The sequence below is a fragment of the Ovis canadensis genome, chromosome 2 (assembly GCF_042477335.2).
Source record: "Ovis canadensis isolate MfBH-ARS-UI-01 breed Bighorn chromosome 2, ARS-UI_OviCan_v2, whole genome shotgun sequence".
Taxonomy (NCBI): domain Eukaryota; kingdom Metazoa; phylum Chordata; class Mammalia; order Artiodactyla; family Bovidae; genus Ovis; species Ovis canadensis.
In genome coordinates this window covers 247,992,885-248,063,996 of record NC_091246.1, presented here as the reverse complement: position 1 = coordinate 248,063,996, position 71,112 = coordinate 247,992,885, and the positions used below count along the sequence as shown (strand labels likewise).

General features: G+C 46.7%; 2 protein-coding genes across 3 annotated transcripts in view; both read right to left on the bottom strand.

Annotated features, from left to right (window-relative positions):
* IL22RA1 (interleukin 22 receptor subunit alpha 1) overlaps window positions 1-24,560 on the bottom strand; it is a 30,016-nt gene extending 5,456 nt beyond the window's left edge. The window contains exons 1-5 of the mRNA XM_069579500.1: window positions 24,331-24,560; window positions 19,885-20,017; window positions 18,565-18,743; window positions 13,134-13,309; window positions 1,540-1,678 (exon numbers count right to left, since the gene is read on the bottom strand). Coding sequence (XP_069435601.1) covers window positions 1,540-1,678; window positions 13,134-13,309; window positions 18,565-18,743; window positions 19,885-20,017; window positions 24,331-24,373 — 670 coding nt within the window. The 5' untranslated portion in view covers window positions 24,374-24,560. The remainder of the gene's footprint in view (window positions 1-1,539; window positions 1,679-13,133; window positions 13,310-18,564; window positions 18,744-19,884; window positions 20,018-24,330) is intronic.
* Window positions 24,561-38,312: 13,752 nt separating this feature from the next.
* IFNLR1 (interferon lambda receptor 1) lies at window positions 38,313-62,102 on the bottom strand. 2 transcript variants are annotated; one of them, XM_069575027.1, is made up of 7 exons: window positions 61,781-62,102; window positions 56,858-56,981; window positions 50,860-51,044; window positions 45,528-45,670; window positions 43,577-43,736; window positions 42,860-42,993; window positions 38,313-41,671 (listed from the first exon to the last, which is right to left on the bottom strand). In XM_069575027.1, the coding sequence occupies exons 1-7, from the start codon at window positions 61,836-61,838 to the stop codon at window positions 40,907-40,909; spliced, it is 1,569 nt and encodes a 522-aa protein (XP_069431128.1). In that variant the 5' UTR covers window positions 61,839-62,102; the 3' UTR covers window positions 38,313-40,906. The 2 variants fall into 2 exon arrangements, with proteins under 2 accessions (XP_069431128.1, XP_070148336.1); XM_070292235.1 differs by lacking the exon at window positions 61,781-62,102 and adding an exon at window positions 57,696-60,062 and having other exon boundaries at window positions 50,860-56,443.
* Between the last annotated feature and the right edge of the window lie 9,010 nt (window positions 62,103-71,112).

Sequence of the window (71,112 nt, the reverse complement as noted above, 5' to 3'; positions counted from 1 at the left end):
ATTACCCTGGGTTGGGAAGATCCCCTGGAGAAGGAAATGGCAACCCACTCCAGTATCCTTGCCTGGAAAATCTCATGGACAGTGGAGCCTGGTGGGCTGCAGTCCACGGGGTCGCAAAGAGTTGGGGATGACTGAGCGACGAATATTATAAAGGATAAGGCACCTTCTATATGTCACCAAGAACCAGTCACCAAAAAGTATGACTCATATAAAAGCAGCTACAGTCTTAGAAGAAAACGATATCATGAGTTAGATCATGTAGGATATGGGCCGATCAGAAGGATATGGTGGAGTGGTCTGCAAGCTGTCAGTAAGCAAGGGGACAGGGGCGAGCCAGGAATGGAGGAGACTGATCCAGTAGGGTCCGAGGAGAGGGTCACAAATCATATATACACTCCTAGCTCAGTGCCTGTGACATGGGTTTCCTTTATCTAGTTCTTCCGTTGCCAAGTTCTACTCTGGTCTTCGTCTGGCCCTGTCCCCAGGAAGGGCACGCCCCCTGCAAGTGGCCAGTGCTGGCTGGCCCACCACGCATATCTTCCCATGAAAACTAAAGCACTGGGACTCGGGTAAAGAAGTCAGTCTCTTACAGACTCTTGGAGAAACCGTTGAGTTGATTTTCTGAACAAAGCTGAGGACCAGAACCTAACCGATGATGATTCTACCAAGCTGCAGTTATACCTTTGGGGCCAGCCTCTAAGCTGCCTGGCCTCTATCCCTCAGAACAGAAATCACCTACTGACATCATTAACCTAAAGATGATGACTAGGGTGGAAACTGTTTTCCAAATCCATCCAACCCAGGGGTATCGCTTTCATCCTCTAAACTTACAGCATTACATTTCTATCTCTATGAAAATAAACACAAATAAAAATATCACGATGCTCACAATGAGAGTCGAGTTTCAATGTGCTGGAGGAAAGGAACACGGGACGCCACCTCCTTGAGCCAGTGACTCAAAACTATCTCTATAGAAGCGTAGTAATGAGAGTGTCTTCCCTGGTATTAGGCCTCGTTCTGTCTGTCACCACCTGTGCAATTTGGGGCAAGTTACTTAACCACCCTGTGCCTCAGCTTTCTCAGTGGAACCAAGATGCTTCATAGATAGCTCATGAGAACTGTGTTTGGTGGTGTCTGGTCCCTGGCTGGTACTGCAGAAATGCTATTATAATCACTGCTATTTTCATTTGACCTGGGAAGGTAATGAGGGATCTTTTAATCTTTTCTTCTCTCCCATCAGCAGATTATTTCCCAGGATGTCTCACTTGAGTTAATATAAAATTGAATTTGGTTTGCCAGGATACGCATGCAGTTTGCCAGAGAGAGGAAATTCAGATGTAGGCTGGAGGGTGGAGAGTAAACATTTGCTATGATAACCCACCAGCTAACTCATTTATGGATAAACAAAGATTGACTTTAATAATACACTGATCATCCTTCTGTGTGTGTGTTTTTAAAGAGCATGTTCAAGCCTCACCCGGGTTATCGGGAGGAAGGAATTCAGCAGTCCCACCTCCCTCTGGCTTCAGCGGAACTTACCTGGCAGCGTCTTCACTTGGCACTTGTAGGGAGCGCTCTCCTTGAACAAGTTTGGAATACAAATCATGACGGACCCATGGAACTCCGTGTCAGGGGTCAGGCCGAAAAACTCAAATTTTCTCTCCTTCTCTTCAACGTGCTGAATTTGACAGAGAACGCAGAGCAACATCTGTTATACACCAACCTCCATAAGGAGCCTGCTTACAGCTCCGCCAGGATCATTGACTTAGTAAAATGGCACGACCAGCTGCCCAAACCACACACTGGTAGGTCAGTCTGCGGCCCTCCATTCCCAGTCCCCTAACTTCTGGTTTCTCCCTAAAGCCAGTGAGTTGCAAGCTCAGTGTACTTTCACTTGGAACAGTGTCTGGCATTTAGTATGCACTCTATAAATACTAGGTGCTGTTATGTTACCACCGTCAGGGTGGCACCAGCACCACCACCACCACTGGCACCAACACCACCACCATCAGTGTCACCAACACCATCACCATCGTGACCACCAGGACCACCACCACCACGACCACCACCATCACCACCACCACCATCACTATAAAGGACAGAAATGGCACGGACCTAACAGAAGCAGAAGATATTAAGAAGAGGTGGCAAGAATACACAGAAGAACTGTACAAAAAAAGATCTTCACGACCTGGATAATCACGATGGTGTGATCACTCACCTAGAGCCAGACATCCTGGAATGTGAAGTCAAGTGGGCCTTAGAAAGCATCACTACGAACAAAGCTAGTGGAGGTGATGGCATTCCAGTTGAGCTGTTTCAAATCCTGAAAGATGATGCTGTGAAAGTGCTGCACTCAATATGCCAGCAAATTTGGAAAACTCAGCAGTGGTCACAGGACTGGAAAAGGTCAGTTTTCATGCCAATCCCAAAGACAGGCAATGCCAAATAATGCTCAAACTATCGCACAATTGCACTCATCTCACATGCTAGTAAAGTAATGCTCAAAATTCTCCAAGCCAGGCTTCAGCAATACGTGATCCATGAACTTCCAGATGTTCAAGCTGGTTTTAGAAAAGGCAGAGGAACAGAGATCAAATTGCCAACATCCGCTGGATCATGGAAAAAGCAAGAGAGTTCCAGAAAAACGTCCATTTCTGCTTTATTGACTATGCCAAAGCCTTTGACTGTGTGGATCACAATAAACTGGAAAATTCTGAAAGAGATGGGAATACCAGACTACCTCACCTGCCTCTTGAGAAACCTATATGCAGGTCACGAAGCAACAGTTCAAACTGGACATGGAACAACAGACTGGTTCCAAATAGGAAAAGGAGTCCGTCAAGGCTGTATATTGTCACTCTGCTTATTTTACTTCTATGCAGAGTACATCATGAGAAACGCTGGGCTGGAAGAAGCACAAGCTGGAATCAAGATTGCCAGGAGAAATATCAATAACCTCAGATATGCAGATGACACCACCCTTATGGCAGAAAGTGAAGAGGAACTAAAAAGCCTCTTGATGAAAGTTAAAGAGGAGAGTGAAAACGTTGGCTTAAAGCTCAACATTCAGAAAATGAAGATCATGGCATCTGGTCCCATCACTTCATGGGAAATAGATGGGGAAACAATGGAAACAGTGTCAGACTTTATTTTGGGGGGCTCCAAAATCACTGCAGATGGTTATTGCAGCCATAAAAATTTAAAGACGCTTACTCCTTGGAAGGAAAGTTATGACCAACCTAGGCAGCATATTCAAAAGCAGAGACATTACTTTGTCAACAAAGGTCTGTCTAGTCAAGGCTATGGTTTTTCCTGTGGTCATGTGTGGATATGAGAGTTGGGCTGTGAATAAAGCTGAGCACCAAAGAATTGATACTTTTGAACTGTGGTGTTAGAGAAGACTCTTGAGAGTCCCTTGGACTGCAAGGAGATCCAACCAGTTCATCCTAAAGGAGACCAGTCCTGGGTGTTCTTTGGAAGGACTGATGCTGCGGCTGAAACTTCAATACTTTGGCCCCCTCATGGGAAGAGTTGACTCACTGGAAAAGACCCTGATGCTGGGAGGGATTGAGGGCAGGAGGAGAAGGGGACGACAGAGGATGAGATGGCTGGATGGCATCACCGACTCGATGGACACGAGTCTGAGTGAACTCCGGGAGTTGGTGATGGACAGGGAGGCCTGGCGTGCTGCGATTCATGGGGTTGCAAAGAGTCGGACACGACTGAGCGACTGAACTGAACTGAACTGAGCCACCACCACCATCACCACCATCATCACCATCATCACCCTCACCTCTCCATTCTTCCTTCTTCTAGTTCTCCTTTTCCTCCTTTTTTTTTTTTTTAAAATAAATTAACAAAACCCTTTGACTGTCCATCAGTCCCTTACCTCCTCATTGCTTCTGTCTTGCCTGGACCTCAGTATGATTGCCCTGGACTCTTGCAGCGGCCTCCTTACTGGTCTCCAGTCTCTGGTCTCGGCCCTTCCACTTTCAAATTTAACCTGTGTCACAGTGATCTCTCTAAACAATCAATATAATTGCAAAGCTCCTCTATTCAAAATCCTTGATGGTCTAGGTCATATTACAGAGTGAAAAACCCTGGTTCCTGCCCACCTTGTTCATTCATCTCTCCTTACAGCTCACCTAAGTGTTGTTTTTCTGAAAGTTTCACTCTTCATCTATTTTTTTTCTTCTTCTTCCATGTATTTTTTGTGGATTTTTTCTTGCTCTGTGGCTCCTGTGATCACCAATGTGTGGATAACCCCCAAACTGATCTCAGTGAGATCTATGGAATTCCTGGGGCACACTGCCAGCTCTCTCCTTAACATCTGTGGCCTTCTCTAACTTCACATGTCTAAACATCCTGATCTCTCTCTGGGGTCTGTCCCATCCCCAACCCCAAACTGGCAACTGTATTTGATTCCCTAGTTCAGTTCAGTTCAGTCACTCAGTGATGTCTGACTCTTTGAGACTCCATGGACTGCAGCACACCAGGCTTCCCTGTCCATCACCAAGTCCCGGAGCTTACTTAAACTCATTTCCATCGAGTTGGTGATGCCATCCAACCATCTCATCCTCTGTAGTCCCCTTCTCCTGTCTTCAATTTGTTAATAATGTCTTTCTTGTTCTAATGTCCAAAGCATAAAACTTAAAGCCATTTTTCAACAAATGCTCTCTCATATCCTTTGTGTATAATTGCCCTGAAACAATCCATGAACTTTTCTTTAAAGGTCTAGGACCTATGTTCTTGGGAGTTTAAAGGCTAATACATTTCTTCTTTGGTTCTTTGCCTTTCAGCTATGCCTTCCCTTTTCCAGGCACGTGGAGGCCAAGGGTTAGGGTATTTATGGTTTTTCTTTTGAAGGGGGTGAAGAAGTGCATATATGGATTTAACAACTTATTATTTTATGGAACTCATATGGTTGACATGATCATGTGATACAATTCCAGTAGAGTTTTCAAGGTCCAAAGAGTCCTTCCTTCCCCCGTTTTTTACTGCTTCCATCCTGGCTCAGGCCCTCAACATATCCAGCATGTACCATTGCAGTTAGCCTTCTGATTTCCCACCCTGATCACTCTTTCATTTCTATGTTTGATCTCTCTTCTTTCTCAGTAATTTACAGCTTCTATTGGACCAGTCTTCCCTAAAATAACAACTATAGATTCTGGTCAAAATGAAAATTACTTTTAGGTATTGGAAAGTACGTAAAGCAGGCAGATACTGGAGAAAGGCAGAAGGGGTAGCACTGAATGAATTTCTCTCTCTCTTTAGTATCTTTGGGCCTGAGGACAGGACCCCATTTATACCCTCTGGGATGGGTAACAGCTAGACAAAACCTTGTGATCGTACCGGTTTCAATAACCAGAAGACAGAGTTTAGGGCAATCATGAACGTTAGAAAATGTGGGGAGAAACCACAGATAGGACAAGTTCGTAGAGAGGGAGGCCTGAATTCTGTGTATAAACTTTGTCCAAATTCTTGGCTGATACCTAAAGTATGCACTAATGGAGTAGACTCCAAGCAGTCCAGGTAAGGTTTAAACTGAACATTACACAGCTGAGATTTTGGAGCTTGAAGTTCAGCCAAATTAAGCGCCTAGTAAGGGACGGAAGAGCCTCGTAGGCTGCGGTCCATGGGGTCGTGAAGAGTCGGACACGACTGAGCGACTTCACTTTGACTTTTCACTTTCATGCATTGGAGAAGGAAATGGCAACCCACTCCAGTATTCTTGCCTGGAGAATCCCAGGGATGGCGGAGACTGGTGGGCTGCTGTCTATGGGGTTGCACAGAGTCGGACACGACTGAAGCGACTTAGCAGCAGCAGTAGCAAGACAAATAAAAATCAGTATTCTTTGTAGGAACATAAGAGAACCCAGTCCTTTCAACATATCATTCACAATTTCTGGGATGCTTTCCAAAATTTTTAGGCATATAAAAAGGAGAAAATGTAATCCATACTCAAGAGAAAAGACAGTTAATTATGACTTACCCCCAAGATAACCAAAATGTTTGAATTAGCAGACAATGATTTTAAAGTCAGTTCAGACACTCAGCTGTGTCCGTTCTTTGTGACCCCATGGACTGCAACACACCAGGCTTCCCTGTCCATCACCAACTCCAGGAGCTGGCTCAAACTCATGTCCATCAAGTCGGTGATGCCATCCAACCATCTCATACCCTGTTGTCCCCTTGTCTTCCCGCCTTCAATCTTTCCCAGCATCAGGGTCTTTTCCAATGAGTCAGTTCTTCACATTAGGTGGCCAAAGTATTGGAGCTTCAGTTTCAGCATCAGTCTTGCCAATGAATATTCAGGATTGGTTTCCTTTAGGATGGACCGGTTGGATCTCCTTGCAGTCCAAGGGATTCTCAAGAGTCTTCTCCAACACCACAGTTCTAAAGCACAGTTCTTCAGCACTTAGCTTTCTTTATGGTCCAACTCTCACATCCATACACAACTACTGGAAAAACCACAGCTTTGACTAGATGAACCTTTGTTGGCAAAGTAATATCTTTGGTGTTAATATGCTGTCTAGGTTGGTCATAGCTTTTCTTCCAAGGAGCAAGGGTCTTTTAATTTCATGGCTGCAGTCACCATCTGCAGTGATTTTGGAGCCCAAGAAAATAAAGTCTGTCACCATTTCCATTGTTTCCCCATCTATTTGCCATGAAGTGATGGGACTGGATGCCATGATCTTATTTTTCTGAATGTTGAGTTTTAAGCCAGATGTTTAACTCTCCTCTTTCACTTTCATCAAGAGGCTCTTTAGTTCTTCTCTGCTTTCTGCCATAAGGGTGGTGTCATTTGCATATCTGAGGTTATTGATATTTCTCCTGGCAATCTTGATTCCAGCTTGTGTTTCATCCAGCCCAGCATTTCTCATGATGTACTCTGCATAATCAGTTAAATAAGCAGGGTGACAATACACAGCCTTGATGTACTCCTTTCCCTATTTGGAACCAGTCTGTTTTTCCATGTCTGGTTCTAACTGTTGCTCTTTGAACTGCACACAGATTTCTCAGGAGGCAGGTAAGGTGGTCTGGTATTCCCATCTTTAAAAATTTTTCACAGTTTGATCCACGCCATCAAAGGCTTTGGTGTAGTCAATAAAAGAGAAGTAGAATGTTTTTCTGGAATTCTTTTGCTTTTTCTATGATCCAAAAGATATTGGCAATTTGATTGCTGGTGCCTCTGTTTTTTGTAAATCCAGTCTGAACATCCGGAAGTTCTTGGTTCATGTACTATTCAAGCCTAGCTTAGAGAATTTTGAGCATTATTTTGCTAGCATGTGAAATGAGTGCAATTGTGTGGTAGTTTGAGCATTCTTTGGCATTGCTTTTCTTTGTGATTGGAATGAAAACTGACCTTTCCTGTCTTGTGGCCACTGCTGAGTTTTCCAAATTTGCTGGCACCTTGAGTGCAGCACATTAATAGCATCCTCTTTCAGGATTTGAAATAGTTCAGCTGGAATTCCATCACCTCCACTAGCTTTGTTCATAGAGATGCTTCCTAAATCCCGCTTCCTGTTCCAGGATGTCTGGCTCAAGGTGAGTGATCACACCATTGTGGTTATCTGGGTCATTAAGGTCTTTTTTGTACAATTCTTCTGTGTATTCTTGCCGCCTCTTATTAATATCTTCTGCTTCTGCTTAGGTCCATACGTTTTCTGTCCTTTGTTGTGCCCATCTTTGGATGAAACGTTCCCTTGGTCTCTGTATTTTTTTGGAAGAGATCTCTCGTTTTTCCCATTCTATTGTTTTCCTCTATTTCTTTGCACTGATTACTTAGGAAGGCTTTCTTATCTCTCTTTGATATTCTTTGGAACTCTGCATTTAGATAGATTTATCTTTCCTTTTCTCCTTTGCCTTTCACTTCTCTTCTTTTGTCACCTATTTATAAGGCCTTGTCAGACAACCAGCTAATATAAGTATGTTAATTAAGTATGCTAATATAAGGAAGTTAAGGAAAATGTGCTCATAATGAATGAATGATTTTTCAGTAACATATAGAAACTATAAAAATTAGAGACTTCAGAACTGAAAAAAAAATCTAAAATAAAAATGCCCACCGAATAGTCTTAACAACAGATCGGAGATGACAGAAGAATCAACGAACTTGAAAACAGATCAATAGAACAGACAAAATTAGATAGTGGTGACGGTTGGAAAATTTCTTGAATATATGAAAAACCACTGATTCCTGCCCTTTAAAGTGGGTGAATTTTACGGTAGCTGATTATATCTCAATTCTTAAAAAGGGAAGGACTATCAGAATGCTGCCTAAAGACATATATTTTAAACATAAAGGCACCAGCCGGAAGGTTCAAGAGGGAGGGGACACATGTACACCTGTGGCTGATTCATGTTGATGAATGGCAGAAACCAGCACAGTATGGTAAAGCAATTATCCTCCAGTTAAAAATAAAATGTAAAAAATAAATATAAAGGCACTGATAGATTGAAAATATATAGATATAAAAAATATACCACGCAAATTATAGATATAAGGCTTTGTTGTTGTTAAGCTGCTAAATTGTTTCTGACTCTGCCCATGGGATTTCCCAGGCAAGAATACTGGAATGGATTGCCATTTCCTTCTCCAGGGGATCTTCCTGACCCAGGGATCAAACCCACATCTTCTGCATTAGCAAGAGGATTCTTTACCGCTGAGCCAGCAGCGAAGACCCAAATACAAGGTGAGAGTCCCTATATTAATAGTAGATAAGGTACAGGTCAATAAAAAGAGTATTACTAGAGATAAAAGGGGACAATTCATAATGATGAAAGGGTCAATTCACCAGGAGGCTATAACAACCATGTTTGTAACTGTCTGATAATAAAGTTTCCAATATGCACAGAATTAAAGGGGAAAAGAGACAAATCCATAATCAAAGCTGGAGATTGTAATACTCTCAGCAATTAAGAGAACAATAGAGCTCCCCCAAATCAGGAAAGACATAGAAGATTTGATTAACACTCTTGGCCACCTTTATCTAATTGATATTTGTAGAGCACTCCACAAAACACCCGCAAAACACCTATTCTTTTTGAGGGCACGTGAAACATTCACCAAGAGAGCCCACATGCTGGGCCATAAAACAAGTCTCCATAAAGGAGTGAACTCATACAGAGTATGTTCTCTGGTCACAAACTGGATTAAACTGTAAATCAGTAACAGTAAAATATTCATTCAAACCCCAAATATTTGCCAAAAATGAATTGTGATAAAGCCTCTTCCTGCTCAGTAATCGCTACTCACTCCCCTTGGTGACTGAAGCAAATAAAGACTCTTGATTCCTCCATTTGCCCTCCAGACATCTATAGCATGGCCCCAGCCTGTCTTTTTAGGGTTAGCATTGTTCCTCTCCATCAGTGGTTCTTAAACTTTAGGGTGATCACTGGGTTCATACTAAAATTCAGATCCCAGAGGTGAAACTCTAGAATTTGATGAAAAGAGGGCCCAAGAACATGCATTTTAAACCAAGGCAGTAGGAGACTGTGATGCCATTGGTTTGGGGCCAGGTTCATGTATTGAGAAACTGTTCTACATGTCCCTAAGATTCAGCTCAAATGGGTAGTTTTGTTCTTTCCAACACTATCCTAAGTTTCCCTGCTTTTCTCTCTGATCGTAGTGGGACCAGGTAAACTGGTGAAAGGGGGAGGGAGGGGAGGAATGTGGGCTTGGAACAGAGCTGGCTTGGAGTCTTGACTGTGCTATTATTTGCTGACCAGTCTTGAGCAAGTGACTTAACCTCTCTGAACCTCCGTTTTCTCAGTCAGAAAATGGAGATAGAATCACCTACTTCACAGTGTTGCGATGAGGGATAAATGGCACAGTCAGCATCTATTACCTGGTACACCTCAGAAACTGGTCTCGGCACAAGAAAGTCCCCTGTTCTAGAGGTTCTTTCCGGTCTCTCTGCGCTGACACCTCCTCTCTCATTCCAGCTGCCCTGTTTCTCACACACTCTTGTTTCCCTCTACCTCTGGCTATATAAATTCTTGCTTTCATTCTTGCCACACACATTGGATTATAAACTCCTTGAGTGCAGGAATAGCCATTCAGTGGAATTATGGATTAGTGGCTCACACTGCAGGGGGTGGGGGGGAGCATACTTCATATTTTATTTTCTGAATACAAAAAGAAATGTGTAACATTTGACAATCTATGCCCCTACCTTCCGCCTTTCATTATTACTGACCTTAAGACACTGCTTGTATGCAGTTCCCTCAAAACGTGGAGAGTCAGCAAAAAGAATTGCAGCAGTAGAAACTGATCCCTTGAGTACAAAATGAAGCAGGCAGGGCAAAGAATAACAGAGTTTTACCAAGAGAATGCACTGGTCATAACAAACACCCTCTTCTAATAACACAAGAGACAACTCTACATATGGATACACCAGATGGTCAATACCGAAATCAGATTGATTTTTTTTTTTTTGCAGCCAAAGATAGAGAAGCTCTCTACAGTCAGCAAAAACAAGACTGGGAGCTGACAGTGGCTCAGATCATGAACTCCTTATTGCAAAATTCAGACTTAAATTGAAGAAAGTAGGGAAAACCACTAGGCCATTCAGGTATGATCTAAATCAAATCCCTTATGATTATACAGTGAAAGTGACAAATAGGTTCAAGGGATTAAATCTGATAGACAGAGTGCCTGAAGAACTATGGATGAAGGTTTGTAACATTGTGCAGGAGGGGGTGACCAAAACCATCCTCAAGAAAAACAAATGTAAGAAGGCAAAAAGTTTCTCTGAGGAGGACTTACAAACAGCTGAGAAAAGAAGAGTAGTGAAAGGCAAAGGAGAAAGGGAAAAATTTGCTCAACAGAAGGCAGAGTTCCAAAGAATAGCAAGGAGAGATTAGAAAGCCTTCTTCAGTGAACAATGCAAAGAAACAGAGGAAGACAACAGAATGGGAAAGACTAGAGATATCTTCAAGGAGTTTGAATAAGCTCAGGGAGTTGGTAATGGACAGGGAAACCTGGTATGTTGCAGACCGTGGGGATGTAAAGAGTCGGACACTACTGAGTGCCTGGACTGAACTGAACTTCAAGAAAACTAGAGATACCAAGGGAACATTTCATGCAAAGATGGGCACAATAAAGGACAGAAACAGCAAGGCCCTAACAGAAGCAAAAGATATTAAGATGAGGCGGCAAGAATACACAAAAGAACTGTACAAAAAATGTATTAATGACCTGGATAACTATGATAGTGTGGTCATTCACCTATCACTTAGAGCCAGAAATCCTGGAATGCGAAGTCAAGTGGGCCTTAGGAAGCATCACTACAAATAAAGCTAGTAGAGGTGATTGAATTCCAGCTGAACTATTTCAAATCCTGAAAGAGGATACTATTAATGTGCTGCACTCAGTATGCCAGCAAATTTGGAAAACTCAGCAGTGGCCACAAGACAGGAAAAGGACAGTTTTCATTCCAATCACAAAGAAAGGCAATGCCAAAGAATGCTCAGACTACCACACAATTGCACTCATTTCACACACTAGCAAAATAATGCTCAAAATTCTCCAAGCTAGGCTTGAACAGTACATGAACCAAGAATTTCCAGATGTTCAGACTGGATTTACAAAAGGCAGAGGCACCAGCAATCAAACTGCCAATATCTTTTGGATCATAGAAAAAGCAAGAGAATTCCAGAAAAGCATTCTACTTCTGTTTTATTGACTACACCAAAGCCTTTGACTCTGTGGATTGCAACAAACTGTGGAAAATTTTTAAAGAGATGGGAATATCTTACCTGCCTCCTGAGAAATCTGTATGCAGGTCAAAGAGCAATAGTTAGAACCAGACATGGAACAACAGACTGGTTCCAAATTGGAAAAGGAGTACATCAAGGCTATATATTGTTATCCTGCTTATTTAACTTATACGCAGAGTACATCATGAGAAATATTGGGCTGGATGAAACACAAGATGGAATCAAGACTGCCGGGAGAAATATCAACAATCTCAGATATGCAGATGATACCACCCTAATGGCAAAAAGCAAAGAGGAACTAAAGAGCCTTTTGATGAAAGTGAAAGGGGAGAGTGAAAAAGCTGGCTTAAAATTCAACATTGAAAAACAAAGATCATGGCATCTGGTCCCATCACTTCATGGCAAATAGATGGGGAAAAAGTGAAAACAGTGGCAGATTTTATTTTCTTGGACTCCAAAACCACTGTGGATGGTGACTGCAGTCAAGAAATTAAAAGATGCTTGCTCCTTGGAAGAAAAGCTATGACAAACCTAGACAGTGTATTAAAAAACAGAGACATTGCTGACAAAAGTTCATATAGTCAAAACTATGGTTTTTCCAGTAGTCGTGTATGGATATGAGAACTGACCCATAAAGAAGGCTGAGTGCCAAAGAATTGATGATTTCGAACTGTGGTGCTGGAGCAGACCCTTGCAAGTTCCTTGGATAGCAAGAAGATAGAGATCAAGCCAGTCAAGCCTAAAGGAAATCAACTCTAAATTTTTGTAGAAAGGACTGATGCTGAAGCTGAAGCTCCAACACTTTGGCCACCTGATGCCAAGAGTGGACTCATTGGAAAAGATGCTGATGCTGGGAAAGATTGAAGGCAGGGGGAGAAGGGGAGGACAGAGGGTGAGATGGTTGGATGGCATCACCGACTCAGTGGACATGAGTTTGAGCAAACTGCAGGAAATTGTGAAGGACAGGGAATCCTGTGGGGCTGTCCATGGGGTTGCAAAGAGTTGGACATGACTTAGGGGCTGAACAACAAAAGAAATTGATTCCAGTATTTTCCAAAGTGGACATGTGAGAATATTAATAGAAGATGTTTTTCAGAATGTTAGAAGGCTTTAGGCAAAACAAATCAAAATATGTAATGAAAATAAGGGGACTTTCTCTGATCAAATACATGTGAGAACAGTTGTATTAAACAAACTGAAACTGGAGTCTTGAGTTTGCAGGACTTGTCAGAGACTTTAGCACACTATTGTGTGTGTGAATCTATAAAAGGTAGGCTGTAGATGTATTCTGGGAAATGCTGATTTATATAACACATCTCATTTCTATTTAAAGCAATGCAGAGAGGAAAATAGGTTTTGGAGGCAGGGAAGGGCCATGGTGGTATGTATATTTACCCTTCATTTACCATTTGGTAGGTATGGTTGATGTGCAGGTTGAAATGGTAGCGTAGGTCCTGGAAGATGTTCTCCAAGGTCAGCTGGTGGCCATTCCGTGCACGGATCACTGTGTAGGGGGGATGGACAGTCATCTGGATAGATCTCACCTTGGGGATGCAGGTCACATCAGGTGGTTTGATGTTAGCTAGAAAAGGGAGAGAGAAAAAAGAAATGAAACAGTTGGAATCAGCCAGAAGTGTCTGAGAGGCTGCCATGGACCTTGGGAAATGATTGCTTCCCACCCCTTCCCACCCCAACCCCAGCCATGCTTCTGAAAGCATCATCTAAATTAACAGGTGAGAAGAGAAGCGATTGGTGCTTGGGTGTAAGGCTGGCAAAGGGGTAACCAAGGGTGGTAGGAAGAGCCCAGGGAGAGGGTCCCGGCCCCCTTAGGCTGATCATACCCCCCTCCACACACTCCCAGTCTACTTGCAATGAGAGTTTTGGGGAGTGATATTTCAACTATGCATCCTGAATTTCCAGTATCATTGATGTAGCCTCAAAGGCAAGGCCTAAGACTTCAATTTCTCTCAAGATGAATTTCCCAAATAACCAAATGACCTTTCCTGGTTTATAGAACCTTTTGTAAATTTGATGAATGCGTGGGCGGCTGCGACGGGTGCACTAAGCGCGGCTGAAAGGAGTTACCCCACGTCCGAGGTCCGGGCAGAAGCCTGGAGGACCCCATGCCTGAAGGGTGGCGGCCAAGAGGAGTTACCCCATGTCCGAGGTCAGGGGCAGTGGCCGACAGTGCCAGGCTGCGACAGTGCAGGAACGCCGAGAGGAGCTACCCTGCATCTGAGGTCAGGAGCCATGGCCGGGAGGAGCTACCCTGCGTCCAAGGCCAAGGGCGGAGCCGGGAGCAGCCAGCCCACGTCCAAGGAGTCCCATGTTGAAGGTCAGGAAGGGTGGCGGTGAGGAGATACCCCTCGTCCAAGGTAAGGAGCAGCCGTGAAGAGATACCCCATGCCCAAGGTAAGAGAAACCCAAGTAAGATGGTAGGTGTTGCAAGAGGGCATCAGAGGGCAGACACTTTGAAACCATACTCACAGAAAACTAGTCAATCTAATCACACTAGGACCACAGCCTTGTCTAACTCAATGAAACCAAGCCATGCCTGTGGGGCAACCCAAGACCAGCGGGTCATGGTGGAGAGGTCTGACAGAATGTGGTCCACTGGAGAAGGGAATGGCAAACCACTTCAGCATTCTTGCCTTGAGAACCCCATGAACAGTAGGAAAAGGCAAAATAATAGGATATCAAAAGAGGAACTCCCCAGGTCAGTAGGTGGCCAACACGCTACTGGAGATCAGTGGAGAAATAACTCCAGAAAGAATGTAGGGATGGAGCCAAAGCAAAAACAATACCCAGCTGTGGATGTGACTGGTGATGGAAGCAAGATCCGATGCTGTAAAGAGCAATATTGCATAGGAACCTGGAATGTCAGGTCCATGAATCAAGGCAAATTGGAAGTGGTCAAACAAGAGATGGCAAGAGTGAACATCGACATTCTAGGAATCAGTGAACTGAAATGGACTGGAATGGGTGAATTTAACTCAGATGACAATTATATCTACTACTGCAGGCAGGAATCCCTCAGAAGAAATGGAGTAGCCATCATGGTCAACAAAAGAGTTCAAAATGCAGTACTTGGATGCAATCTCAAAAATGACAGAATGATCTCTGTTCATTTCCAAGGCAAACCATTCAATATCACAGTTATCCAAGTCTATGCCCCAACCAGTAACGCTGAAGCAGCTGAAGTTGAACGGTTCTATGAAGACCTACAAGACCTTTTAGAACTAACACCCAAAAAACATGTCCTTTTCATTATAGGGGACTGGAATGCAAAAGTAGGAAGTCAAGAAACACCTGGAGTAACAGGCAAATTTGGCCTTGGAATGCGGAATGAAGCAGGGCAAAGACTAATAGAGTTTTGCCAAGAAAATGCACTGGTCATAGCAAACACCCTCTTCCAACAACACAAGAGAAGACTCTACACATGGACATCACCAGATGGTCAACACAGAAATCAGATTTATTATATTCTTTGCAGCCAAAGATGGAGAAGCTCTATACAGTCAGCAAAAACAGGACCAGGAGCTGACTGTGGCTCAGATCATGAACTCCTTATGGCCAAATTCAGACTTAAATTGAAGAAAGTAGGGAAACCGCTAGACCATTCAAGTATAATCTAAATCAAATCCCTTATGATTATACAGTGGAAGTGAGAAATAGATTTAAGGGTCTAGATCTGATAGATAGAGTGCCTGATAAACTATGGAATGAGGTTCATGGCATTGTACAGGAGACAGGGATCAAGACCATCCCCATGGAAAAGAAATGCAAAAAAGCGAAACGGCTGTCTGGGGAGGCCTTACAAATAGCTGTGAAAAGAAGAGAGGTGAAAAGCAAAGGAGAAAAGGGAAGATATAAGCATCTGAATGCAGAGTTCCAAAGAATAGCAAGAAGAGATAAGAAAGCCTTCCTCAGCGATCAATGCAAAGAAATAGAGGAAAACAACAGAATGGGAAAGACCAGAGATCTCTTCAAGAAAATTAGAGATACCAAGGGAATATTTCATGCAAAGATGGGCTCGATAAAGGACAGAAATGGTATGGACCTAACAGAAACAGAAGATATTAAGAAGAGGTGGCAAGAATACACAGAAGAACTGTACAAAAAAGATCTTTACAAGCCAGATAATCATGATGGTGTGATCACTCATCTAGAGCCCAACATCCTGGAATGTGAAGTCAAGTGGGCCTTAGAATGATGCTAAAGCTAGTGGAGGTGATGGAATCCCAGTTGAGCTATTTCAAATCCTGAAAGATGATGCTGTGAAAGTGCTGCACTCAATATGCCAGCAAATTTGGAAAACTCAGCAGTGGCCGCAGACTGGAAAAGGTCAGTTTTCATTCCAATCCCAAAGAAAGGCAATGCCAAAGAATGCTCAAACTACTGCACAATTGCACTCATCTCACATGCTAGTAAAGTAATGCTCAAAATTCTCCAAGCCAGGCTTTAGCAATATGTGAACCGTGAACTTCCTGATGTTCAAGCTGGTTTTAGAAAAGGCAGAGGAACCAGAGATCAAATGGCCAACATCTGCTGGATCATGGAAAAAGCAGGAGAGTTCCAGAAAAATATCTATTTCTGCTTTATTGACTATGCCAAAGCCTTTGACTGTGTGGATCACAATAAACTGTGGAAAATTCTTCAAGAGATGGGAATACCAGACCACCTGACCTGCCTCTTGAGAAATCTGTATGCAGGCCAGGAAGCAACAGTTAGAACTGGACATGGAACAACAGACTGGTTTCAAACAGGAAAAGGAGTCTGTCAAGGCTGTAATATTGTCACCCTGCTTATTTAACTTCTATGCAGAGTACATCATGAGAAATGCTGGACTGGAAGAAGCACAAGTTGGAATCAAGATTGCCATGAGAAATATCAATAACCTCAGATATGCAGATGACACCACCCTTATGGCAGAAAGTGAAGAGAAGCTAAAAAGCCTGTTGATGAAAGTGAAAGTGGAGAGTGAAAAAGTTGGCTTAAAGCTCAACATTCAGAAAATGAAGATCATGGCATCTGTTCTCATCACTTCATGGGAAATAGATGGGGAAACAGTGGAAACAATGTCAGACTTTAATTTTTTGGGCTCCAAAATCACTGCAGATGGTGACTGCAGCCGTAAAATTAAAATACGCTTACTCCTTGGAAGAAAAGTTATGAGCAACCTAGATAGCATCTTGAAAAGCAGAGACATTACTTTGCCGACTAAGGTCTGTCTAGTCAAGGTTATGGTTTTTCCTGTGGTCATGTATGGATGTGAGAGTTGGACTGTGAAGAAGGCAGAGCGCCAAAGAATTGATGCTTTTGAACTGTGGTGATGGAGAAGACTCTTGAGAGTCCCTTGGACTGCAAGGAGATCCAACCAGTCCATCCTGAAGGAGATCAACCCTGGGATTTCTTTGGAAGGAATGATGCTAAAGCTGAAACTCCAGTACTTTGGCCACCTCATGCGAAGAGTTGACTCATTGGAAAAGACTGATGCTGGGAGGGACTGGGGGCAGGGGGAGAAGGGGACGACAGAGGATGAGATGGCTGGATGGCATCACTAACTCGATGGACGTGAGTCTGAGTGAACTCTGGGAGTTGGTGATGGACAGGGAGGCCTGGCATGCTGCGGTTCATGGGGTCGTGAAGAGTCAGACAACGACTGAGCGACTAAACTGAACTGATAGTTCTTTGCTCCTCTGAAATGTACATATACAAAAATCTTGCAAACAGTTTCAGGGATTCATGTCTCCCCCTGATGCTAACTTATAAAAAGTCCTCAAGGGTCCATTGACCTTTGAGATTAAAATGATCTGCACTAAAAGAATGTTTGCTTCAGTTATTTATTAAAAAACAACAAAATCCTGATTCCTTCCAAAAGGGAAGTCAAGTAAAGTACCTCCGTAGAATGGATCATTTTTGTAGTTGTGAGATATCATGATGCGGAAAAGTATTTCATGACATGGGTAAATGTTCATGATACCATGACATGAAAAACAAACCACCAGAACAGAAAAGCGTAGACACAGCTGCTAGTAACTTCGGTTATGTTTAAGTGTTCAGATTATTTGGGCTTAGTTTTATTTTTCTTTGCATATTTCTATATTTTCCAAATTTCCTACAGTAACTATGCATTAATTGAATAAGCTGAGAGACAATATAAAATAACTTGCTGACTTTTATTTTTTATTTTCTTAAAACACCATATGACTTTTAAGTCAGTTAGTGAACATCACCCGTTTAACTTGTGTGAGGAGTTTGGCCACTCATCCATTTATCCACCCATCCATCTAATCCTTCATCAGTTACGTATGGAGCATCTCCTGGAATACAATGGGTCCCACACCCAGGCACGCCTTTATGAAGCTCACATTTCAATTCAGATGATATCCGTGCAAGCAAACGATAAAGACAGATTATGATCTGAGCTCTGAAGTCGGTGAACAGTTTATGGTGATGGAAAATAGCAGGTGATGGCCTGTATAGTACAAGGGAGTTGTTGGGGCTGTGGGGTGGGGATGTTCACTTAGGAGGTGATGTTGAAACTGAAACCATGACTGGGGATTGAAAAAGAGTCAAAGAAGGAGTAGGGGGATGGAGTTAGGAAGCCTTGGTTGCGCTCAAGTGGCAAGGTGAAGGTCCGCATACAAGAGGTCTAGAGATGAAGAAAGATGGAGAGCCACACAGGCGATGCTGTCCAGTCTGGAGTGTCTTCCCTAAAAGCCACATCCTTAACTGGCCCTGAGAGGCAGAGCCCTTCTGGACACTCCACCCCCTTCAGAGGGGAAAAGGCCATCCTCCCACCTGCATCCCGTGCAACGAGGGGCCCCCACTCACTGTCCTGCAGTGGGCTGAAGCGGTTGGTCATCTTGGTGGCAGACCGGCCTGCCCCGTCAATGGCGGTGACCCGGGCGTAGTAGAGCTCAGTGAGGTTGCTTGTCTCCACGGTAAGGTTGCAGGATTTCCAGGTGATCCGCTGGCAGCCCTCCTTTTCCAACCACTCTCCGTCTCCATACCTGTGGGCAAGGGAAGGGCTGGAGCACACCTTTCATGAACAGGCTTGGCAGCCAGCCTGTGGTTTATTAATATTGATAATGATATCAAATATTTACTTAGCACGTGTGTCCTAGGCTTTTTATGCAGATAATCTGTTAGTCTTCAGACCAACCTCACAACAGCGTTGTGAGGTTCACACATTATTAATATCTTCCTTCCTTTTCAAGTCAGGAAGCTGGGGCTTAAGGAAGTAAAATTTGCCCAGGTGTTTTCATCATGCATGCAGGGAGACAGGATGTGAACTCAGACGGTTTGAGTTCATGTTCTGGGCACCACTAGGCCCATTTACAGGCCAGGGACCTGGGCCTCAGAGAGGGCAAGTGACTTGCCACGGGATGAAGTGGCAGGATCAGGAATGGAACCCAGGTTTGCCGATTCCTGAGCCCATGCTACCCCACCTCTCCTGCCTGGGAAGGGAGATGAGCGGGAATGGGGCTGAGTGGGGGCTGGAGGGGTGAACATGACTTTTTGTTGACTTGCGTGCATGCGTGCTAAGTCGCTTCAGTTGTGTCTGACTCTGTGCAGCTCTATAGACTGCAGCCTACCAGGCTTCCCTGTCCATGGGATTCTCCAGGCAAGAGTACTGGAGTGGGTTGCCACACCCTCCTCCAGGGGATCTTCCTGATTCAGGGATTGAACCCACGTCTCTTATGTCTCCTGCACTGGCAGGCGGGTTCTTTACCACTAGCGCCACCTGGCTGTTGACCTAGTCTTCCCCAAACAATAAAGCAATGATTGGGCGTTGGCTCTTTGCCAGGCACACATGCTAATGACTCATTTAACCCATCCAACAACCCTAGGAGGAAAGTATTATTGCTATCTTTACTTCATGGATGGGAAATGGAGGCTTGGTGCATTTATCTACCTGCCCAGGGTTATAGGACGAGGGGCTGGTGTTTGCCTCCAGAGCCCATACTTGTAACCATCATTTAAACCTCTCCCTGCAGAAGAAACATCAAGGAGCAAAGCCATGTCTTGGGGGAGAGTTGCTGACTGACACCAGTCTGGGTGCGAGGGAGGATGTGGGGACATATGGAAGAGGGGAGGGTTTTCTTTGGTTTCAGAGCAGAGTCAAAGGGGTAATGTTGCTGGGGAGCCTACGTCTTATACTGGACGCTGTAGACGGTGTCGGGGGCACTCTCCAGCTTGCCGTCCCACGTCAGGATGTTTTCGAAGTTGCTGGACTGGAACTTCACGTGCTGAAGGAGATCTGAGGTGTCCTCAGTGATGTGAGCTGCCAGAAGTGGGAGCAGGGTGAGCAGATGGGTGCATAGACCCTGCGCTAGCCCCCTTTCGAGCTGCCCACCGAGGGAGTGAGCCAGCAACCACTTAGCAGGAGACTGTGCTAACCGACCCTCCTGCTCCCCTTCACTTCTTTTTTTTTCCCCTTTTTATTGAGCTATGATTCACATTCCATACAATTCACCACTTACGATCACACAGTTCTGTGGTCTTCTAAATATATTCACAAGGTAGTGTAGACCACTGCCTCAGGTCTAGTTCTAGGACGTGTTCATTGCCCCCAAACAAATCCTGTATCCGTGAGCTGTCATTCCCAACCCTCCCCTCCTCCCAGCCCCAGGCAACCAATAAATCATCTACTTCCTGTCCCACTGACTTTGCCTATTTGGACATTTTCTATAAATGAAGTCATCCAGTTGGCCTTTTGTGTCTGGCTTCTTTCACTTGGCATCATGTTTTCAAGGCTCATCCATATTACATAGATTAGCACTTATTTCCTTCTTACTGCTGAATCGCATTCCATCGTGTGGACAGGTCACATTCTGTTTATCCTCCATCAGCTGCTGGGCATTGGGGTCGCGTCCACTTTTTGTCTATTTTGAGTAATGCTGCTGATAGTGGTAGTGTGCAAGTGTTTTAAGTGGACACAAGTTTTTGGTTTTCTTGGGTAGGAGTGGGATTTCTGGGTCATACGGTGATTCTACGTTGAACTTTTGGAGAGCAGCCAAACTGTTTTCCAGAGAAGTGACTGCACCATCTCACATTCCCATCAGCGATGTTTGACTGGGTGCGGTTATTTCACATCCTTGTCGACACTTGCTGTTGTGTTCACTCATTTCTCAGCACCATCTAAAATCAGTGTTCTCACCAAGGGAATATTTTAGAGGTACTCAACTAATGTCTAAGAAGCAACTTTCCTAGAACCAGTAATTTCAAGCAAGGGCGGAGAAGATGTTTGTGAATCCCTGCCTCTCTGTCTGTGGGTCCAGTCCCTGCCCACCCACCACAGACCTGCTGAAGAGGGCAAAGGCGCCTTCCCCAGCTCCATGGGTTTCACGGGGGCAGGATACTGACTGAGGCCACGCACAGGTTCATGGGGTCGCAAAGAGCCAGACACGACTGAGCAACTGAACTGAACAGGCAGTGTGTCCTTGGGGAAGCTGTTTAAGCCATTAGGACTTCAATTTCTTCAGCTCTAAAATGGAAATAATTGGACCACAGCAGCAGCTGCCATGTCTGAAATGCACGTCAAGTGCCAGGCACTGGGCTAAGTCTCCTCATCAAGTCCTCCTGACCACCTGATGAGGCAGGTTTCGCCCATTTTATGGATGAGGAAAACTGAGGCTCAGAGAGGCAGGGTGCAATACTCGTCACAGTAGTTAGCCTGCTTTTGGGGGCAGATACAATGGGCCGAGGAAGGCGGAGCAAAGGCCAGAGCCCCAAGAAGAGGACCCAGGAGGAGGCATTGACCCTGAAGCAAATCTTCACTGTAAATGAGAGCCCTTGACTTATAGATCTCCTCTCAGCCCTCCCAACTTGGTCTGAGGGAAGGAGGAACGCACAGGAAAATGGTAACCAGAGCGGCAGCTGGCTCTGCGCATGCTCAGAGGGCCTGGTTGGCTGGGGTGGGAAATAGACAGGTGTAGACCCAGCTGAGTCAAGGCCTTGAGGCCTGTGTGCACGTGTCTTTGATGTGATGTGTGCCTTTTCCCCACCCCCAACCCAGTCAGTGACGATGACTGCCAGAAGGTCCAGAGAGTGAGGGAGTGGAGAGTTATTTACTCCATACAGGATTTCTGCAAGAGGGGTCCATGGGCTTGGGAGGCATTTGTGGGGAAAGGAAAGTATCTCAGGATAGCCCGACTCTGCTGTGTATCTGTCTGCTAAATCTAAGGCCATATCCCTCTTGGAATCTGGGTGGATCAGGCAGTCCCAGCAACTGCAGAATTCTTTGTGTTCTCAGAACCCCTAGACTGGGGTCTTAGGGGCCGGGGGTTTCTTCCTGCCTCTAGCCAACGTGATGGATATGGTGCTGAGTCCCACAGTGTGGCTGGGATCTTGTTTGGATCTGAGTCTTGGCAGAACTGGAGTCTGTTCTGGAGCAAGGGACTTCCAGATGGTGCTAATGGTAAAGAAGCCGCCTGTCAGTTCTGGAGACAGAAGAGCTGCAAATTTGGTCTCTGGGTCAGGAAAACCCCTTGGAGGAGGGTGTGGCAACCCCCTCCTCTAATTCTTGCCTGGAGAATCCCATGGACAGAGGAGCCTGGAAGGCTACGGTCCATAGGGTCACACAGAGTTGGACATGACTTAGTGACTGAGCATGCACTCACTGAACGGAGTGAGTGAGAGAAGTCTCTCAGTCGTGTTCAACTCTTTGCGACCTCATGGACTGTAGCCTACCAGGCTCCTCTGTCCATGGGATTTTCCAGGCAATAGTACTGGAGTGGATTGCTATTTCCTTCTCCAGAGGATCTTCCCGACCCAGGGATCGAACCCGGGTCTCCTGCATTGTAGACAGACGCTTTACCATCTGAGCCACCAAGGGAGGGGTCCTGGATTCAGAACTGGGTCTTAAGTTGAGGCAGGGAGCCCACTTGAGGTCAGAACTCAAGGGTGACTTCAGGCAAGGTGGTGAGGTCAAGAGCAGGCAAGAGAGAGGGATTTGAGAGAAGGCCAGGGTGTGCCCGGGGATGGGCTCAGCTATGGTCTGCTGGGGGAGGGTCTGATTGGAGTCGGTATCTTGGGTGGGCCATGTGGGTTTGGAGGAGGCAGGTGGCTGAGGCTGGGACATGCTAGGGAGGTGAAGGGCCCAGGTTGGATGGAGACGGGGACCCCTTTCCAAGAGGGAAGTGAAGTTGGCTTCCTGAAGTCAGGTGGGTGGACCTTGGCAGACCCCGCTCTGTTAGGGGCTGTTGAGGGCTAACAAGATCTCCCACTTTTCTCCTGCCTACTCATTCCTTTTCCCTCTCGAATTCATTATCGGCTCCTCAGCCCACGACGTCTCTGTGCCTCCTGGGTAAAAGTCTACATTGTGAAATCGTGGGGAGACGTGTATTGTCTAGAGATTGACAGCCTGGGAGATCTGATCAAAGGAAGTTTTTGCATTTGCTAGGAAAAACAACTCTACGTCAATCAGTTGGGAAGTTAAGGACGAACAAGCAAAAGCCATTCAACTCGCTCTGAAATCAGCCAAAGAATTCCAAAGAAGGCGTGTGGGTCTCCAGAGTGAACTTACAGACTCCTAACAACTTCCTAAAGGCTGGTACCCCCGGGTCCCACATCGTGAAGGGCCGATGGCCCCCAGCCAGGATGGGCGGGGGTCTGGAGGGACAGATCTGGGGTCTCTTGGGGGGGAAGCATCAAGTCTCCTGAACTTATCATGAATTCAGTATGCTGGGAATGCCCGGCTTGATGCCCAGGGGAGGGTGAACTGGAGGGCTGGGACAGCAGCTGGAAGCCCCGTGGATCCACGCAGCACACAGCAGGCACAGTATTGGAGGGGCTGGCAGTTCCAGCCCTTTATGGCCTTCACCCTGCACTTGAGCTTGAAGGGACCTTGCAGCGGCCACCCCTCCCCCTTCTTCAGCTGGGACTATGCTTTCACTTTCTCAGAAAGTTCCCTGAATTTTATTAAACATCTCAGGGAACAGAGAGACAATCTAGGATCTCAAGCATTGGTCCTGAAGTTCTCCATAACCATACATCAAAGACTCTACTTTATTGGCTGTGAAGATTATGCCCTTGAGTCCCGTTTTCTTAAGAGCGCTGGTGTTTGAAGACCTATTAGTGCAACAGACCTGAGCACTCTGTGAGAAAGGGCTCTTTCAGGTCTGGCACAAGGGGCTGGAAGAGGCTCCCTTGGGGAGCATGGAAGGAGGTGATGGCCGGACTCAAGCTTTGTCCATCCTGAGGCTTCCTCACCTCCCCATGTCAGGCCAGCGGCAGCCAGAAGCAGAGGAACAGAAGCACAGCTTCTACCAGAAAGATGTGAGCTGTCCAAGGATGTCCGTCTCCCCCAAGCTAGTTCTCCATCCGCTCGGGTGGGAGCATCCACAGATTCAGACGGGTGAGAGTCTTGAGGGTCAGTTTAGTCTCTGGAAGAACCCAAGATCTGAGAGACCCTCTCCACCCCTCTCAGCAACCTGAGCTGGTATCTACTTCTCCTCGGAAACTCCCAGTGCAGCCCAGCAGAGAAGAAACTGAGACTGGTTATGCTGGGGCTGGATGGGGGTCCGGGGGGGGGACAGCCCTGATCATCGAGTCCTGGGTAGGGGCACGTCTGAGCGCAGGGTGATGGGCACTCACCGAGCAGGGAGCCCGCCGCCAGGATGGTCAGGAGTGTCCTCATCGGGGCCAGGCACAGGGCCCTCTTCCGGTCTCTACCCCAGACTGAGCCCAGAGGGAGGGCTGAGAAGCTTTGGCGCCTTGGCAGCTGGCTCCACCCAGGCACGAGGGCGGGGAAAGGAGGAAAGGTGGGACCTGGGCAGTGGGGAGCTGGGTACAAAGGTGCCTGGTCCGTGTGCTTCGGAATTCCAGGTCCTGGGCGGGACCCAAGGGAGTTCCCTTCCTAATTGCAGAAAACAGCAACAGTGACGGACTGGCTTGTTTATCTGGTCCAGTGGCTGATTCATCCTAATACTCTTCAGTGCTTTATTAGGGAACTGATAGGCAGAAAAGACAAAAATAATCCATGATGTACAGCCTTATCTGGGAGCAAGTTGGCACTGGGTATCAAAAGCTTGTAACTTACAAACCACCTTTTGCCCCAGTGATTCCATCCACAGGGATTCACCCTGACGAAAGCAACTAGAGCAGAGGCAGGAGCAGAAGATATGTTCTGGAATGTTCCTTGAAGCAGAGGAAAAGCTAGACTCCTTGGTTTTGTTCTGGCAAGAAGAGATAAATGTATTTGCTTGTGTCTTGTGCTATGTATTGACGTTGGTCCGCCATGATGTATGCTGGGCTTGGGAACAGCTTTCCACCCAGAGAGGCTGCTGGGGGTGAGAAGCCCAGGCCCTCCTACCTTGAGCCTTTGGACTTTGGAACCTGCAAAACATTGGGGAAAAAAAAAGGATCTGAGATTTCAGTGACTCTTTCTACTGTGCTAGAGATGGGGGCACAATTCAGGAATGGGCTTTTGGTTGGGGACCATGAAGATTCAAACTGCTCACCCAAGCTGTCTCACCATGTGCAGCTGGATCTATAGGGATTACATGATATCCACTGGGACTGGTGTTTAGGCAATGATTTTCCCCTTCTCACTGGGCCTCAAGAGAAGGTTGAAGGGGCCTGGACTCTGATGAGGGTGGACACTGTCAGAGATCTCTGCCTCTGTGGAGAGTTTGGCCTGCCCCCGTCACACAACAGCTGGCTGAGTCCTGTAGCAGGACAGCTGGGTCCTCAGGGAGGGTATAGGGGTCTTGGTTTTAGGATGTAGGAGGCTGCGATGGCCAGGAATCTGTATTTAAGTTTTTCTTTTCTGTGTTGTACTTGTTTTCTGTCAGCTCTGAGTCCTTGGTAAAATTTGTTTGACTAAACAGCCACAGTTAAGGTGTGTTTTGGGGGAATTAAGGCATGGCTTGGGACTTTATTTATTTATTTATTTTTGGCTCCAGAATCACTGCAGATGGTGACTGCGGCCATGAAATTAAAAGACGCTTGCTCCTTGGAAGGAAAGTTATGACCAACCTAGACAGCGTATTAAAAAGCAGAGACATTACTTTGTCAACAAACGTCCATCTGGTCAAGGCTATGGTTTTTCCAGTGGTCATGTATGGATGTGAAAGTTGGACTATAAAGAAAGCTGAGGGCAGAAGAATTAATGCTTTTGAACTGTGATTTTGGAGAAGACTCTTGAGAGTCCCTTGGACTGTGAGGAGATCCAACCAGTCCATCCTAAAGGAGACCAGTCCTGGGTGTTCATGGAAGGACTGATATTGAAGCTGAAACTCCAACACTTTGGCCACCTGATGTGAAGAGCTGACTCATTTGAAAAGACCATGATGCTGGGAAGATTGAAGGCGGGAGTAGAAGGGGACGACAGAGGATAAGATGGTTGCATGGCATCACAGACTCAATGGACATGAGTTTGGGTAAACTCTGGTAGTTGGTGATGGACAGGGAGGCCTGGCGTGCTGTGGTTCATGGGGTCGCAAAGAGTCAGACACGACTGAGCAACTGAACTGAACTGAACTGAACTGTGCCAGCCCTGTCCTGTTAATTGCAGGAAACTGCATTTCTCAGACTCCTTTGCCAACGGCTTCCTGCTAGGTTCAGTGCCTTGGGAGGCACTGGAGGGAGACAGGTGAGCTGGAGGAGAGGAGTCAGGGGATTTCTCCCCCTGTTCCTCCACTTTGAGTGGCCTCCCCCAAAGGCAGTGTCTCCTCTGGGGCTCCCGCTGCCTCCAACCAGGCAGCCGCCACCATCTTTCTGTCAGGTGGCCTGGGCTCTGATAACATCTCCTTCCATTTTCGCCTTTTGTTCAAAGGATGCAGCAACTTCCTGCTGTGGTGACTCTCTGGGCTGCTTCTCAGTTCCTGAGTGAATTCTCAGCTCTTTCATCACCTGGGCAACCAACTCCCTTATGTGAAAGTCTCTTGGTTTGAAAGACTCAAGAGGTTTCTGTGCTCCTGCCTGGACTATGATGGCTATAGGGCCTTTGGTGACTTTAGGGACAAGGGGTTGTGGGGAGATCACGGTCAGAGAAACAAGTTACAAAAATGCCAAGAAGGGCTCGTCAGGAAAGGAGCAGTCGCTGGAATAATCTGGGCTGGTTGGATGAGAGGACCGGCTGCAAGCCTGTAGGTCTGTGGAAAGTGAAGTCTTCCTTGGGGACTCTCAGAAACACCTGGTAGAAGGAATCTGTGAGAGAACTAGGCCCCCCCATACTTAGGCTGGACTATGATTACGGGACTATTAATGACAAGGAAGACACCTGGATTGTTAAAGAACTTGGGAGCATCCAGACATCATTTCTAATAGTAAAAAATAAAAGAGAACAGCATTCACATCTGACTCTAGGGGTTTGGTTAAACACATAACTGTTAAGTCCATCCAATGCAGGATGAACGCGGCCTTCAAAACAACGCTGGAGAAAACTGTTTTGTGACCCAGGTAAAGGGTCACCACATTTTGCTAAATGAAAAGAAGCCTGGGGAATTCCTTGGTGTACAGTGGTTAGGACTCTGCGCTTTCACTGCTAACGGTGCTGGTTCAGTTCCTGGTTGGGGAACTAACATCCCGTGAACCGGCCACAAAGAAGCATGGCATGACCTATGCACCATGTAAGGCTTGTTAAAACACATACACATGCAGAGAAAAAGTCTGAGAGATATAGATGAAAACAATCATGGAATTATCTCTGGGTGGTAGTAGAATTAAATGTATTTTATTTTCCTTCCTTTGCTCATTTGCATTTTCTAAAGTTCTTATAGGAAATATATTATTTTATGACCGCAGCCACGAAATTAAAAGACACTTTCTCCTTGGGAGAAAAGCTATGACCAACCTAGATGCATATTAAAAAGCAGAGACATCACTTTGCAGACAAAGGTCCATCTAGTCAAAGCTAAGGTTTTCCAGTGGTCATGTATGGATGTGAGAGTTGAACCATAAAGAAGGCTGAGGGCTGAAGAATTGATGCTTTTGAACTGTGGTGTTGGAGAAGACTCTTGAGAGTCCCTTGGACTGCAGGAAGATCCAACCAGTCAATCCTAAAGGAAATCAGCCCTGAGTACTCATTGGAAGGACTGATCTGAAGCTGAAGCTCCAATATTTTGGCCACCTGATGCTGATTTGTTGGACAAGACCCTGATGCTGGGAAAGATTGAGGGCAGTTGGAGAAGGGGACGACGGAGGATGAGATGGTTGGATGGTATCACCGACTCAATGGACATGGGTTTAAACAAACTCCGGGAGGTAGTGAAGGACAGGGAGGCCTGGCATGCTGCAGTTCATGGGGTCACAGAGAGTTGGACACGACTTAATGGCTGAACAACAAAACATTAAGGAAAAGTACGGTGGCAGCGCATCGCAAGTGGCCGCTGAAGTGCCTCTGTCTGGGCTGACCCGTCTCTGGGGATTTCTTTTCCCTCAACCAGAGACCCCTTTCTTCACAGCCAGCTGGGATGGTTTCTTCTCTGCTCACAACAGCTCCAGACCATCACAGATTCACTCTAAAAAAATCCTTCTAGAAGATGTGATATAAATATGAATATATATAATGGAATATTACTCAGCCTTAAAGAAGAATGAAATAACTCATGGATGGACCCAGAGATTACATACCTAGTGAAGAAACACAAATATCATATGCTACCACTTACACCTGGAATCTAAAAAAATGATACAAATAAAGTTGTTTTTTTTTTTACAAAACAGAAACAGACTCACAGATTTAGAAAACAAACTTATGGTTACCAAAGGGGAAAAGGGGAGAGGGACAAATTAGGAGGCTGGGCTTGGCATCTATGCACTATTAAATAGAAAATAGATGATCAACAGGCAGATACTGTATAGCACCAGGAACTCTGCAGTGTGGCTCTTCGATACTCTTGTGGTGACTTACACGAGAGGGGGATCTGGAAAAGAATAGATTTCTGTATATGTATAGCTATAGTGCTTTACTGTACACCTGAAATGAAAGCAACACTATATATTAAAAAAAGCAACATTATAAATCAATTCTACTCCAATACAAAATTAAAAATTTAAAAATTCCTTCTTGAACTCTGGTCTGCTGGGCACTTGGCCTTGTCCAATATTATTCTTGAGTTGTGCTCATGTTTATGGCTGGAAAAAAGAGGCTCTGGCAGGGGCAAAGTGGGGTGCCAGCGTCATCTTCAAATATCAGACAGGCTGCTGCAGGGAGAAGGGTTTAGCCCCTTTTCAGTAACTGCCTCCAAACAGGAAAACCAGAGTACAGAGTAAGGGGACGTATTAAAGAGGCAAGTTCCTTTCGGTTTAAGGAAGCAGCTCTCCCCATGAAGGTGTGGCCGACTTTGTGATGGGCTGCACTTGGTTGCTGCGGGTATTCAGTGAGAAGGTAGGACCACTGGGAGATGGCCCCTAGATGACCTCCTTCTCTGGCCTCTCAGGTTTAAGGTGTTTGTCTCCCCAGTGAGGAAGAAAATGTTCTGAGCGCACAGAGCACTGCCTGTATTTCTCGGTACCCTCCTCTGTACTCTCTCTGTATCCTTTACAGAGCAGCTATCTAGCACCAACTTACAGAACTGACCTTTATCTCAGCAGATTGCCCTTGCTAGCTCTTTGACTCAGACAGCCAGAAAAATGCACGTGTTTTCCCTCTGATAAAATTTTCCAATTACACCTTGCATTGACCTGCCTCTGAGTCTTTGCACAAGCTGTACCCACTGCTCAGAACACCATGTCCATCCCACTTTAATTCCTCTTCATTCTTGACTGCTTCTCAAGCTCACTTCCTCCAGGAAGGCTTCCCCTTGTGATCAGCTCACCTGGGTAGATTAGGAGGCGCAGCTCCCACGGCCCCGTCTCTCCTCCAACCTGGTACGTATCTCACCACATTATTTGTTTCCCCATTTGGGGAACAGAGCATGTAACTTGTATCCTGCACGAGCTGATACCAAGCGGGTACCCAGGAATATTTGCCGGATGAATGAATGTGCTGAGGGAGCTGGCCAGGGCTTCAATACTGGCTGCGGAATACCCCTAAGCTGTGGAAAAAGCATTTCCTAAAATGACAAATACTCAGGGATGTGACCTGCTTCTGTCCCTTCTCTGAACACCCAGGGATGCCAGAACCTGTTCTGTAGAAGCAAGAACATTAGCAGGAAGTGGGGTGTGCTTTGGGGGAGGGGAGTGTTGTTTCCATGGTGATTCAGCAGTGAGATGCTTGAAAGGGGTCTCTGACCATTCGTGGATGGGAGGAGCAAGGGATGAATCTGTGACAGTTCACCCCAGAGCCTTTTATTTCAGAAAAGAAGCATCATATTCACTTTGGAGTCATCTGCCTCCAGGTCTGGCTGTGTTAATCAGGGACATTGACTTAGATGTTCCAAGTTGGGAGCCTGGGTCTGCTCCCAACCTTGCACCTGACTCCAGGTAACCTTGAGTAGACTTTGGTCCCTCACTGGGCCTCTGTCTATGAAGGAGGCTGGGGTCTAGGAGTCCTTGAAGGGCCCCTGGGGCTCAAATGGCCTCTGCTTCTATGTCACTTTGAGGTTGGAATCCTCTCCTGACATCCTGGAATTCCCTACCCGGTTGTTGCCAGTGACACAAACACAAATTCAGCTCAGCAGTCACTGACTCTGCTTAGAATTTTAGCTGTCTCTCTCAGGGTAAGGAGTTCCAGCAGCTTATTACATGCTAGCAAGGTCATGCTTGCTCATAAAACATTAAGAATACCCTGCATCTCATGCCAGGATTGGGGAAATAGGTTTGTATGTACCCTGGGAGGCAGGAAGTGAAAAGATTATGGGCCTTGGGCAGACAAACCTAGGTTCAAATCCTAGCTCTGCCAGTTGCTTGCAGTGTGCAGGTGGCTTAAGCTCTCACCCTGAGCTTTCTCATTTACAAACGAGAAAAAGAGCCTCTACTCTCAGTGATGCTGGGAGGGTTAAACAAGCTGATGTCTCTGGGCAGTTTCAGAGGACACTTCCTGCAGTGAGTCTTCTCTGTTACAAAATGAGGAACCAAGGATCAAGAGAGGACCCTTAGAAACCTTGATAAAACACCAGCCTCCTGGGTATGCAGGCATGGAGATGGCAGGAGGTGGCAATCAGGACAGTCATAAATAACCACTTGGAAGTTTGAGTTGGCAGGAGTTTTTGAGGCCAAATTCCAGAGACGGGAGAAGTAAGGGCCTGCATCCTGCAGTTCAGGCGTTGAGGCTGGATTAGAGCTAGAGCCGGCTCACTAAGCGCAGGCGGCTGCGGGCCGCCTCACTAAGCGTGGCCCAGAGGAGCTACTCTGCATCCGAGGTCAGGGGCGGGGCCGGGAGGAGACACCCCACGTCCGAGATCAGGGGCGGCCAGGAGAAGCCACCTCATGCCCGAGGCCAGGGGCGGTGACCTTGAGGAGCCAGCCCGAGCCCGAGGCCAGGGCCGGCGGCCGGGAGGAGCAACCCAAGGAGCGGTGGCTGTGCAGGGAGGGCCTAGAGGAGCTATCCCATGTTGAAGTTCAGGAACGGTGGCGGTAAGGAGATACCCCTCATCCAAGGTAAGGAGCAGCGGCTGTGCTTTGCTGGAGCAGCTGTGAAGAGATACCCCACGCCAAGGTAAGAGAAACCCAAGTAAGATGGTAAGTGTTGCAAGAGGGCATCAGAGGGCAGACACACTGAAACCATAGTCACAGAAAACTAGTCAATCTAATCACACTAGGACCACAGCCTTGTCTAAATCAATGAAACCAAGCCATGCCTACGGGGCAACACAAGACAGGTGGGTCACGGTTGAGAGGTCTGACAGAGGTTCACTGGAGAAGGGAATGGCAAACCGCTTCAGTATTCTTGCCTTGAGAACCCCATGAACAGTAGGAAAAGGCAAAATGATAGGATATCAAAAGAGGAACTCCCCAGGTCATTAGGTGCCCAATATGCTACTGGAGATCAGTGGAGAAATAACTCCAGAAAGAATGAAGGGATGGAGCCAAAGCAAAAACAATACCCAGTTGTGGATGTGACTGGTGATAGAAGCAAGATCTGATGCTGTAAAGAGCAATATTGCATAGGAACCTGGAATGTCAGGTCCATGAATCAAGGCAAATTGGAAGTGGTCAAACAAGAGATGGCAAGAGTGAACGTCGACATTTTAGGAATCAGTGAACTGAAATGGACTGGAATGGGTGAATTTTACTCAGATGACCATTATATCTACTACTGCAGGCAGGAATCCCTCAGAAGAAATGGAGTAGCCATCATGGTCAACAAAAGAGTTCAAAATGCAGTACTTGGATGCAATCTCAAAAACGACAGAATGATCTCTGTTCATTTCCAAGGCAAACCATTCAATATCACAGTTATCCAAGTCTATGCCCCAACCAGTAGTGCTAAAGAAACTGAAGTTGAATGGTTTTATGAAGACCTACAAGACCTTTTAGAACGAACACCCAAAAAAGATGTCCTTTTCATTATAGGGGACTGGAATGCAAAAGTAGGAAGTCAAGAAACACCTGGAGTAACAGGGAAATTTGGCCTTGGAATGCAGAATGAAGCAGGGCGAAGACTAATAGAGTTTTGCCAAGAAAATGCACTGGTCATAGCAAACACCCTCTTCCAAGAACACAAGAGAAGACTCTACACATGGACATCACCAGATGGTCAACACTGAGATCAGATTGATTCTATTCTTTGCAGCCAAAGATGGAGAAGCTCTATACAGTCAGCAAAAACAAGACTGGGAGCTGACTGTGGCTCAGATCATGAACTCCTTATTGCCAAATTCAGACTTAAAATGAAGAAAGTAGGGAAAACCGCTAGACCATTCAGGTATGACCTAAATCAAATCCCTTATGATTATACAGTGGAAGTGAGAAATAGATTTAAGGGTCTAGATCTGATAGAGTGCCTGATAAACTATGGAATGAGGTTTGTAGCATTGTATAGGAGACAGGGATCAAGACCATCCCCATGGAAATGAAATGCAAAAAAGCGAAATGGCTCTCTGGGGAGGCCTTACAAATAGCTTTGAAAGAAAGAGAGGCAAAAAGCAAAGGAGAAAAGGAAAGATATAAGCATCTAAATGCAGAGTTCCAAAGAATAGCAAGAAGAGATAGGAAAGCCTTCCTTAGCGATCAATGCAAAGAAATAGAGGAAAACAACAGAATGGGAAAGACTAGAGGTCTCTTCAAGAAAATTAGAGATACCAAGGGAACATTTCATGCAAAGATGGGCTCAATAAAGGACAGAAATGGTATGGACCTAACAGAAACAGAAGATATTAAGAAGAGGCGGCAAGAATACACGGAAGAACTGTACAAAAAAGATCTTCACGAACCAGATAATCATGATGATGTGATCACCAATCTAGAGCCAGACATCTTGGAATATGAAGTCAAGTGGGCCTTAGAAAGCATCACTACGAACAAAGCTAGTGGAGGTGATGGAATCCCAGCTGAGCTGTTTCAAATCCTGAAAGATGATGCTGTGAAAGTGCTGCACTCAATATGCCAGCATATTTGGAAAACTCAGCAGTGGCCACAGGACTGGAAAAGGTCAGTTTTCATTCCAATCCCAAAGAAAGGCAATGCCAAAGAATGCTCAAACTACTGCACAATTGCACTCATCTCACACGCTAGTAAAGTAATGCTCCAAATTCTCCAAGCCAGACTTCAGCAATACGTGAACCGTGAAATGCCTGATGTTCAAGCTGGTTTTAGAAAAAGCAGAGGAACCAGAGATCAAATGGCCAACATCTGCTGGATCATGGAAAAAGCAAAAGAGTTCCAGAAAAACATCTATCTCTGCTTTATTGACTATGCCACAGCCTTTGACTGTGTGGATCACGATAAACTGTGGAAAATTCTTCAAGAGATGGAATACCAGACCACCTGACCTGCCTCTTGAGAAATCTGTATGCAGGTCAGGAAGCAGAACTGGACCTGGACCGATGCAGGATACAGCATGCTTGGGGCTGGTGCACCAGGATGACCCAGAGGGATGTTGTGGGGAGGAAACTGGGAGGGGGGTTCATGTTTGGGATCGCATGTACACCCGTGGTGGATTCATGTCAATGTATGGCAAAACCAATACAGTATTATAAAGTAAAATAAAGTAAAAATGAAAAGTTAAAAATAAATAAAATTAAAAAAAAAAAAAAGAACTGGACATGGAACAACAGACTGGTTCCAAATAGGAAAAGGAGTGCGTCAAGGCTGTATATTGTCACCCTGCTTATTTAACTTCTATGCAGAGTACATCATGAGAAACGCTGGACTGGAAGAAACACAAGCTGGAATCAAGATTGCCAGGAGAAATATCAATAACCTCAGATATGCAGATGACACCACCCTTATGGCAGAAAGTGAAGAGGAACTAAAAAGCCTCTTGATGAAAGTGAAAGAGGAGAGTGAAAACGTTGGCTTAAAGCTCAACATTCAGAAAATGAAGATCATGGCATCTGGTCCCATCACTTCATGGGAAAAAGATGGGGAAACAGTGGAAACAGTGTCAGACTTTATTTTTTGGGCTCCAAAATCACTGCAGATGGTAACTGCAGCCATGAAATTAAAAGACGCTTACTCCTTGGAAGAAAAGTTATGACCAACCTAGATAGTATATTCAAAAGCAGAGACATTATTGTGCCGACTAAGGTCTGTCTAGTCAAGGCTATGATTTTTCCTGTGGTCATGTATGAATGTGAGAGTTGGACTGTGAAGAAGGCTGAGCGCTGAAGAATTGATGCTTTTGAACTGTGGTGTTGGAGAAGACTCGAGAGTCCCTTGGACTGCAAGGAGATCCAACCAGTCCATTCTGAAGGAGATCAACCCTGGGATTTCTTTCAAAGGAATGATGCTAAAGCTGAAGCTCCAGTACTTTGGCCACCTCATGTGAAGAGTTGGCTCATTGGAAAAGACTGATGCTGGGAGGGACTGGGGGCAGGGGGAGAAGGGGATGACCGAGGATGAGATGGCTGGGTGATATCACGGACTCGATGGACGTGAGTCTGAGTGAACTCCTGGAGTTGGTGATGGACAGGGAGGCCTGGCGTGCTGTGATTCATGGGGTCGCAGAGTCAGACACGACTGAGCGACTGAACTGAACTGAGAGGAGTCTCGACTGAAGCGACTGAGCGCGCTGCACGCGTCCCGTGACAGGGCTTCCCAGGTGGCGCCAGTGGTAAAGAAACTCCTGCCAATGCAGGGGACATAAGGGGTGCGGCTCCCTGGGCAGAAATCGGCCCTAGCAGCAACCAGTATCTCTTGAGTAACTGATTCATGGAACTGATTCACTCATTTAGGCAGAGGTATAACTTCTCGAAAAAGTAAGAGGGTTCCAGGAAAACATCTACTTCTGCTTTATTGACTATGCCAAAGCCTTTGACTGCGTGGATCACAACAAACTGTGGAGAATTCTTAAAGAGATGGGAATACCAGACCACCGGACCTGCCTTCTGGGAAATCTGTATGCAGGTCAAGAAGCAACAGAACTGGGCATGGAACAATATACTGGTTCCAAATAGGAAAAGGAGTATGTCAAGGCTGTATATTATCACCCTGCTTATTTAACTTATATGCAGAGTACATCATGAGAAATGCTGGGCTGGAAGAAGCACAAGCTGGAATCAAGATTGCCAGGAGAAATATCAATAACCTCAGATATGCAGATGACACCACCCTTATGGCAGAAAGTGAAGAGGAACTAAAAAGCCTCTTGATGAAAGTTAAAGAGGAGAGTGAAAAAGTTGGCTTAAAAATAAACATTTAGAAAACAAAGGTCATGGCATCTGGTCCCATCACTTCATGGGAAATAGATGGGGAAACAATGGAAACAGTGACATATTTTATTTTGGGGGGGCTCCAAAATCACTGCAGATGGTGACTCCAGCCATGAAATAAAAAGATACTTGCTCCTTGGAAGAAAAGCTATGACCAACCTAGATAGCATATTAAAAAGCAGAGACATTACTTTGCCAACAAAGGTCCATCTAGTCAAAGCTTTGGTTTTTCCAGTAGTCATGTATGGATGTGAAAGTTGGACTATAAAGAAAGCTGAGCACAGAAGAACTGATGCTTTTGAACTGTGGTACTGGAGAAGACTCTTGAGAGTCCCTTGGACTGCAAGGAGATCCAACCAGTCCATCCTTAAGGAAATCAGTCCTGAATATTCACTGGAAGGACTGATGTTGAAGCTGAAACTCCAATACTTTGGCCACGTGATGTGAAGAACTGACTCCTTGGAAAAGACCCTGATGCTGGGAAAGATTGAAGGCGGGAGGAGAAGGAGACAACAGAGGGTGAGATGGCTGGATGGACATCATCAACTCAATGGACATGAGTTGAGTAAGTTCCAGGAGTTGGTGACGGACAGGGAAGCCTGGTGTGCTGCAGTCCATGGCATCACAAAGAGTCGGACATGACTAAGCAACTGAACTGAACCTATAACTTCTCATCTGTTTTTTTTTTTAATATTTATTTATTTGGCTGCACTGCATTTGGGTTGCTGCACGTGTGATATTCTATCTTCATTGTGCCATACGGGGTTTTTTTTTAGCTGTGGCATGTGGGATCTAGTTCCCTGACCAGGGATTGAACCCCTGTATTGGGGGTATGGAGTCCTAGCTGCTGGACCACCAGGGAAGTCGTTGGTTTTTTTTTTAAACCCCAAACTCCCATCACTTTAGCTTGATTTTGTGCACACAGGAATGAACTCCAGGAAGCTGTAAGCAAGCAGTCAAAGATGCTAAGTTTACAGAAAATAATAGATTACAGGTGGGGGCTTAAGGGCTTCCCTGGCGGCTCAGACAGTAAACAATCTGCCTGCAACGCGGGACACCTGGGTTTGATTCCTGGGTTGGGAAGCTCCCTTGGGGAAGGAAATGGCTACCCACTCCAGTATTCTTGCCTAGAGAATTCTAGGGACGGAGGAGCCTGGTGGGCTATAGTCCATGGGCTTGCAAAGAGTTGGACATGACTGAGTGACTAATCCTGGGAGGACAGAAGAGAGAACTCTCCTGCTCCACCTCTTGCTGTCAATTGCAGACTCCCCAGAAAGAGACATAACCTTGCATTGCCCAACAGGAAGAGGGCTACTATGTTACTGCCCAGGGGGAGGAGGAATTTCTCTTTGCCTGGCAACAGCCTAGCCAATGAGAGACTGTCCTCACTCGGCCAATGAAGAGCCACTACCCTTCGAACTCCCAGTTTCCTCCAACAGATGGTTTATAGTGTCCCCTCTTTCCCCTATAAGGGAACATTCCTCTCCTGTTCTTGGGACTCGCTTGTTGTTCACCATGGATCGCATGTCATCAATGGCAATTCTTTGCTCTTTCTGAATAAATCCATTTAGCTGGTAAAATGACGGGCTTTTTTTCTTTTTTGCTTAGGTTTTCAGAAGTTACCCTGAGGGAGAATTGGTGGGAGCTGGGAGACCCTTCCCCAGTAGAGAGCTACTAGAATGAGTTTGGGCTCATAAGGCTGCCACATAGGGTATTCTATATCCTTCTGTAGGCCGTTGTTGCAGAAAGGTAAGCAGCCAGGGTGGTGGGTGCAGCTCTGGCAGCACTGTGGCACTCATCTTCTGCCCTCCGTTTGATGGACTCCAACTGCAAGTACCCGCACCTCTCTGGGAGGGAGTGGCTCTCTACACAGGACTGTTAAGGGTTGGTGGATAAATTCCCCAGTTCCTGCCCCTGGTAGTGGAACATATCTAGGGGGCCCAATACTGAACTCCCAAAGCTCCCTAGGAGGACAGAGTCCCACTTGCTCAGAGGCCTTGCCTGTCTGATCGTGCACCTGGACTGGCCGCCTCCCCTCCCTCTCTTCCGCTCTCCTGTTGGTGCTTTCTGAAATCACTGCACTGCTGTGTACCCCAAGTCCTTGTCTCTGGTCTGCTGCCGGGGACCCAACTGAAGACCTTATCCAGTAAAGCCCCTACGTATGAATCTTCAAACCGTGAACTTTCAAAGATACGAACATGCATCCGATTCCAGCAAGGAACCAGAAGCTATGTCATCAATGTCAGACATGAGTGAAACTGCAGCTTGTGCTCCATCTCCTATTGCTGACGATCCTTCAGCTCTACCACCTCCCATCTCCTCTCTCTCTTCCAGTCAGTAGTCCTTTTTGCCTGTCCACTCGGTGCCAGCCCTGTATGCCAGCGGTTGTACCTTTCAAGGTACTGTGCATGGGTTCAGTTGTGTCTGATTCCTTGAGACCCCATAGACTGTAGCCCACCAGGCTCCTCTATTCATTCTTTAAGGAAGAATACTGGAGCGGGTTGCCGTTTTCTGCTCCAGGGGATCTTCCTGACCTGGGGGTTGGACCCTCGTCTTCTGTGTCTCCTGCACTGGCAGGCAGATTCTTCACCACTGTGCCACTCGGGAAGCTTCAAGGTACTGTACTGTAAAGTGAAATATATGTTATGTTTTTGTGTTTGTATGCATTATTTGTATGAGAAATATTACAAATCTATTACAGTACAGTATAGTGGAGTTAGCTGGGTACCTAGGCTAACTTCTTTGGACTTAATGAAAAAATTGGACTTACCAATGTGCTTTCAGAATGGAACACATTTGTATGTAGGGGACTTCCTCTAGTCTTAACAGTCAAGACTGGTGAAGAGCCTTTGAGAAATAAGAGCACATACTTTTCCATTTGATTTTGCCTTTTTCTCTAAAAATAGAGCTCTTTATTTAAAACAGTTTAGGGTAGGCCCCAACAAGCATTAGGAAATTATTTAAATATAAACATAAAATAAAGCTAGAAATAAATACAAATATCTCAGAGCAATATACAAACTTCTCAGTAACCTAAAGAATCGGAATGTTGCTTTTACTTAGGGCATCGCCTGCTCCACCCCCGTTGTCCTTCATGTGTGGCCTGGAGCTCAAGCTGTGCAGTTCCTGGCCAGTGAGTTTATGAAAGGGCTTTGTAAACAGTTCAGTGCTGAGTATACCTAACACATGATAATATTGGCCAGCATGTTCTTTCCTAATGCTGCCCATAGTTTTTTGTTTATAACTTAACGACCGTGAAGGAGCTGGACTTTTAGAATTCAAGGAGGGTTCAGCCTATGTCAGAAATTAAACTCTGAAAAAAATACTTAGAAAACACACAAGGTTTCAGAATACAGTGCTTAGTTACTTGACACCAGCCTAAGACAACAGTGATGATAGCTTTTAGGGACTTGGAATTACCTCCTTGAAGCAGCTTGACAGGTTCCAGAAAGGACACCGGGCTTGGTCCGGGTATTTCCCTGGGAACTGGCCCTGGGCCTTCCCCAGTGCCACGGGTACAGCTTGTTTTTCTTCTCCTGTGTTGAGTGATGGATGTAGACAAGCCTCATGGGAGAGAAACCCCTGCAGACAGGCACGTGTGTGTGCCTGAGCAGGCAGGCATGTGCACGCCTCCCAGTGGTGGTGAAGGCCCCCGCAACCCCGTGCCCCTTGCTGAGACCTTGGTACTGTCTACATGGCCAAGGGGATCGGGGTTGCCCAGGTGGGCCAGAGACCTGACCTCACTCTTAGCGACATATACAGTGAAGTCAACATTTCTGCTTCCTCATCTGAAACAGAAGACAGGATTTCCTACTTCAAAGGGGGTTTGCTAACGTTTTCTTTAGCAGTGGAGACTCCCAAGCACCACTGCATGTGGAGAGTGCTGGAGAAAAAGGAGGGGTCCAGGGAGGCTGCTCTGGTTGAACCTGGGGGAACCTCTAGCTTCCCCTGAGACTGAGACTCCTCCTCCCGTGAAGCCCAGGGTCTTTCGGGAGCACAATTTGAGAAGGCCTGGAAGTTTGAGAAGCTTTTCCAGATCATTCTCTCGACGCTATACTTTTATGCTGACTTCTAAACAGCACAGCCCTGTGGGTACAAAGCTTATGAAGATGCTTTTTGCATCAGTGGAAAAATGTATTAAGTCCTGGCAGGTGAAATGGCAGAGCCAAGGTTTGTTCTGATCTCTGTGGTGCCTGCAGGGCCACAAAGCTGACAAAATTAGGTTACCGAATCAGTTGTTTGAGAACATCCATCACTACCCCTGGGGAAGAACAGTCACCTATTTCCAGAGACAGTGGTTTCTCAAAATCGCAAGGGGAAATGGGACATCTTTACAACCACAATGGGCAACTGAAGGGTCTAAAGTGCTAAACTGGGGACCACAGGCCCGGGGGCCCAATTCCCTGCTGGGCTGCTTCCCCACCACCAGTTAATCAGACTCCCTAGACAGTGGGCCATTTGGTTCTTTCTTTGCCATGAAAAGGGAGAGGGACCAGGGACCGCCTTGACTGGGCTTCAGCTTTTGAGAACTCAAGTTTCCTGACCACAAGATGGGGGGCAGTGAGGGCAGGAGGTAGGTGGGAGACTTGGAGTGAGAATCCAGTCCCTCTGAGTTTGGGGTCACAGGTGGGAGATGCCCAGTGGTCCCCCCACCTGCCTGGAGCCTGGGTGGATGGGAGAATCCTACTGGTCACCACGTGATGAGTGCCAACGATGTGGCAGGCATCACGCATCTGTCGGACCTCTCGCCATGCCCCAGGGGGTAGCTGCGGAGGGGAGACTCAGGCACAGGGGAGGAGGGTGTCTCCCCGCCAGCCACACAACTGGTAAATGGCAGGGCTGGGATCTGGACCCAGGTCTGTCTGTGATATTCTAGATTGTGAAACGCGTGACTCAGAGATGGCTTTCAATGACAACGCCCTTCCCCTTCCTCTGCCTCTCCAACACCCTCGGCCAACTAGATTTTTCTTCACCGGGGCCCACCCTAGGGAACTCATAAACCAGAAGGCTGAGTTCTGCGGAGGAGGACGCCCAGCGGATGCTGGAGAAAGCTGCGAGTCTCTGCCCCACCAGGTGTGCCTCCAAGTCCTCTCCCCAAAGCTGGATGGGCCCTTGTGCTGTCGGCCTTCGTGTCCGCTGGGACCTGACGTTGCCCGTTTCACGTTGTCCAGAGATAATCTTTCCAGCTGGCCTATCACCCCAGGGGCAGTGGGGTGATCTACACCCAACCAACCTCTGACCTCTGCCCATTCTTATCTCCACCCCTCCTGGTGCTTGGTGCAAAGCAAGCAGGTCATAGGGCGGGTGGCTTCTGACAGCTCAGCCTGGTGGATGGCTTCTAATAGCTAGGGTTCCCCAAGGTGCTCTGAGGACCCTCTGCTGCCCCAGCAACGATGCTCCTGGGATTTCAAGTCTTGGTGATGTCTTGGGTTCTCAGAAAGCTCAGCAGCAACTGGACTCAGAGGCACAGCTCACCTGGCCAAGTAATGCCCCAGGGATCTGACCTCGGTCCTCTGGAGGCTCTTAGCCCCCCAGCTGCCAGCACTGCTGTGCTCACTTTCTGACTCCCTCCAGCCCTCTTCCTCATCTTCTTCCTCCCCCTCATCATCCTCAGGACTACTGTCCCAGCAGAAAGTCAGTGTCCGAAGAGAAACCGGGGGTTCCCCGGGGACTAGATTCAGCCCTGGTGATGATAATCCCCAGCTGGTCCAGGAGGAGAGGTTGTCTTTGGGGGGCTCCCCCAGGGAACTGGAGTCCTCGGGTGGTGGGAGAGGCTTCTGGTGTTCCTCCCGACCCAGCCCCTGGCCTGGCCCCTTCTTGGCCAAATAGCCAGAGGATCCAGCCTCATCCCAGGGGGACGAGGACCCCGCAGTGCTGGCCCAGCTTCTGCCTGAAGAACTGCAGGTAGAGGAGCCTTCCCCTTGGACCAGAGGAGTCCAGGGCCCCCCTGCCTCAGCGGGCCCCGGGCTCTGGGGTTCCTGCCCCAGGAAGGGGGGCGGTTCAACATAGGGCTGGAAGCTGACACCAGGATCCGGGTCCTCTTCATCTGTGTTCTCACCGTCCTCCTCAGCGCTGTCCTTCTCTGGTCTGGCCTGGACGGGGGCTGGGGCCCTGACTCTAGAAGTCAGCCTGACCCTTCTGGTCACTTCCTTCTGGGGACAGAGGATCAAGTCGTGCAGGTACTCTGGGCCACTGGGCTGAAAGGCTGCCCCATGGAGTCTGTGTCCGGAGAAGTTCTGATGTGGGGAGAGGAGAGAAGAACAGAAGATTCAGCCTTTCAGGAAACATGACTGTTCTAATCTGGGTTCCCCGGAAATAGACAAGGAAAGAGACAAGGAATTCAAATGGAAGTCGTTTCTCTGGGAAGTGATCCCGGGGAGTGACAGCAAAGCACAGCAGCCCACAGCGGGGTGTGATGAGTCAGGTCACCTCGAGGGAAGCTGGAGCTGAGCCTTGCTGGGGACTTGGAGCCGCTTCAGTGCTTGGGCCTCAGAGCACCAGCGGGGCAGGGATGGAGGGGCTGGTGGCGTGAACTCCCTGGCACACACAGCCTGTGATTTGCACAGGCAGAGTGGGCACCAGAGGCCAGAGAAAGCGTCCAGGTTGCAGGCGCTGGCTTTAGGAGGCTGAGCACCGTTACCATGTAATGGAAGGTGGACAGAGGAGCTTGGTGGCTACGGTCCATAAGGTCGCCAAGAGTCGGACACGACTGAATCGACTACGCACGCATGCATGCTCGGGAAGGTAGAGGGATGGGGCCGGTGCAGGTATGTCTCACACAGAGGTAGTCCTCCAGTTAGTGGGAATTCCCTGCAGGTCCAGGAATGTCAAACACTTCCGTCTGGCAAACCCTCAGAGCCTATCCTCAAAGTTCCCACCCAACCCAAGTGCCCACCGAGCCCCATGTATGACTCAGCTTCCCTTTCCAGGCCTTCACTGAACAGATCTGACCTCTCCAGGCTTCCCTTGTCCCTGTGGCGGGTTCTAAGTGAGTGAGCCAGCAGACCAATGAAGAAATTGCAGGGTCTGCCTGTGCAAGACTTACCCTCGGTTAGACGGTGAACAAAGTGCTGGGACCTTTTTAAGATGTCTCCTTTCCATCCCACCCTCCCCGCCTCCTCTCCCGGCATCTCTCCTGAGTCCCAAGGCTGGGGGTCCTGCTCTTGGCACTTGACAAATCCTTAGCAGAGATGAAGTTATTTTAAAAAGGAACTTAAGGCACTTGTCCCTCCCAGGCATATCTGCTATTTTAATTTAGTGCCAAAGGAATGAATCACTAATGGTGAAAATTTAGAGGGGCAGATGGACGTTTTGCGGTCTAGGCCATCTTAATATTCTACCTGAACTACCTACCAAGTCTAGCTCCACTTCCTTCCTCTTGGATAGCCCTCCCTCTCTGTCCCATGCCCCCAGATTTGCCATACCAGGGCCTGTGGCATCTCTGTCTGCTGAAGCCAGGGGTTCCCCCTGAAGGTCTTCCACATCACAGGCCCTAAGGCAACAGCCAACAGCAGTGGAAGCAGAAGTGGTAGCAGCAGCAGGAGGGCCCGGGTGGATCCTAGGAAGAAAAAATAACGACTAGAGACATGGGGCTCCTGTCTATCAGCTGCGTCTGAGCTGAGGCTTCACAGACATCATCCTGTCTAATTTCCGTAAGAATAAACCCGGGACGTCCCTGGCGATCCAGTGGTTAAGCATCTGCCTGCCAACGCAGGTCACACAGGTTCAATCCCTGGTCTGGGCAGCACACCACAACCACTGAGGCCCATAGTCTAGAGCCCGCGCCCCTCCGTGAGAGAAGTCGCTGCAATGAGAAGCTCCTGCACCCCCCAAAAAAGCAGCCCCCACTTGCGGCAACTAGAGAAAAACCTCTAGCAGCAGTGAAGACCCAGTGCAACCAAAATAAATGAAGACATAAAACTTAAAAAGAAAACAAAACTGAATTAAACCCATCCTACAGATGGTGGAAAGCAAGGTTCAGAGAGGTATGTAAATTGCCCAAAGATACATAGTGAGCAGAAGTGAAGCTGGGATTTTAATGGAGGCGAGTCTATCTCTAGACTTGGGCTCTTAACCGCCGCATGATGAAGATCCTAAGGCCCAGGGGGAAAGTCCTCACTTCTGTACCACCTGGCGCTCACCTGGGGCCTCCAGGAAGAAGCAGGTGGGCTCAGAGAACTCGCTGTATTTAGGATTGCCATAGGTGTAGATGGTTCTGGCACTGAGGCAATGGTGCCCTCTGGTGTCTGGCTGGAGAGGAATCTGGACTGGCTGGCCATGGGGAGTGGCTGGAAACTGAGTCTGTGTGGAGAGAGAAAGAGGAGGATGGACCTGCGGGGGGAACTGGCTCCATGTGGTCAGGATGGGGTAGGCTTGGCAGGTATGGCACAGCTGGGATTCCCACAACTTCTTTACTTGCATTAAGGCTTAAGCCTTCACAGAGCACTTCCCAACACTATCTGGCTTCTCTTCTTAACTGAGTCTCAAGGTAGAGATGGTCTGGGTTCAAAAGCAGCCCTGCCACTCAGGGTCACTCCCAGGCACACCCGACCAGGGCCCAGTGGTCCTCACTTTCGGGGGCAGATGCCTCAGGTTTTCCACCCTGAGGGCATGTCAAAATATTAGGGTGGAGAAAATCACCCCTGAAGATTCACTGGAAGGACTGATGCTGAAGCGGAAGCTCTAATACTTTGGCCACCTGATGCAAAGAGCTGACTCATTGGAAAAGACCCTGATGCTGGGAAAGACTGAAGGCAAAAGGAGAAGGGGGCGGCAGAGGAGGAGATGGTTAGATAGCATCATGGACTCAACGGACATGAATTTGAACAAACTCCGGGAGATAGTGGAGGATAGAGGAGCCTGGTGTGCTGCAGTCCATGGGGTTGCAAAGAGCTGGACCCGACTTAGTGACTACACAACACGGGGGTAGTCCCTCAGCCATTACAGACACAGAAAACTCTAGGGCTGCTTGTCCAACACAGTAGCCACTGGCCACATGGGGCTACTGAACACTTGAAACGTGGCTGGTATCAACCAAGATGCACTCCAGTATAAAATACATACCAACTTTGATGGGAGACCAACCCAAAAATCTCAGTAATTTTTATATTAACTACTTGTTGAGATGATTATATCCTAGTGAATGAAATAAAATCTACTATGAAAACTAAATTCACTTGTTTCTTTTCACTGAATGTGGAACATTTAAATGACACACTGTGTTCTACATTATCTTTCTACTGGACAGTAGAAAGAACACAAGAACACCTGTGAGGTTCTTGAAGGCAAGGACCACATCAGATGAAGATCTGGGATCCAGAGTGTGCAGGAGGCCAAGGGTGAGAGTCTGGGTTCAGTAAAAGACAGAATGAATAAGAACAGGGGTCCGTAGACTGTAACCTCTCCTTTCTTTGAAAATAGTTTTCCTGGAACATGGCTATGCCTCTTCATTTACCTATTTACTTAAGGCTCCTTTTGTGTTTCAGACTGAGTGGAATAGATGTGAAAGACGATATGGCCTGCCAAGTCAAAAATATTTATTCTCTGGCCAATTATGGAAAACATTTGCTAACCCCTGCCATAAACAAATAGATACTGATATAAGCACATGCCTACACAGAAACAAGTCTGAAACTATATACACCAAAGAGTTATTTGAAATCATCTCTGAATACTTTCGGTTTTCTTCCTAGAATTTATTTGAATTTTCTAGTTTTTTTTTCCCTAATGAATCTGGTGCCTCAGCAAGTAGGCCTCCCAGAGCCCATCATACTTCAATCAGATTTTATTTTTTTTTTAAGTTTCATAATAAAAAAAAAAAATAGAAAACTGTTCTGTTGTTACTAGCTGTAATATGCAGGGGAAGGATGTCCTGGATTTGGCCCCTTGGGGGCGGGGGTTTGGAGCAGAGGTGAGCCACAAGTCAATCACCCTGCAAAGTCAAGGGGGTGACTGCAGCAGTGAGGGGTAGGCATGGAAGGCTTCCTGGAGGAGGCATTCAGGAACAAGGCTCGGAGGGTGAGGAGCATGGGGATCTGCTGGGAGAGTGAGGAAGGGGATTCAGCTTGCGGGGGCATGAGAGGGGCTTCTCACCTTGTTCTTAGTCCCCTCCTTCCAGAAATCCACCTCATAGTTCAGATCTGGTTGGGGCACACAGTGTGGCAGCTGGTATGTAGCATTGACAATCAGAATCTCCTCTGTCTGGCTGAACACCAAGACGGGTGGGGCTGGCTCCACTGGAGGAAACAGAACGGGACCCGTCAGGACCCAGGCCTGCTCCTCACCCAGCGCGGAGACGGTTAACCTGCCTTGACTGGTGTTGTCCCTTCCCCCTGGGTGCCCTTCCCCTGTCACTGGCCTGTCAGCATCCTGCCCATCTATATCAGTATTCTGTTGCTGCCATAACATTGCCACAGCCTTAGTGGCTTATATCAACACAGATTTATCATGTCACAGTTCTGGAGGTAAGAGTCTGGGTGGGCTTGATGGGGTTCTCAACGCTAGGTGGAAATCAAGGTGTCAGTTGGCCTGGGATCTCCTCTGGGATCTTTGGGGCAGAATTCACTCCCATACTCAATATTGTTGTTAGCAGATTTCAGTTCCCTGTAGCTGTGAGGCTGAGGTTTATTTCCATGCTGTTTGTTAGCCAGGGGCCTTTCTCAGCTCCTGAAGACACCTGTGCTTCTTTCTTCTCTTTTTTAAAAATTTTTTGGCCACACTGCATAGCATTGTGGGAATCTTAGATCCCTGACCCAAGACTGAACCCATGTGCCCTGTAGCTGAAACATGGAGTTTAACCACTGGACTTCCAGGGAAGTCCCAGCAACTGCATTTCTAATCACGTTACCCCTTCATCTTCAAAGCAGAAACACCACATTGAATCCTTCTCACATTTCAACTCTCTCTGATTTCCCTCTTCTTCTGCACCTCTTCTGCCTCCAGCTGGAAAAAGGTCTCTGCTTTTAAGGACTCAAGGGACTAGACTGGGCCCATTTGGATAATCCAAGATACTCTCACTATTTTAACACCCATAAACTTAAGTAAAATCCCTTTTGCCATCTAATATTAGCATTTAACGTATTGAGAGGTTCAGGGATTAAAGCATGAAGATCTTCGGGGGGAGTCATTCTGCCTGTCATGGTCCTCCGTCTGACTCCTGAGAGACAGACGGAAATTCCTGTCTCTCTCAAGGGCAACGTACATTCACCCCATCCTGTGCGTGCGGGCTCGGTTGCTCATCTGTGTCTGACTCTTTGTGACCCCCACGGACTGTAGCCCACCAGGCTCCTCTGTCCACGGATTCTCCAGGCAAAAATATTGGAGGGGGTTGCCATTTCCTTCTCCAGGGGATCTTCCCAACCCAGGGACCAAACCTGCATTTCTTGCGTCTTCCACACTGGTAGGCGGATTCTTTACCATTGAGCCATCTCACCCCATCCCAAGGTCCCCCCAGGGTCTCATCCCATTACAGCATCAACTCAAATTTCAAAATCTCGTCTTCTAAAGTATCTAAATCAGGTTCAGGTGAGAGTCTGGGTACAATGCATTCAGCATGACTCCTGGACTCAATTCCTGTCCACTTGTGGACCAGTGAAAATAAAGTACAAGTTATCTGCTCCCAATATAAGGGGGTGGGATAGGCAACAGATAATAATCATGGACATTTTGGTTCAAATAGGGGGAAACGGGAGGTAAAAAACTCACTGAGCCAAAGCAGTTTTGAAATCTAGCTACACAAACTATTAGATTTTTAGGCCTGGGAACTACATCTGCTTGGCTTTCAACACTGCTCTCTGGGATCTTGGTTCCACTCTCTGAATAATCCTTCTTTTTCATGAAAGATATTTGCAGGTAAATAGTTTACAGTCTGCTTCTTTCCAGTAGAAATTGGGGGACCAATAGCCTTCTTCCATTTCATATTCTCTCTGCTCCTTTTCATCCAAACTGACACTGTTTCTGCTGATATAAAATTCTCAAGAAGCTTATGGATCTCCTACAGATGTCATGGGGACCTACTGCATTCGAGAGAAGCCAGTTCCACATATCTTTTTGAGAAGAGCCGTTTCTATTTTTGGCTTTAGCTGAGCTGGCTGAGGGATAACACTTCAGCTTTCTTGATTGAAGGCAACTGTATGTCATACCCTTAAATCTCTTCAAAGAGCCCTTTTTCTGGACCAAACACTTTGATCTTTCTGAGGTTTTAGTAAATGGTTGTACAATCATGTGGGTGTGTGAGTGTTCAGTTGCTTCAGTCACTTCCAACTCTTTGCCACCCTGTGGACTGTAGCCCCCAAGCTCCTCTGCCCATGGGGATTCTCCAGGGAAGAATGCTGGAGTGGGTTACTGTGCCCTCATCCAGGGAATCTTCCCCACCCAGGGATCAAATCCGCATCACCTATGTCTCCTGCCTTGGCAGGCGGATTCTTTATCACTAGCACCACCAGGAAGTCCAGGTGTACAATCACATCCTTGGCTATTTCTCTGCGTCACACTCCTGGAAGATATTTCTTGATTTTAGTATCTTTTGCCATTCTGGATAGGTTGAGAATTTTCCGGACGTTCAAGTCCTGGTTCCTTTCTGTTTAGGCCCTTTCCTCAGTTTCTCTCTTTCCTCCTTGCATGTTGCTATAGTTGCCAATAATAAACCAGATCATGCCTTCAATATTTTGCTTGGAAATCTCCTTGATGAATGACCAAATTAATCATTTATAAGTTCTGTTTTCCATGTCCATGCAGGACACAATTTTGCTCATCGTCTTCCAGTATATAAGAGGCATCTCCCTTCAGTAACATAGTCCTCACTTCCTTCTGCGGGGCAGTACCTTCAGTATCCATACTTCTACTAACAGTCTGCTCGTGATGATTGAACTGTTCTTGAAAGAGATTTAGGCTTCCTAGATGGTGCAGTGGTAAAGAATCTGTCTGTCAACGCAGGAGAGGCAGGAGACGAGAGTTTGATCCCTGGGTTGGGGAGATCTCCTGGAAGAGGAAATAGCAACCCATTCCAGTATCCTTGCCTCGAAAATCCCTTTTCAAGACAGAAGAGTCTGGTGGATTTCAGCCCAAGGGGCCTCAAAGAGTCGGACATGACTGCGTGGCTGAGCACACACATTCCTGAAGGGGATGTAGGTTTCCTCTATGATGCTCTTCACTTCCTTCTGAGCCCTCACTGGCAGAATCTTTACTGTCCATTTCAACGGACAGTCTGATCAAGGTTATCTGGGTTTGACTGATGGTTTGAAGATGGAGGGGGCAGTGACAAGGAATAAAGCAACAAGAGAAAATTAATACACCATTGTTCCAGGTCCAGCTGAAATGCCACTATTTCCATGCAGCCTTCCCTGCCAAACAGCAGGAGCCCTGACCTCACTGGTCTTCCCTGCTCTGTTTGTGCTCAGGGAAAGCATGGGGCTTCTGCAAGGTGCCACCACTTATGTGTTCAGGAAAACACCCACTGGACTCTGATACGTATTAAGCCCTGGGCAGGGAGCTGAGAGAACCGGGGAGACGAGGCCCCCATAAATTCTGACCTCAGGGAGCTGGAGGAAATTAGAGGGAAATGAAATATTCAAATTAAAAAAAACTCAAGAGAGAAAGTGACCCGGGTCACAGTTGAGGGCAGAAAAAGGCAGGAAGGATCATTCAAGCTTGAGGTGTGGTCTAGGAGCATCAGAAGAGCTTTAGGGAGGAAGAAACAACAAAAAAATTAATTAAAGAAATAAAAAAGTAAGCACCTCTCTGCATCTGTCCCTTTATTGTTCTAATTCTTATTCCTATTCATCCATCGTTCTTCTAGGCAGACAAACTTTCTGTCTACCTTCCCAGCTTTCTTTTCCTTTCCACCCATCTATCCCCCTTTCGTGACTATGCTTCTTTTCCTTCCCACCTACACATCCTTCTCAGCCGTCCTTCCTTCTTCCTAATTTTCCTACCTTGCTTTCTCTCCAGCTGACATTTCTTCCTTCCTATCCATCCTGTCTTCCTAATCATTTATACCTTCTTTCTTCCTTTCTTCTAGCCAATCAGCCTTCTTTGCTATCCCTCCATCCTTTCTATCCATCTATTTTTTTCTTTCCATGTATCTTTTCTTCTTGCTTTTCCTTTCTCCTTTGCCTTTCCTTCCCTCTCCCCCTCCCTCCCTTGCCAGGCACCCAGCCTTTCTTCTGTACTCTCCAGCCACTGACCCAGCCATCTGAGTTTCATTTGTATCCTGTACTTCACCTATACTAGTCCCTTCATTGTAAGCACTTATCCATCCTTCTAACCGCTTCCTTTCCATGCGTCCATCACTTCCTCCTTATCGTTTCCACACTTCCTTTCTTCTCATCCATCCATCCATGCATCCATCCTTTTGTCCATGTGTCAATCCACCCTGCCAGCTTCTCCCATCCCAATCATCGCTTCTTCCTTCTCTGTCATTTCCTGCCATCCCTCATTCAATCCTTTCCTCCCCTCCCTTCAAGCCCTATTTTGTCCTCAAACATTTTGAGAAGCCTGAGTGATAAGTTACAGATTGCAGCTCCATGAAGCTACTGTGTGAGTATTTATACTCCCTTTCTTACTCTTGACCCAAACCAGCATCTTGTCCAAGATCAGAAAGAACCATTTGACATCACATCTCTATCACTTACAGTTTCTTAACTTTTTTGAGTCTTGATTGTTTAATTTTTTTAAAAACATGGGTGGATTAAAATGAACCTCACAGGCCTATTGTGAGGATCAGAAATAAAACACACTGGAGAAAAAACTGCTCTCTTCACTCATTGTTAACAGTGGTGATTCCTGAAGGTTATAAGCATGGGGAACGTTCTCCTTCCTATTCTTATCTCTCTTTCCCTTGAAATTTCTATGGTGTACAGAAATTATTTTTTCAACTAAAATTAAAAAAAAATTGTTTCTGAAAGAGAGAGATTGAACATTAACAAGAATAGGAATAAGTAAAATGCCTTGTGTCGTTCATAACCAAGGTTGTACACAGTAGAAGATCATGAACCTCATTCGTTGGAGGTACAAACAGAACTGGGTTTTCCTGGTGGCTCAGATGGTAAAGAATCTGCCTGCAATGCAGGAGATCTGGGTTTGATCCCTGGGTTGGGAAGATCCCCTGAAAAAGGGATAGGCTACCCACTCCAGGATTCTTGCCTGGAGAATTCCATGCTCAGAGGAACCTGGTGGGCTACAGTCCATTCAGTCACAAAGAGTCAGACACAACTGAGCGACTCACACACACACACACAGACTGAACTGCTGGGGCTGGCGAACTCCTCTGATTCCCAATCGCAAAGTCAGACTCCTTGGGCCCATGGCGGATGGCTCCAGAGCTGCCCACCGCTTTGGGGAGGTGGAGGGCAGATGGCTAGGACAGCAGGGCCTCTGAGCTGAGCTCCTGGGCAGACAGTCTCCCTCTCACAGGTCCCTTCCCTACCTTCAAAGAAGTAATCCATGGACTTGGACTCTACCCAGGGGGACCTGGCGCTGGGTGAAACTGCTTGCACACGCCCCTTGAACTTGTTGCACAGGTCTTGCTTCTCCAGGCACATCAGAGAGCACACCAGCTCTTTGGTTCCTGCACACGCTTTCACCCTCCGCCATCGTCTGGGGGGCACAAAGCTGAGGAAAGAGACAGAAGAGTGTGGGTCACGGGTTCGGCCCCTTGGGGGGAGGAAACTTGGAAAATACACGATTTCTTGCCCCTCCATCCCACCTGATTGTCCATCCATCTATCTGTCCGGCCAGCCAGCCGTCGGCTGAGACAGAAGAAGGACCGTCCTGTTAGGAGCTTGGGCTCGAGAACGACAGACGAGGGTGGGAACCCGGGCTCTGCCCGTCACTAGCTCTGGGACCTTAATGCCCCCAAGGCTGAGTCTCCTCATTTGTGATGTCTCCCTACAGGGCTGCTCTGCTAGTAACCATTCTCCACCACGTTTATTCATTCAGGCAGTTACAGGCCACCTGCTGTGTGTCCCACTCAGTGCTGGGTGCTACGTGAACGTCAGAGGGGACACCCAAGACCATGACTCCAACTTCCTGAGAATACTAAGGTGCAAAGGAGGGATCCGCTTGCTGGGCATTGTTCGTGGGGAATGTGCAATTCCTGGAAGACAGGTCCTGCCTTCAGGAACTGACACTAGAGGGAGGGGCTTTCCCACCATCGGCACATCGACAAGATAAATCCAGGAGCTGGTAAGTGCGGTGATAACAGGGGAAGGTGGGGTGACTACTTTCTAAAGGCAGCTCAGGAAAGGCCACGAAGACAGTGCTGAAGCTGAGGCTTGGATGCTGAGAAGGGAGCCAGGAGAAGGGGTCAGGGGAAGGAAATCGCAAAAGCAAAGCCTTGCAATGGGAAGGGACTTGATCAGTCCAGAAAAAAAGCAAGACCAGGGTGGCCAAAGCCCAGTGGACAAGGAACAGAGAGGGTGGGCAGACAGGAGATGAGGATGGAGGTGGGTGGGCAGAGCAGGCAGAGTCTCACCATCTTGGTTTGGAGTTTGGATTTTATTCCGTATGTCATAGGAAACTGCCAGAAGGTTCTGAACAGGGGAACTGAGGTTATCCGATTTATGTTTTTAAAATATCACTCTGATAAGCCAGCGTTTAAATGAGTTTAGGCCCCTAGTCTGGCATTTTGTCGTGGCAGCCCTGGCAGACTAACACATCAGCTTTCTTTTCTTTCGGTGTCCTAAGAAATGTGAGCCTGACTCAAGGCCACGAAGATCCTCTCCTGTGCTTTCTCCTGTGAGTCTTATAACTTGAGCATTTACATTCCAGGTCTCTTTGCGTTTTAAAAGTTTCTCTCTTCTCACCTTCTGTTTCTCTCAAGGCATTACCTACTGTATTGATTTGCTCTTATATTTCTTCTAATTTATTCCTCATTTATGAAACAAGGTGGTAGTGTGTTGTCATCTGCAGCAACATGGATGGCCCTAGAGATTGTGACACTAAGTGAATTAAGCCAGACAGAGGAAGATAAATATCATATGAAGTCACTTATATGTGTAATCTTAAATGATACAAATACACCGATTTCTCACGGTTCTGGAGACGAGAAGTCCAAGATCAAGGTGTCAGCAGACTTGCTGTCTTCTGAGGCCTCGCTCAGGAGGTGGTCACCTTCCTTCTCCCTGAGTCCTCACCTGGCCTTTTCTCTGTGTGAGAGCAGCCCTGATGTCTCTTCCTCTTCTCATAAAGGTGCTAATCCTATTGGCTTAGGGCCTCACCCTCAGGACCGCATTTAATCTTAACTGCCTCTTACACCTTAAATACGGTATACTTGTGACTCTGTCACCAAATACAGTCCCCAAGGGTGTTAGGGCTTAAACACATGAGTGACTAAGGGGTGGAACACAATTCATTCAGTCTGTAACGGGGAATTATGAATTAAGCTGCCATGGAAGTTCACATACAAGCCTTCATATGGTCATGTTTTCACATCTCTTGGATAGAGATCTAGGAGTGGAATCTGGGAAACGTGGTCACTGAATGTGTAACTTTACCAGAAACTGTGAAGCTGTTTTCCAAAGTGACTGTATCATTGTAGTTCCCGCCCACAATATATAGTCAGTATCCACAAGGGATTGGTTCTAGGACCTCCCCCACTGATACAGAAATCTGTGGAGTTCAGTTCCTTTATCTAAGGGGCTTTGTATCTGCATGCGGCACACGCACATTCTCTCATATACTTTAAATCATCTCTAGATCACTTATGATATTTAATATAAATGGAAGCACTATGTAAATAATTGTAAATATGATGCAAATGCTACATAAATATTTGCTACTGTGTGGCAAATTCAAGTTTGTCTTTTGGAGCTGTCTGAATTTTTAAAAAATATTTTTGTTCCATGGCTGGTTGAACCTGTGGCTGCAAAACCGCCAAATATGGAGGGCCATATGCCTCCATACCCACTCCAGTATTCTTGCCTGGGAAATTTCACGGACAGAGGAGCCAGTGGGCTACAATCCCTGGGGTTGTGAAGAGTTGACACGACTTAGCAACTAAACGACAGCAAAATGCCCTCCACATGCTTACCTATATTTAGCACCGTCACACCTTTTAATTTTAACCATTCTAGTGGTGTGTGTATTTCCTGTAGCTTTAATTTGCATTTCCCTAAAGACTAATGATGTTGAACATCTCTTCATACGCTTTTTGGCCATTTACATATCTTCTCTTGTTAAGTGACTATTCAAATATTTTGGGGGTGATTCATCTTATTTTTGAGATGTAGGACTTCTTTATCTATTTTGGATATAAGTTCTTTGTCAGTGTATGCATTGTGAATATATCACTGACTTTTTCATTTTCTTTGGGGTTTTATTTTTTTAAAGAACAAAAGTTTTAAATTTACTGAAACCCAGTTTACCAGTACTATTGACTAAATTGTACAGCACCCCTCACCCCGTCCCAGTTCATATGTTGAAGCCCTAACATCCTAATGTGACTATATTTGGAGACAGGGCCTTTAAAGAGGTAATTAAGATTAAACACAGTCGTGAGGGTGAGGCCCTAAGCCAGTAAGACTAGCGCCTTTATGAGAAGAGGAAGGGACACCATGGCAGCTCTCACACAGAAAAAAGGCCAGGTGAGGACACAGAGAGAAGAGAGGTGACCATCTCCCGAGAAAGGCCTCAGGGGTGCTAATGTAACAAACACCTAAAAATGAGTTAGTGGCTTTGCAGTTGGGTTATGGGTAGAAGCTGCAAGGGTTTTGAAGTTCATGGGAGCAAAAGCCTAAATTGCCTTGAAAAGACTATTGGTAAGAATATAGATCCCCTTCGTGGATTACAGCCTTGTCGTGGTGAAGGGGCTTATGTAACTCAATGAAGCTATGAGCCATGCCATGCAGGGTCACCTAAGATGGACGAGTCATGGTTAAGAGCTATAACAAAATGTGATTCTAGGAGTGATCAGATGGAAAGGAGGAATATCTTATTGGAAACTGGAAGAAAATTGATCCTTGTTATAGAGTGGCAATGAGTGTGGCTGAATTACATCCTAGTGGTTTTATGGAAAATCAGAAGTGGAAAGTGATGAACTTGGATACTTAGCTGTGGAGATTTCTAAGCAATGTGCTGCAGATATAACCTGATTTCTTCTTACTGCTTACAGTAAAATGAGAGAGGAGAGAGAGACAGACAGATAGAAGGAATTGCTAAGCCGAAAGGAACCAGAACTTGAAGATTAGGAAAATCTCAGCCTATGAATATTGCAAAAAAATAAGAAACCATGTTCTGGAGAGAACACCAAAGTTGCGGCTGGAAAATTATTTGATAAAGAGATCATGGGTGTGACTTGCGGATTTAATCAGCCATCTCAGTAGAAGCCAGGAATAGAGATGGGATTTTTTATACACATCACCCAATTCTGTTCACTGAAAAGCTCTCAAAGCAATTGGGCATTAGTGATCAGACAGCTACACAGTGTTCTTTAAAACCATTTTTTACCAAACAGAGACATGGTTGATTTCAGGTTTTAGGTCAGGAATTGTGCAAATGAGTCTGGACTATCTATTTGCAACAAATGACAATAAAGAAATTAAGACTCACTAGGGTCAAGTTCAAAGGACTAAGGAGCCAACCTGAAGGGACTTTCATTGGCCAAAGAGAGACAATTCAAGCTTCAATGAGTAGAATCAACTGCAATGAACTAAACCATTAGATATGTTTAACTACTTGAGTTGGTGATAATTTAAAAAAAAAAAAACAAAAACAAGGCAATCACCTTTGGGACATGATAGGGAATCAATTCATTATCTTCCAAACTGGTAAAGAAAAAAGTTTCAAGCATTTATTCTGTCTTGCCTGTATGAACAGTACTACTGAATATCAAATATTACATAAAAGGAAGCATCTCTTTGTAAAATAATTCTAGCTAATAAATGAAAAAATAGTACCATTAGAACATCACAGTTTTGGAATCTGCACAGGTGTTTCAAAAGTGTAAAAGGAAAGGAAAATATCATAAAGGTCTGAGGTGAGGCTTTCAATTCTTTAATCAGTGTATCCCACCTCCACTATGCCTAGCTGTGTGGTTTTGAGCGAAACACCCTCTTAGTGCTTCAATTCCCTCCCCGGTAGAGCGGAGTCCCTGAATCCTTCCTTGCAGGGTGGTGTGAAATTAAATACGTTTCACGCACAGACACGTGCAGACACACAACCAACACACAGGCCACGCTGGGTATTTTCTGCCTCCTGATACAGTTCTGTGCCATTCTCTTTTTCTTTCTTTTGGCCGCACTGGGTTTTCGTTGCTGCGTGTGGACTTTCTCCAGTTGTGATGAGCTGGGGCTACTTCTCAGTTACGGTGGTTTCTAACGTTGTGAAGCATGGGCTCTAGGGTGCACAGCCTCAGTAGTTGTGGCCCACGGGCTTAGCTGCCCTGCAGTATGTGGGATCTTCCCGGACCAGGGATCAAACCCATGTTCCCTGCATTGGCGGGCAGATTCTTAACCACTGGACCACCAGGGAAGTTCCCATTCTTTCTTTGGAAAGCTCTCTACAGGTATTGTTCTTTCCCAAGCCAGGCGCCCACCGTTCACATCTGGAGGCTACAGATGGAGGCACTGTGATAGAACTGAAGAGCACAAGCTTTGGGGTCGGACGGATGTGGGTTTTTCTTCTGCTTCCATCACTGACTTCTTTACTCAAGTCACGGCCTGAGTTGTTCCTCACCTCTAACACAGGGGAAATGCAGAGCCTGCCTGGCAATATGGGGAGGCAGAAGGGAGGTACTCATGCTAGGCTCCTAGCACTCAGCCTGGCACAGGAAGAGTCCTGAGTATATGGCAGTTTTTCTCCTTCCTGCCTCTTCCTTCCCACCAATTCTAGATTAATGCTGCTGAATATCTGCTTTTATTAGCTTACTCTCTAATGAAAGATCTTCAGATGAATTCCACCTATGTGCAAAGATGAGAAATCTGCTTTCACTTTTAGACTTTTAGACTCCTCTGCATTAGCGATGGATGCCTGGGCTGCCAACGTGAGAAGGACCCCAAGGCTCTGTGCAGGGTCTGTGGGGAAAAGGGTGATCATTTCACCATGCCCAACACAGCTCTGCAAGAGATATCTCTGCCTCCTTTACCGGCTATAGTGTCAAGCACTTTACCCAGGCCCTCAAGAATTCCATTGTCGGGCCCTCACAGCTCCATCCATGCCCTGCTCTGACTTTTTTCAAAGACCCTGCCTCGCTCCTGGCAGGTTCATCACCTGGGCACTGTTCTCCATTCAGCATCACCCCCACCTCCAGAACTTTCGTGAATACCCTCTCCCAATACCTGCCGCAGGCCGTCACCCATGGGACTCAGAGAACCAGCGGGTGCTGTCCACACTGAATGCAGCTATTCATCGCAGAGAAGCCCCTCCGGCCCCTGCCCACCTCTTCAGGCCCACCCCCCTACCCCACCAGCTCAGAGGCACCCCTCCACCTTTGATAGGCCACAAAATAGGTCACGTTCTGGGGGTTTCCAGGCCCTGGGAGCCACGTCAGGTACACACTGAAGTTCCGGGAAAGCAGCGTCACGTTCTGGGGAGGGGCCAGGAGGGGCCGCCCTGTGGAGGAGAAAGAGGTCATGAAGCCTGGAGCCATTCTGAGCTGAAGAGTGGCATGGCAGGCAATTGGGTGCTTGCTCAGTTTAAGAACCAGGCATTATCTGGGGTGGCTGAAGCAGATGGGATGTGATGTAGGCTGGGGCCCTGGGGGGCATGATTCCAGTTATAGCTGTGTGACCTACAGCCCCTTCCCCTCCTTAGACCTCAGCAGTCCATCTGTGCCAGGTTGGGAAGCCCACCGTGGCACTTGAGGGTCCCAGCAAAACAGCACAGAGCAGGACCACCTGACAGATCCCTGGACTTCAGGAAGGAATGGCCCTGAGGGTCTCATGGAACGGAGGCTCTGTCCTGTCCTCAGCCATGTCCCCAGCGTCTGCCTGCAAAGGTCCCTATGCAGATAGCAGGTGAACAGTGAAAATCTGTTGAGTGAATGAATGCTGTGATGACTTGGATTATCCCTAAGGGCTCCTAACTGCTGTCCCTGCTTCCAGCCTTGTCCCCTCAATCCATTTGCCATATGGCAGCAAGGGTTAAAATGAAAGTCAGATCGTGTCACCCTTTTGCTTTAAAGCCCCAGTGGCCTCTGTTTCACTCAAGGTAAAACCAAAGTCTTTGCCGTCACCCACAGGACCCTACCCAGCCCAACCCAGGACTGTGTCCCCTCCAGCCACACTGGCCCCTTCCTGTTCCTAGAGTGTGTGGGCCTATACTCACCTCCAGGCCTTTCCACAAGCTATTCCTTCCGCCTAGACTGTTCTCCCCCGGATATTCCATCTGGCTCACTTCTTTGCTTCCTTCACATCTCTGCTCAGATGTCACCGTCCCAGTGGCTCTTTCCCTGACCGCCTCTAACTGCCCCTAACTTCCCTCCTTGGCACTTCTTCCTTCTCACTGCTCATCTTCTGAAATATGCATCTGCTTACACAGCTGCCCAGTTCCTGCCCTTCCCTTGCTCTCAGAACAAAGTCCATGTTCCTTATCAGGGTACGTGAAGCCCTGCCCAGGTTGGCCTGGCCATCTCGTTGACATCTTCCTGACAGCTCACCAACACACCTTACCAGGCTGCAACCAATCTTCCTTCTCGCCCTTCTCAAACCACTGCATTCCTCTGGGTGTCTTTGAACCTGAGTGTCCTCGACAGCGTGGCATTCACCATCTAATCCTTTAAAGACTTGATTCCCATGTCACTTCCTCCGGGGAGTCTTCCTGACATCTTTCAGAAGTGGTGGCGATGCTGCTGCTGCTCGTGATAGCAGCTAATGTGTACCGTGTCTCAACTATGTGCCAGGCACGATGCAACTATGTTAGCTGCATTTTCACGCAAACTATGTTATCTGCATTATCTGCCCCACATCTCCAGGAGGCAGGTACTAATTGTGAGCATCACATTACAGATGAGGAAACTGAGGCCCCCTCAGCTAATAAGTTGCAGAAATGGAATTCAAATCCATCCAGGCCTAGTCAATCCCAAAGTCTGAGCTCTTTCTTTTCTACATTTTTTAAAAATTTGTTTTTATTTTTGGCTGAGGTCTTCATTGCTGTGGGAGGGCTTTCTGTAGTTGTGGGGGCTGGGCTCTTTGTTGTGGTGAGTGGGCTTCTCTTGTTGCGGCAAACTGCCTCTAGAGCATGAAGGCTTCAGTGGTGGTGCGCTGGCCTAGTTGCTCTGAAGCATGTGGAATCTTCCCCAACCAGAGATCGAACCCATGTGCCACCAGGGAAATCCCCAGAGTCTGAGCTCTTGATCATACCTCCTTCCCTAGGTTCTCATGGGCCCTGTTGTTCTTCAGCCACGAAGTCGTGTTCAGCTCTTTGCAATTCCACGGACTGCAGCACGCCCAGCTTCCCTGTCATACCTCCCGGGGTTTGCACAAACTCATGTCCATTGAGTCAGTAATGCCATCCAATCAGCTCATCCTCTGTTGCTTTCTTTTCCTCCCACCCTCAATTTTTCCCAGCATCAGGGTCTTATCTGAAAAATGAGTCAGTTCTTCACATCAGGTGGCTAAGGTATTGGAGCTTCAGCTTCAGCATCAGTCCCTCCAGTGAATACTCAGGTCGATTTCCTTTAGGATTGACTGGTTTGATCTCCTTACTGTCTAAGGGATTCTCAACAGTCCTCCAGCACCACAATTCAAAAACATCCATTCTTTGGCGCTCAGCCTTCTTTATGTGAGCCCAACTCTCACATCCGTACATCACTACTGGCAAAACCATAGCTTTGACTAGACAGATCTTCATTGGCAAAGTGATGTCTCTGCTTTTTAATATGCTGTCTAGCTTCCCCAGTGGCTCAGAGGGTAAAGCGTCTGCCCTCAATGCAGGTAGACCTGGGTTCGATCCCTGGGTCAGGAAGATCCTCTGGAGAAGGAAATGGCAACCCACTCCAGTACCTTTGCCCGGAAAATCCCATCGACGGAGGAGCCCAGTAGGCTGCAGTCCATGGGGTCACAAAGAGTCGGGCACGACTGAGCGATTTCACTTTCCCTAGGTTTTTCAGAGCTTTTCTTCCAAGGAGTAAGTGTCTATTAATTTTGTGGCTGCAGTCACCATCTGCAGTGATTTTGGAGTCCAAGAAAATAAAATCTGCCACTGTTTCCACTATTTCCAACTATGTTCAGCATTATTCTTCCAACATCTGTGGCTCACTTCTGGTCAAGAACATCTCTCGATCACTGCAAGCCAGAGGTTTCAAAGAGGGCTACAACTCCACTCCTGCCCTTTAGGTGCTCATGGTCCCATGGAGAATTCAGTGACCCGAAGGGTCACATGTGCCGTGACAGAAATCCATACAGTTTACAGACGGGCATCGGGGAGGGAGGGGCCCATTCTGCTGATTGCCCTCAGTTCAGCCTCAAATCCTCGCCCTTTTAGACCCAAATGTGGGTTCCTGCTTTCACCCCAACCTGGGTCCTCTCATTGGAACTGGATCGCCAGGACTCTGATGCTGACAGTGCTCCCAGTTTCTGGACTTTCCAGCAGGTGGCCGGCAGGAGGCCAAAATCTGTCTACAAGGGGCTTATCTGAGAATAGGCCTCACGTCTGAGCTTGGCCACAGTGGAGAAATAGCAGCCCTCGAGGTGCTCGGTCACTCCATGGTGTCTGACTCTTTGTGACCCTGGACTGTGGCCCACCAGACTCCTCTGTTCATGGATTTCCCAGGTAAGAATACTGAAGTGGGTTGCCATTTCCTTCTCTGGGGGATCTTCCCGACCCAGGGATCGAACTTGTATCTCCTGCATTGGCAGGTGGATTCTTTACCACTGAGCCCCCCGCAATCCCAGTTACCCTCTACTGAGCCGTCAAAGGGTGCCAGGCACAAGGGTGGCATTCAGTCAAATCCCCATTCAATCAAAACCTCATTCAATGAAAACCTCATTCAGTCCTCAGGACAAACTATTCTGTGGTGTAGGTGTCATTCCCCTTCCACAGAGACAGAAGGGGCTACACACCCTTTACAGAGTAATAATTTAAGAGCTAGAAGGGCCCTTGGACATAATCTAATATTAATGGTAAAAGCCAACATTTGTCTGGGCAACTTCTTTGTGCTGGGCACCACATTATTCTAGTTAAGTGTCACAACCCAACTGCCTGAGTCTACACACCCATTATGTGTGGGAGCCAGGATTAGAAACTGGATTCAGCTTTGCTTCACCCTAAATCTTCACACCGCAGCTTATGTTCTGTACATTAAATATTCATCGAGTGTAAGGAGAGCTAGGGCTAGACAGCAAAGCTATTGAGTTTGGTGGTGAAAAGGGAAGTACAGAGGACACCCTCCCCTCCCACCACGTAGGTACCCTATTCCTCATCAGCTGCTGTGACGTCCCTGAACTGACTTGGGTGGAACGACCAGCAGCCCGCCCCACAGCCAAAGCTGGCCACGCTCACTTCAGCCTCAGGCTTCTCTGTTCTGTGTGTCTCACCACTGCCTCCCTTAATTGCTCTGAGCCTCAGTTTCCCCATCTGAAAAGGGAGAAAATACTACCTACATTGTAGGACAGTTGGGTTGTGACGCTTAACTAGAATAATGTGGTGCCCAGCACAAAGAAGATGCTCAGACAAATGTTGGCTTTTAACTTTAATACGAGATTATGTCCAAGGGCCCTTCTAAGCTCTTAAATTATTAGTCTAAGATCAGGGTGATATCCTGGGGCCAATCTGGGGTCCTTCTCCCGGGATTGGCTGGGCTTTGGGGGTTGGATCCCAACCACCCAAGGTATTTTGTACCTGTCACTTTATTTACTAGCAACGGTGCAGAAAAAAAAAAAAAGGTGCCTTGTTAAAACGGTAGCACAGCTTAGACTAAGCGGGTGCTCCTTCCCCTCAGGCCTGGGTAGAACTTTTGACCCCCCCCAACCCCTTCACACCCCCCACCCCCCAGCCCCCACCCCCGTCCCCCGCCAGCGAGGGCAGAGCACTTCTTCTTGGTTTCCTGTACCAATGAGGGTCAAGTGTGGTGGTATTCGTGCAGCGGACAGGGCTTTTAGGAAACCTTAAAAAGCGCTTTATAAACAAATGCAGCTGACTTTTTTGTTTTTCTCTGTTCACCTGGGGCTGAACTGGCACTAGGAAATTGGATCAGTTCCTTCCCGTAAAGGAATTTCACACTCGAGTCTGTTCAGTCCCCGGTTAGAAGAAAACTGGAGGCGGCGGGTTGGGGGAGGGCGGAGAATGGTATCTGCGGATTCGCACGACCCGGGTTACCCCGCACAGACCTCTGCCCGGCCACTCCCTCCCTGGGTCGGTCAGAAGGAGCGCCCCCGCGGCCCCGCGCCTCCCCCGCCGCCCCCCGCCCTTACCTGGCGCGGACTGCAGCAGACACAGGAGCAGGGGGGCCCAGCGTCGGGCCCCCGTCATTCCGGTCCTCCCGCGGCCCGGGGTGGGACCAGGTAGGCCTCCCACACCTCGGGCCTCCTGGTTCACACCCGGCAGGTGATGCGACCGGCAGCCAATAGGAGGCCCAGCCGCGGGCCCGCCCCTCCGGGGGCGGGGCCTGGGAGACTCCGGGACTTCCCCTGGGGCCGCCCCGCTCAAACCCTCCAGGAGCTCCCCAAAGCCTCTGCTTCGTTTTCTTCTGCGCGATCCGGGAGAGGGGGTGGAGTGGCGGGGGGCGATCAGTAAATCCGCCTGTGGAGGGAGGGGAGAAGAGGAAAACTGTTCATAGTTGATAACCACAGGAATTTCAACACGGGACTTGAAAGAAGACGAACTAGTTCAGGGCCAGTTTAAGAACGTAGCCTCAGACACCACTGGCTGTATCCGGGCGCGCTCCAAGTGCCAGGTTCCAGGTCAAGCACTTTGTCCCGTTATTTACTTTAATTCCAGCGACAACCGGGGGAGGGGGGGCGGGGTCTATCCTGTTATTCTCTACATCCTTCACGCGGGGGTGACAGCTACCAGAGGTTCCTGGGCATGTTCCCGGGAACACTGGTCCCTCTGATGCCAAAGCCTGTGGCGTGGTACCTGTCACTGGAACAGTGATCGCTTCCAGACAATGGAACAAGCCTCACCACAGAAGAGTCTACAGTCATTAAAAAAGATGTTGCTAAGACATAGGTAGTCACTCAGGGATGTTTACTCAGTAGCAGAAAAGCAGGTACCAAAATATGAGCGCTTTAGAAAAATGTGTGCCTATAGGCATTTGTGGGCTTCCCAGGTGGCACGGGTGGTAAAGCACTGCCTGCCCACACAGGAGATGCAGGAGACTAAGGTTCAACCCGTGGATCGGGAGGATCTCTTGGAGTAGGAAATAATGGCCTGCTCTGGTATTATTGCCTGGAAAATTCCATGGACAGAGGACCCTGGCAGGCTACAGTCCATGAGTTTGCAAAGAGTCAGATATGACTGAGCAGGAACACACACATAGGCATAGAGAGATTTGGAAGGGTATAACACCAGTATGTTCCAGTAGTCATGTATGGATGTGAGAGTTGAACTATAAAGAAAGCTGAGCACTGACAAATTGATGCTTTTGAACTGTGGTGTTTTAGAAGACTCTTGAGAGTCCTTTGGACTGCAAGGAGATTCAACCAGTCCATTCCAAAGGAAATCAATCCTGAATATCTGTTGGAAGGATTGATGCTGAAGCTGAAGTTCCAATACTTTGGTCACCTTGTTGGAAAAGACCCTGATGCTGGAAAAGATTGAAGGCAGAAGAAAGGGATGACAGAGGATGAGATGGTTGGATGGCATCACCGACTTAATGGACATGAGTTTGACCAAGCTCTGGGAATGGTGAAGGACAGGGAAGCCTGGTGTGCTGCAGTCCATCTGGTCGCAAAGAGTTGGACAGGACTGAGCAACTGAACTGAACTGTACTGAACACCAATATGTTAGCCTTTGTTATCTCTCAATGGTGAGGATATATATTTTTTTAAGTTTTCTTCTTTCTGTTTATGTCTAACTTCTAAAGTTAAGTAATTAAAATAATCCAACACTAATTTCTAATTAATATATGTTGCTTTTCCAACAAGAAAAGTCACTTGTATTCTAAAGAAAAATCATACCTCTCGTTTATGAACTCTATTTTCTGTTCTTCCACAACTCTCGAAGGAGGTTTTGCTTCCTCTTTACAGATGAGGAATCTGCCATTCTGAGAACCCCGAGAGCTCACGCAGGTGCTGAACTCTGGATTCAGTCCCAGGCCTGTCTGACTCCGTGGCTACACTGCTTCTGGGTAACTGCTTTGTTCATTCTCTGGGTCTCAGTAATGGGCCTGGTAACTGTTGATCAGTTGTGACCAAGCCCATGAGCCAGTGATGCTGCAGAGAGAATTCTGGAGCTCATTTGATTGTGTTCCAGCAGTTCTTGGGAGAGAGAATGCATCTTCTGGGGACTTGGTTGCCCTGTATTTGTTCCTGGGTGCAGATGTTCAGACATTTCAGGAGACTTCTGGGATTTGCATCATGCATTGAATTCAATCAGCTCTTCTTAACATGAGCTCACAGAAGCATGTCCAGATCTCAAAGGTGAGCGAGATAGAAGCAGTCTCATCTGGGAGCATACTTAAGTATCTTTGAATTGTCCCTGGAACTGTGGCTTCATCTGACCAACTGCATTTCTTTCAGACCCAGAATCCCACTGAACTGGGAGCAGTTTAGCAGGGGGCAGAGAAGGGTCTTTCTTTGCCACCTGTTCCACATGTGTGGCTCATCTGAATCTGGCACCTGTTTTTTTTTGACAAAACCTGCCACATGCTTGCTTTCCCTTGTTCCCTTTCTCCCCACCCCGTAATTTCAAATTAGGAAGTTGTGTGTCTGAATGCCTTGTTGTAACTGTTCAAAAGGACAGCTTGTGACCACAGAGGTCGGGTAAACATCTCTCAAAATGTTAAAAGACCTCATCTTGAGAAAAAGAAAGATGAAAGAGAAAATCTCAGCTAGTTACCACAACCTAGCCTCTATGTAGGTCCTCAGGGAGCTGCTTCCGTTTCTTTCCGGTATCTCAAACACTGATTTTAAGTCCATTCTGGAGTAAACTGAGTGTATCTCTATTGAGATCTCTTTACCTGAAACAGCATTCAATAGCATTAATATATATTGGAGTCCTTATTATGCAGTGGGCACTACAGTCTACATGTATTATAGTCTTTAGTAGACACAGCAATCCCATGAGGTGGGTGTCAATATCTCTTTTAACTGATGAAACTGAGAGGTTACATTGCTTGCCCAAGGTCACACAGCAGATTAGTGATGGGGCTAGCGTTTGGATCTCAGTTTGACCTGTGTGTTTAAAACGTCTTCTACTCAGCCTCCTGATGGTTAAGTGCAGACGAAAATAAAATGCCCCAATCTTGATCACTTCCTGATTTGCAAAGATCATTAGCACTAAACTCACCAGTAAGCTGGGATGCCGGCTTCCTCTTTGGTGAGAGCGGAGGTGCTGGTAAGTGTTTAAGGACTGGGTCTCGTGGGGCAGGGGAAAGCCCTGCTTGGTAGCATTTGCCAGTTTCTGTGGTATAAATACCTCCATCAGGGTCAATTTCAGTTTGAAGCCACTGAATACAAAGTTGGAAAGAAATGCATGCCATGGGCTCTGCTGAGTCTGTGGTGGCTGGCTTCTACACAACACAGGGTGGAAGAACCAGAACCGAGCTTCTCCATGTTTTCAACAAACCATACCTCAAGACCCAAGTGGCCCATAGGGATCGAGTTGAAGTCTCTGGTCCAGACTCGTGATCCCTTACGTGGCAGTCAAACGCTTTTACAGCGGGGCCTCCGCTGACCTTTTGAACCTCCCTCTGGTTCTCTGTTCACCCACACAGAGTCCTCCTGGAGCCTCTCTCTGTCTCTCTCTCCTTCCTCCTCTCGCTCTCACTCTCATGCTCACTCCCTCTCATCTTTCAAATACTGTGCCCAGGGTTCCCTTCCCCGGCTCATCTCCCCCAGAGTCTTCTAGAGTTCTTTTACCCAGTTCCTATTCTTGCTTCCTGTCTCAGCTCATGAGTCACTTTCTCAGGGAACTTTCCTTAACCCCTGACTTTGATTTGTTCTCAGTCCTCAAACATGTTTCCTTTGGCAGTACTAATCACCATTTCATAGAAATCATTTTTGTACTTTGAATATTTCTCTGCCTGGATATATCCTGACAGCTTAGCACATAGTAGGTATTCAATAATGAGTAACAGGCTTTATTTATTCTTAGCTTTTTGTTTTATACTGGCGTACAGCTGATGACAATGTTGTGATCGTTTCAGGTGGACAGCAAATGGACTCAGTCATGCATATACGTGTATCCATTTTCCCCCAAATTCCCCTCCCGTCCCAGGCTGCCAGATAACATTGAGTGGAGTTCCCTCTGCTGTACAGTAGGTCCTTGTTAGTCATCCATTTTAAACAGAGCAGTGTGTTCATGTTGATCTCAAACTCCCTAACTATCCCTTCCCCCCATTTTCCCCACTCAGCAACCATAAGTTTGTTCACGAACAGACTTTCAATGTCTGAAGTTCAGGCAACACATTTCCAGATGCCTGAGACAACTCAGCCCCACTCCTGGCTCTTAGCTGACACATGGTAGTTACTCTGCAAATGTGTATTAAGCTGTACTTGGTGTATGACTCATAATTGAAAGACCTTAGTATCTCTTCTGAAAGTATGATTTCACAGTCATGCCTTGCTCCATAGATGGGATTTTACAATCACACCTCTTCTATTGACTCTGAGACTGATCTGCATAAATCCACATTAATGGACAAGGAGTTACACCTTTCTTCTTTCCTTCCTGCTTCCAGGATCCAGCAAGGTTGGATCAGGATCAGTGGACTTTGGAAAAGGCTGATGAGGAGGAAAAAGCTAGGAGCCAGCTGGGGCTTAGGTGTTTGGAGAAGAAAGAAGCAAATTTAGGAGCCAGCTGTGGTGACTATGAGATGAGAGAGATGGAGAAAATAGATTTTAAAACTTTTCGTTCTGTTTTGGGACTGGCATCTCTTTTGGCATTTTCAAAGAGACTAAAGATTTTAAATGTTTGAAACTACTGTTGTTTTGTCTGTTGTTTTTGTTGCTCTTGCTGTTTTAATGCAATTCCAGGCAGGCCTCAAAACAAGGACAGAAAGCCCATTTTTGTATATGGGAGTATTCAGTTCAGTTCAGTTCAGTCGCTCAGTTGTGTCCGACTCTTTGCAACCCCATGAATTGCAGCACACCAGGCCTCCCTGTCCATCACCAACTCCCGGAGTTCACTCATACTCACATCCATCGAGTCAGCGATGCCATCCAGCCATCTCATCCTCTGTCATCCCTTTTTCCTTCTGCCCCCAATCCCTCCCAGTATCAGAGTCTTTTCCAATGATTCAACTCTTCGCATGAGGTGGTCAAAGTACTGGAGTTTCAGCTTTAGGATCATTCCTTCCAAAGAAATCCCAGGGCTGATCTCCTTCAGAATGGACTGGTTGGATCTCCTTGCAGTCCAAGGGACTCTCAAGAGTCTTCTCCAACACCACAGTTCAAAAGCATCAATTCTTCGGCGCTCAGCCTTCTTCACAGTCCAACTCTCACATCCATACATGACTATTGGAAAAACCATAGCCTTGACTAGATGGACCTTTGCTGGCAAAGTAATGTCTCTGCTTTTTAATATGCTATCTAGGTTGGTCATAATTTTCCTTCCAAGGAGTAAGCGTCTTTTAATGGTAGTATTACTTAAAACATTTTTTAATGGTAGGAACAGAAACCCCAAACTATCTTAAGCCAAAAGGGAATTCTGCAGGCTCACCAGATTGGGAAATTCAAGAATGGATGTGGCTTTGAGAAGGCTCTGGCAGAAAAAGATTGTGATTGGCTTGGCTCGGGTCAGGTGCCATTCCCTGAGCCAACCAGTGTGGTCAGGGTCAGTTCAGTCGCTCAGTCGTGTCCAACTCTTTGTGATCCCATGGACTGCAGCACGCCAGGCTTCCCTGTCCATCACCAACTCCTGGAGCTTGCTCACACTCATGTTTATTGAGTCAGTGATGCCATCCAACCATCTCATCCTCTGTCGTCCCTTTCTCCTGCCCTCAATCTTTCCCAGCATCAGGGTCTTTTCAGATGAGTCAGCTCTTTGCATCAGGTGGCCAAAGTATTGGAGTTTCAGCTTCAACATCAGCCCTTCCAATGAACACTCAGGACTGATCTCCTTTGACATGGACTGGTTGGATCTCCTCGCAGTCCAAGGGACTCTCAAGAGTCTTCTCCAACACCGCAGTTCAAAAGCATCAATTCTTCGGCACACAGCTACGAAACAACAGGGATGGGGTGGTGGTTGGCAATGGGACTCATGGGGCAGTCTAATTGACTAGTCTGGGTAGTGTGCCCTCCCCTGGGGTGTGAGGCCTGAATGGAACACCCTGGTGCCACCAGTTAGTAGCAAGACTTTACTATAAAAAATTAGAATGTGCTCAGTGTATAAAATTAGAAAGGAAATTTAAAAAATATAGCCCCCTCCCTAAAGAGACTCATTGTTGCCATTTATGTGTCTATCTTTGATTTATGTGTATATAGATAGTATTTTTATACACATTTTGATACTAATTTTTCCCTTACCATTATATGATGAACATGCCATTTAAAACATTAAAAAAATCAACAATATCCCAGTAAAAAAATTAAAAATAAAAACCATATTTTTTAAAATCTTGACTTTTTAATTTGAACTGCTTTCAGAAAAGTTGTACCAATTTGGGTTGCCCTGGGGAGGCTTTGAAAGGAGCAGCATGGCCCTCATCCACTCTGGTCTCTAAGGATTGGAAGACTATATCTAGGAGAGAGTTCCTTTGAGAGGGTTGTCAGAGGAGCCCCAGGTACCATCTCCACTGGCTCTTCAAGCTCACAAGCCACTGGGAAAGCCCCTTCAAGCTCACAGTTCAGTTTAGTTGCTCAGTCATGTCGGACTCTTTGTGACCCCATGGACTGCGGCACACCAGACTTCCCTGTCCATCACCAACTCCTAGAGCTTGCTCAAACTCATGTCCATCGAGTCAGTGATGCCATCCAACCATCTCATCCTCTGTCATCCCCTTCTCCTCCTGACTTCAATCTTTCCCAGCATCAGGGTCTTTTCTAGTGAGTCAGTTCTTGGCATCAGGTGGCCAAAGTATTGGAGTTTCAGCTTCAGCATCAGTCCTTCCAATGAATAGTCAGGAGTGATTTCCTTTCGGATTGACTGGTTGGATCTCCTTGCAGTCCAAGGGACTCTGAAGGGTCTTCTCCAACACCACTGTTCAAAAGCATCAGTTCTTTGGTGCTCATCTTTCGTTATAGTCCAACTCTCACATCCATACATGACTACTGGGGAAAACATAGCCTTAACTAAACAGATCTTTGTTGGCAAAGTAATGTCTCTGCTTTTTAATATGCCGTCTAGGTTGGTCACAGCTTTTCTTCCAAGGAACAAGCGTCTTTTAATTTCATGGCTGCAGTCACCATCTGCCTTGAGTTTGGAGCCCCCCAAAATAAAGTTAGCCACTGTTTCCACTGTTTCTCCATCTATTTGCCATGCAGTGATGGGACCAGATACTATGATCTTTGTTTTCTGAATGTTGAGTTTTAACCCAACTTTTTCACTCTCCTCTTTCACTTTCATCAAGAGCCTCTTTAGTTCTTCTTCACTTTCTGCCATAAGGGTGGTGTCATCTGCATATCTGAGGTTACTGATATTTCTCCCAGCAATCTTGATTTCAGCTTGCGCTTCATCCAGCCCAGTGTTTCTCATGATATACCCCACAAATAAGTTAAATAAGCAGGGTGACAATATACAGCCTTGACGTACTCCTTTTCCTATTTGGAACCAATCTGTTGTTCCATGTCCAGTTCTAACTGTTGCTTCCTGACCTGCATACAGATATCATAGGAGGCAGGTCAGGTGGTCTGGTATTCCCATTTCTTTTAGAATTTTCCAGAGTTTATTGTGATTCACACAAAGGCATAGTCAATAAAGCAGAAATAGATGTTTTTCTGGAACTCTCTTGCTTTTTCAATGATCCAGTGGATGTTGGCCATTTGATCTATGGTTCCTCTGCCTTTTCTAAAACCCGCTTGAACATCGGGAAGTTCACAGTTCACGTATTGTTGAAGCTTGGCTTGGAGAATTTTGAGCATTACTTTACTGGTGTTTGAGGTAAGTGCAATTGTGCGGTAGTTTGAGCATTCTTTGGCATTGCCTTTCTTTGGGATTGCAATGAAAACTTTTCCAGTCCTGTGGCCACTGCTGAGTTTTCCAAATTTGCTGGCATATTGAATGCAGCATTTTCAAAGCATCATCTTTTAGGATTTGAAATAACTCAACTGGAATTCCATCACCTCCACTAGCTTTGTTTGTAGTGATGCTTCCTAAGGCCCACTTGACTTTACATTCCAGGATGTCTGGCTCTAGATGAGTGATCACACCATCGTGATTATCCGGGTCATGAAGATCTTTTTTGTATAGTTCTTCTGTGTATTCTTGCCATCTTTTCTTAATATCATCTGCTTCTGTTAGGTCCATACCATTTCTGTCCTTTATTGAGCCCATCTTTGAATGAAACATTCCCTTGGTATCTCTAATTTTCTTGAAGAGATCTCTAATCTTTCCCAATCTGTTGTTTTCCTCTATTTCTTTGCACTGATCATTGAGGAAAACTTTTTTTATCTCTCCTTGCTATTCTTTGGAACTCTGCATTCAAATGGGTTCAATATGCACTCAATATCTTTCCTGTTCTTTGCTTTTTGCTTCTCTTCTTTTTACAGCTACTTGTAAGCCCTCCTTAGACAGCCATTTTGCTTTTTTGTATTTCTTTGTCTCGGGGATAGTCTTGCTCCCTGTCTCCTGTACGATGTCATGAACCTCCGTCCGTAGTTCATCAGGCGCTCTGTCTATCAAATCTAATCCTTTAAATCTATTTCTCACTTCCACTGCATAATCGAAAAAGATTTTATTTAGGTCATACGTGAATGGTCTAGTGGTTTTCCCTACTTTCTTCAATTTAAGTCTGAATTTTGCAATAAGGAGTTCATGATCTGAGCCACAGTCAGCTTCCGGTCTTGTTTTTGCTGACTTTCCCCTCAGACGCTCTTAGAAAATCAGCTGCATTTCCCATAGTGAACACCAGGAGGCACCACCACCAAAGGAAAGTAACCCTGACTGGGCGATATGTTGTATCAAGAGCGTTCTTGGGCCACTCTAAGGCAGATAGTGCCTAAGGCAGATAGTGCCTGGTTCCTCAAATGGTAAAGAATCTGCCTGTAATGTCGGAGATCTGGGTTTGATCCCTGGATTGGGAAGATCCCCTGGAGGAGGGCATGGCAACTCACTCCTACATTCTTTCTTGGAAAATCCCCATGGACAGAGGAGCCTGGTGGGCTACAGTCCATGGGGTGGCAAAGAGTCAGGCATGACTAAATGACTAAGCACAAGGCAGAAAGAAGGTCCTTTCTCCTGACTTCCTTGACATGCTCCTGCAGCCTCTGGGGAGGATTACCCTCAGATGCGCCCATAGGAAGCTCTGGGAGTTGGAAGGGCATGTCTGGGAGCACCATGGCAGGGTGCAGGATGGTGGTAGGCGCCACGGTCTCCAGTTTTCCCATTGTGTGTCTTTGGGCCAATCACCTCTCTGCTCTGAGCCTCAGTTTTCCTCATCTGTCAAGTGGGAGTGACAATTCCCTGCCCCCTCCCCTTTTCTTTC

What these genes read in the sequence shown, in the direction of transcription:
- IFNLR1 (XM_069575027.1), bottom strand. Translation starts at nt 61,838, where the DNA reads ATGACGGGGGCCCGACGCTGGGCCCCCCTGCTCCTGTGTCTGCTGCAG. An exon ending in TATTTTGTGGCCTATCAAAG is followed by an intron (nt 51,045 to 56,857) that starts GTGGAGGGGTGC and finishes CTCTTTCCTCAG; the next exon opens with CTTTGTGCCCCCCAGACGAT. An exon ending in CATGGATTACTTCTTTGAAG is followed by an intron (nt 45,671 to 50,859) that starts GTAGGGAAGGGA and finishes TGTTTCCTCCAG; the next exon opens with TGGAGCCAGCCCCACCCGTC.